The sequence below is a fragment of the Balaenoptera borealis genome (assembly GCF_965194805.1).
Source record: "Balaenoptera borealis genome assembly, chromosome: 13".
NCBI lineage: Eukaryota > Metazoa > Chordata > Mammalia > Artiodactyla > Balaenopteridae > Balaenoptera > Balaenoptera borealis.
In genome coordinates this window covers 89,279,918-89,352,006 of record NC_138870.1, presented here as the reverse complement: position 1 = coordinate 89,352,006, position 72,089 = coordinate 89,279,918, and the positions used below count along the sequence as shown (strand labels likewise).

General features: G+C 41.7%; 1 protein-coding gene across 2 annotated transcripts; it reads right to left on the bottom strand.

Moving 5' to 3' along the window:
• Window positions 1-31,825: 31,825 nt before the first annotated feature.
• On the bottom strand, window positions 31,826-70,261 carry LOC309609051 (overexpressed in colon carcinoma 1 protein). Of its 2 annotated transcripts, none has more exons than XM_082349958.1 (6): window positions 69,936-70,261; window positions 55,597-55,621; window positions 37,676-37,711; window positions 36,775-36,854; window positions 35,390-35,420; window positions 31,826-32,703 (listed from the first exon to the last, which is right to left on the bottom strand). In XM_082349958.1, exons 1-6 carry the CDS (start codon window positions 69,979-69,981, stop codon window positions 32,655-32,657), a joined length of 267 nt encoding a protein of 88 aa, XP_082206084.1. In that variant the 5' UTR covers window positions 69,982-70,261; the 3' UTR covers window positions 31,826-32,654. The 2 variants fall into 2 exon arrangements, with proteins under 2 accessions (XP_082206084.1, XP_082206085.1); XM_082349959.1 differs by having other exon boundaries at window positions 35,390-35,425; window positions 69,936-70,239.
• Between the last annotated feature and the right edge of the window lie 1,828 nt (window positions 70,262-72,089).

Here is a 72,089-nt window from a genome sequence, read left to right as displayed (position 1 = left end):
AGAGCAGGAAATGGGAGCCCGAGTGAGATAACTGCCATGAACATTAAGGGGAGGGGGCAGAATAAGCAGAGGACTTTCAATTTTGCAAAGCATTGGAGAGCTCGTTGGATTAAGGAATGGCCCTTGGAGAGAACTGGGGGATATTAGGAAAAGGGGGAGACAGCCTTGGCAGGCAGCAGAGACTAAGTGCTGGTGGAGCAATTAAAGGGTGGAGCGAATGACTAGGAAACCACAGAATAATGCGAAACCCAAAAGCAGGCATCTGAAATGTGCAAAAGAAAAAAATAAATTATAAGGCAAAACATAGCCGACCAGAGTTTGTGCTTAGTAGCCGAAAATACTCAAAACAACATCTTGGAATGAGAAACACATGGATTAAGAAGCAACTGTCATTCGATTTAGCAGCTTGAGAAATGTGACTTGTCCCCATGGGGGTTTGGAGGAGGAACTAGTCAGAAAGAAAGAGTTCAGAATTCTAAATAAAGATGTGGGGCTGAATGGGCCCACAGGGTTTGCCCCAATACTTGACAATTATGAATAAAATCCAAAATACCAGATTTCACGAGGTCCATTAGAATATACAAAGTTTCTTCTCCCTACTCTACATCAATCTACAACTTACCCATTATAAAATACTGTCTAGCTATTTAGCACCTACATTCCAGACACTTTACATATATTATCCCTGATTCCCCCAACAACCCTACAAGTAGTAGTATTGTCCTCTTATACAGATTTGGAAACTGAGGCACAGAGTGTTTGAACTACTTGGCCCAGGTCACACAAGAGGTTGGTGAGAGGTTGAAGAAGGAAGGAAACCCAGATCACTCTCTCCCAGCACACTCCATTACCCCATGGAGAGTCTCAAAACCTAGGCTGTCTAGATGGCCCAAACCTCTGTTTTCAGAAGGAAAAATCAAGGAATGGAGAGGGGATAGAGGTGCCTATGGAAGTGGTGGCCCTAGAATTTGGGTGGAGATCTATGGGGTCTGGGAAGAGAAACCTTGAGATCACTGAACCCAACTTCTCTATTTTATGCCGACTTGATCCCAAGATCTCGAAGCTGTGGCAGCAAGGAAGCACATTTGTCAAGCACAGTAGCACATCCTCCTACTATTCATGTATTCATTCGTTCATTCAACAAACATTTTTAAGTGCCAAGAACTATGTACTATGAAAATATTTTTCCAATAAGCAACTGGAAGGTGCTCGATTTGCATTTTCTTTTGATTTGATCTTTCTTTTTCACTTTAGCACATTTCCACTGAATTCACTGCATCAGGTCCTCAAATGCTCCTCCAAAAACTTTGTGCAATGAATAATCAGCAGACTGCTATCTTTAGAACATTTATGATCAAATAGCAGTCCCTGGTTTTCTCCAGTCGTGATTGTGTTTTCTGTTCAGTAACACTGACAGCTCTGAAAGCATGCATTTTTCTTTAGCAAATATGAATGGTAAAGGCCTCTTATATTCCCTTTTCTGAGCTGAGGAGGGTAATTGAAAGAGTGCTTTGTAAAAACTCTGAAAAACATGGGTTTGGCTAGAGTTTTATTAGAAATCTAGAAACCTGGGAAGGGGAAATAAAACCATGTATGTTTGCCAAATCCCAAAACATTTTCCCCATTTGGTCAGATCAAGTACCAAGTTCATGTTGGTCTACTCATCAGTAAATTTTTGCTGTGTAACAAATGACCCCTAAAACTTAGTGACTGAAAGTAATAAACACTTATCATTTTCCCTGATCCTGTGGGTCTGCTATGTTGTTCACCTGGGCCTCTGGCCTGGCCTTGGATGATCTAGGTTGCCACACTCACGTGTCTGGGACTTACCTGGGTTGAGTGGGGCCCCTCTCCTCTCAGGGGGCTGGCCTGGACTTCTCCACGTACCAGTGAAAGAGCTCTCAACAGCAAGAGAAGGGCAAAGCTCAGTGGACAAGCACTTTTCAAGACTTTTATCACGTGTGTTCCTTGTCCCACTGGCCAAAGCCTGTCGTGAGGCCAAGCCAAATTCAAGGGGTGGAAAAACAGACTCCACTTCTTAAGTGGGTGGATCTATAAAAATACTGTGGCCATTTTTTTTCATATTCCCTCAGCTGCTGGGATTTTTGCTGGCTGAGGTCCCTCAACTATCAGCCCTCTCAGAAACAGCTCATGTTTTCCTGAAGAAAGCCACCTCACTCAAGGACGATCCTCCTTCCCAGGGGCAGCAGCCTGCAGTGGTAACTGGTCACTACAGGGATATAAAGGCTTAGCCCCTTGCCCAAATTTGAGACAAGTCTGACAGGTCATCCCAGCTTCACAGCTTCCCCAGTGGTCCGCTGAGGCCTTTATTGAACCTGAATTTCAGTCGAACTCCTCTGTCTGGTCAGTCCTGCTGACTTCCCTTCCACCACAGTTGTCCATCCTGATCACATCCCCCAGAAGACCTCTCACAATCTAATCTCTGTCCCACTGGTTGCTCCCTGGGGACTCCAACCTGACAGATGATGCCAGGAGTAGTCTGAGAAAGCAGATGCTAAAATGGACTCTGAGGTTGTATCACCTGCCAGCCGACAGGCAATGAAAACCCCATTACTGTTGATACGCAGAACTAATTTAGCCCCTGACACAGATGGCAATGAAACTGGTAAAACTTCCACCAGTGGTGAAATGGAATGGGATACTGGTGGAAGAAACGGTCCTAGAGGGTGTGACATATCAGTCTTTTGCAAAAGATGGAGGAAATAGTCACTATAAGGGCAATGGAATTGAATGGCCATCATTGGAGAACAATGTATGCTTTGGAAAAAAGATAACAAAAGATTGTGAAAGACTAATAGTAAATAAAATTTTAAAAATAAGCACAAAAGCACAAAGCCCTCCTTAGCCTCATATAAAGAAAATTCTTATCTCCTGCAACCAAAGACTAAATTCTCAACCAAAAAATGGAAGGAATTGGGCTCTTGATGCCTTTGTGAAGCACAGCCGCTGTTGTCAGCTCAGATGTTTACATGAGAGAGAAATCAATTTCTACCTAATTGAATATATCATTATTTGGGGTCTATTTCATATATAGTCCAAGTTATACCCTGCTACAGGCTGAATATTTGTCCCCCAAAATTCATATGTTGAAGCGCAATCCCCAATGTGATGGTATTAGAAGGTGGGACTTTGGAGAGGTGGTTAGGTCATGAGGATGGAGGCCTCAGGAATGGGATTAGTGCCTTATAATACAGGTCCCAGAGAACTTCCTTCTTCCTTCCACCATATGAGGACACAATGAGAAGTCGGCAGCCTGCAACCCAGAAGAGGGCCCTCATTCTTAATGTTCTATCAGCAAGTACCAACTGGGAAGCTCTCCAGAACAAACATCCAAGTTTCTTTAAGAAGTAAAGGGGAAAATAGAGATAGAGACAAAAATCTAGAGACTTTATCAACAAATCACAATATGGGACCTTATATGGATGCTGACTCAAAAACTGTTAATAAAAAACCTTTCAAACGTGTGAGACAACTGGAAGTACAAACATTGGCTGGATTATTTGGTGATATTAAGAAATCGTTGCTAATATATTTAGGTGAATTAATAGGCTTGTGATTATGTTAAAAACAAACTTCTAGGGGCTTCCCTGGTGGCGCAGTGGTTGAGAATCTGCCTGCCAATGCAGGGGACACGGGTTCGAGCCCTGGTCTGGGAAGATCCCACATGCCGCGGAGCGACTAGGTCCATGAGCCACAATTGCTGAGCCTGCGCATCTGGAGCCTGTGCTCCACAACAAGAGAGGCCGCGATAGTGAGAGGCCCGCGCACCGCGATGAAGAGTGGCCCCCACTTGCTGCGACTAGAAAAAGCCCTTGCACAGAAACAAAGACCCAACACAGCCATAAATAAATAAATAAAATTTTAAAAAAAAAACTTCTAATATTTCAGAAATGTACACCGAACTATTTACAGATGGAACGGTATGATCTGAAATTTGCTACAAAATAATATTGAGGGAGATTAGGTGGACGTATAGATAAAACAAGTTTGGCCATGATTTAATCATCATTGAAGCCAGGTGACGGGTACATGAAGATTTATCATATGAGGCTGTATATTTTTGTGAATGTTTGAAATTTTCTACAATAAAAGTTAAAAGAAAAACATGCAAAGGGACCTGATTTGATGGGTGGGTGGCTGGATGGGTGGGTGATAGCAGAGGGAGTTTATGATTCAGAGCCTTATGTTTAAATTAGGACAGGACCTCACCTAGTGGTTGGGGGCCCAGGAAGTGGGGAAGAAGTGGTAAGATAATCTGGGTTATTGAAGTACCATCCCAAGAACAAGGCAGGAATGTCATCAGAAAGACCTAGCAAGAGGTGGGGGGAAACCAGCATGGTAAACACATAGACACTTGCTGCTTATGACTGCCAGACTAATTTCCAGATCCCACCCACTGGCAGACACAGGGCACTCAATGTACTGCCAATACTGTGTAGATGGATTCCAGAACTGGGCAGGACTGAGCTTGCCAGTGAAGATCCCCCATGCCTACAGCCAAGCTCAGCAGGAGGAAGGCAGACAGTAATACCTGCAGTGGCTTAAGCCTCTGGAGGGAACACTGAGACAATTTTAGGATTGGAATGGGATTGCATAATAGAAAGGTTTGATTGCCTACCTTCCCTTTCTGGGAAAAGTGCTCAGTCTCTATGTGGTTTAGGCTACCATGTTGGAACCACATGACCCGACCCCTCTGGTCACAGCTGACTGATCCAAGAATGCACACTTAACCCAAGGGGGAAAATATCCATAGACTGAGCTTAGTCCATCATATTTCTCCTCAAGAATGCAAACTAGTAAACCAAGAAACCAAGATGGAGAACTGCAGACCACACCATCCGATAGTAGAGGCATTGGATTTAGAAGGTCATTGCTGTGAACTGAATTTTTGCATTCCCCCCCACCCCACAAAAAAAAAATTCATATGTTGAAACCTAATCCCCAATGTGATGGTGTTTGGAGGTGGGGCCTTTGGGAGGTGATTAGGTCATGAGGGTGGAGCCCTCATGAATGGGATTAGTGCCTGATAAAAGTAACCCCAGAGAGCTCCCTCACCTCTTTCCGCCATATGAGGAATCAATGATGAGTTGGCAGTCTGCAATCTGGGAGAGAACTCTCACCGGAACCCAACCATGCTGGCACCCTGATCTCAGACTTTCATCCTCCAAAACTGTGATAAATAAACTCCTGTTGTTTATAAGCCATCCGGTCAGTGGCAATTTGATATAGCAGCCCCAACAGACTAAGTCATGTGTTCCCAAAATATGCATGTGGGTTTGGCTCCTACTTACCTGTGTGACTTGGGGTGAGTTGCCTGTTCTCCTCGAACCTCAGTTCCCTCATGGATAATGGGGGGATAATAAAGGTAACTGTTTCAATGTGATTTTCAGGATAAAATGAAAATACTTATGAAATACTTATACAGCAAAAGTTTAATAACTGTGAGCTATTGTGACTCATACTAGCAGGGTTAATGCTACCCTAGGCTGTGGCTCTGTTTGTCCACGTGAGAGCAAAGGAAGCCAGTCACAAGAGACAACCACACTAACCTATGCTGAGCACTGCCTGGCACCAGGTACTGTGCTAAGTACTTGACAAGCGATAACCCACTGAAACCTCTCAGCCACCAAGAGTCTGACAATGCTCACTTCACCAGCGAGGAAACAGGCACACACCGATTTGCCAAAAGTTCAGGAAGTGGCAATGGCGGGGATGAACATCCAGCTCCTGCTTCCTGAGCCTATGCCCTCAGCCACTCTGCGACTCTTATGCAGATGAGGAAATGGGGCTCAAAGGAGATTATGCAGCCCCAAGAAACTGGAGGAGAAGGGAACTCCTGCACTGAGTGAAAGCCAGAGAGTGTGACTTGTGGCCCGAAAGTCTGGCCCCGGCTCCTCTGAGGCCCAAGCATCTTAGTTTTCTGATGAAATAACGGTCGTAGCCCTTGAGTGAGCCCCCCTCATTTTTTTTAAACTGAAGTCTACACTTTATTCAAATTTCCTTTGTTTTTAGGTAATGCCCTCTTTCTACTTCTAGATCCCATCCAGGATACCACATACTTTTAGTTGTCATGTGTCCTTAAGGCTCCTCTTGGCTGTGACAGTTTCTCAGACTTTTACTGATTTTGATGATTTTACAATTGTGAGTACTAGCCAGGTATTTGTAGAATGCCTGCCCATTGGGATTTGTGTGGTGTTTTTCTCTTGGTTAAACAGCGCTTATGGGTGCGGGGAGGAAGATCACAGGATAAAGTGCTATTTCATCACATCATATCAAGGCTACATGCTATCGATGTGATTTATGACCATTGATGTTGACCTTGACATGGTGCTTTTTATTTATTATTTAATGCTGTTCTAAGTAAAGGAAAGTTAAAAATTTTAACTATTAGCATAAATTATAGTCCATCTTTATATTGTACAAAGATGTACAATCTAAAGAGCAAGTATAAGAGCACTTGACTCGTGCAGAATTACTAAAATTGCGTAATTTATATTTTGTAGCTCATACATGCATGTGTATTTATTTCTTCCCAGAACAGTGGAAATGCTGCACAAAGCCGACTCAACTGTTTTTATTTTACTTCTTGGTACGTGCACATGTGCACATTCTGCACGTGTAGAATGGAACTGGAACTGTGGGTTGTTCTATCTTTCCTTCTTTGTCATCATTTTCAACATAAGTGGTTGGCAACTACAAGGAAGTAACACATATCAGAAAGGATATGATTGGGTTTCTTGGTCATTTGTGTTTCTTGGAATGTGCCTATGGGTTGGAAGTTCCAAGTGGAACAAAAAGGGTGGCCTCTCCCGAGCCCCCGCTCAGTTGAGTGAAGTGTTCTGTTCTGCGTTCTGACTAAAACAACAGGAATCTCGATGTGCTTCAGTCACCCACAGGAGAATCCTCTGTACTAATCTGCTGCTTAAGGGGTCCCAGTGCCAGGAAAAACATCGTGTCATGGGTTTAATCACTCAAATGTCTGGCTATTCTAAGGGAGGTTCATTCCATCCCTACCCCATCTAACGGTTGCTCCTATATGGCATCCCGTTCACCAGAGTGAAGCCTCCGCTGCCCCGCACAGAGAGGGCCTTGACTGAGAGACAGGGGGCAGTACATGGCCAGAACAAGATGTAGTGTGGGGCATTCTCTTTTGAGAACATGTCCCCTCAGGCACGAGTCACAAAATAAACTGAGACAGGGCAAAACCACTAACAAGAGAAAAGTTGGAAAGCCAAAACGTTGAAGAGAGTGCAAAAAGAGCTTTTTAAATGAGACCAGACTCAAAAATAAAGACTTTCTCCTCTACCCTGCCTGTTTTTCCACCCATCACCTCCAACCCTCAAATTTTGTGAAAAGCCATTTTAAAAAAACTATAAATTTTTCCATCTGAGGCAAAAGTTGTTAAATGGAAAGAGAAAATGTGGCAGAGAATACCAGCTGTCAAACATCTGAAGCTGACGGGTAGACCTTAGCCATCTCCAATTTCATCAGAAGGGAAACTGCCAGCACCACAGCCAGACCCGAGAATCAACAACTGGGAAACTATATAATTGCCCATAAAACTTGAAAAGCCAACATGGACTTTAAAAGACAAAAGAAAAGTGGATGATCCTCTTTAAATAAGGCAATAGCTAAGAGTAACGAAGGCATGCTGGTTGCGTGTGGAGAGAGAAGCACAGCAACTCCAAAATCAGAGTGCTCTGGGGCCATATCTGGACACCGCCACCAAGCAGCTAGTGACCTTGAGCAAATCCTTAGCTTCTCAATGCCTCGGCCTCTTCATCTGCATAAGGAGGGTGATAAAGATAGACCCTACCTCAGGGGGCTGCTGTGAAGATTCATGCACGGTGCCATAGTGGACACATGCCATAGGTGCCTATTACTCTTTATAATAAATGTAATTATAAAAAGAATGAAATGATGCCATTTGCAGCAACATGGGTGGACCTACAGATTATCATACTAAGTGAAGTAAGTCAGAGAAAGACAAATATCATATGATATCACTTATATGTGGCATCTAAAAAAATGAACTTATTTACAAAACAGAAATAGACTCACAGACATAGAAAACAAACTTGTGGTTACCAAAGGAGGGAGGGATAAATTAGGAGTTTGGGATTAACAGATACACACTACTATATATAAAATAGATAAACAACAAGGACCTATTGTATAGCACAGGGAACTACAGTCAATATCTTGTAATAACCTATAAGGGAAAAGAATCTGAAAAAGAATATATATATATATATATATATAGTTTTATATACATATATCTGAATCACTTTGCTATACACCTAAAACTAACACAACACTGTAAATCAACTATACTTCAATTTTAAAAAACGTAATTGTACAATTTTTTGCAATTATTATGACATAATTATAAGTAAGGAAAACCAAAGTTGTCCCCAAAGCTTATGCAGCATATGTGACCATGGGAAACCTGAAAACAAATTGAGGGTAATTCCCAGGTCCTCAAATTCCAGAATCATGGGCATCGTGAAGGGGAAGGAGTGGGGCTTCTGCTACAGCTCCCCTGGGTGCTGTGAGGTACACTCCACAGCAAGGGCGCTGAATAGATGAAGAAAAGTGAAGGGGAATTAGGGCAGAGGGCAAGCGTTAGAACTGGTCGAGCACTGCCTCGGTGCCAGGCTCTGGACTGAGCGATGCACACACACACACACAACCTCATTTAATCCCCATGACTCCACAAGGAGTCAGGCACTACTGTCATTCCCATTTTACAGGAGACGAAGTCGAGATTTAGAGACACCTCATGATTTACTCAGGGTCACAGAGTGAAGGAACCCGGATTTGAACCTGAGTCGGCTTCCTGACCAGCCTGCACTGTCTTCCTGTAACACACAGCCATCTCCCTTCTCCTGGCCTCGGTTTTCCTCCTCTGTAAAATGGACTTTGCGCTGCAGGCCTTTGTAGCACTCACATTCCATGGTTCTCAAGATTGTGAAAATCTCTTTCAACCAGGATCACCATTTTCCAGCCAAGGGAAAGAGGAGATGGGCCCTTTCACAAGCATGATCTTGTCTCTCAGGTCATTACAAGTGAAACTGCTTGGAGGATGATAATGTCGCCAGCACAGCACAGGGGCCCCACGAGGGGTCATGTCGGTGTCACACACTCGTCTCCGAGGCGCGGAGCTGAACGGGGAGGGCGGGGCGGTCTCACCAGGAGGATGAAGGCCGGTGTTGAGCCCACTGAGTCCTCAGTGCTGACTCAGACCCTGAAGCCCGTGAAGGAAGTGGAGAAAACCGAAAAGGGAAGCACCTGTGAAACAGCATGTAAAACACTGACCAGCTAAAATGAGTTTTGCCTCCTTAAATAGGATGATTGATTAGTCAAACTCTGAGTTATTTTTACCGAGACAGCACTGCACATGTGCAAGACGGGAGGCCCGGTCTCCAGGATGACCCGGGAATCTTCAGTCTACGGAGCTCAAAGAATAGAAATGCTGCCACCAGAGCCTTTTACGAAGCAAGAAGTGCTTCAGTGAGGAAAATCTGGCCTCCAGCAGCCCGAGTAGCTAATACGGACGGATTGGAGACTAGCCAATCAGCCTCCAAGTTTGAAATTCCCCTGATCCTGTAAATTTCTCCCTGGACCCTGGATCCGGGAGGTAGATTGGTGAGCCTTGCCTCCTGTCTCTTCGTCAGTCGATCTCACAATACAACTCCTTTTCTCAAAAGCTGGCTCCGTCATGTTGGCTTCTCTGAGTGTCAGGCAGTGAGCCCTTGTTGGGTAACACCCGGGTTCACCTGAAGCCACAGCCTGTCCACAGTCTATGAGAACCGAGAGCCCTGAGGACCCTGAGCTGCTGGAACATATTCCCACTGACTTCAAGATATGATAGCGATAAAGAAATGATGATGTTTGAATTAAGGAAAACATAAAAAGGCCTCCGTTTCCTAGATGATGCTATCTACTAGCGCTTACATACATCATCTCAGTTACTCTTCACTGCTAGCAACGGGATGGGTACCATGATCTCTACTTCACAGATGGGGAAGCTAAAGTTCAGAGGGGTTAACCAACGTGCCTGAGGACACACAGGGAGCAGGGAGTCAAGCCAGGAGAGCAACCATGGCAGCCTGACCCATAGACCCTTGCTGAGCACCACACCATCCTGGCTCTGGAAGAGGGGCATTCACGCTCTCCAAAGGCTGGGTAACTGCTAGAGGAGCTCAGCAGAGACATAGATATAAGGGGTCCCCCTCAAAGCTTTAAAGGAGAATGCCCTGTGCTGCAGAGTGAGTGATGGTATTGGCAACATCCAATGGGAGTGGCTGGCGTACCCAGGAAGCAGAGCACTATTGCAGGTGGAAATGATGGTATCCAGGACGTGCCAGGGACAGGGCCGGGAGAAAGGAGAGCTAGCTGGGATATTTGAGACAAGGCCTCATATATGCACCCTCACACTCAGACACACACACACACACACACACACACACACTCCCCAAGATGATGCAGTGCATCAAGGCTCCTCGATACAGACTTCCCCGAAGGAAGATAGAATTTGCTGAAAGACCTTTGTTGTTGTCATCGCAGTCATGGGTGTACTGATCAGTTTTTAAGTCCTTCCAGGTGGGAAAACAATGCTTGGTGTCGGGTGACCTGCTAAACCCCCTGGGTGAGGGTTTGGGCCGGCAGGTAGCCTCTGCTCTGTTCCCCTCAGCTTTTCCAGATGCCATCCAGGCAGAAGGCTTCCTGGCATAGCAGGGGTGGCCTCCTGGTGTTGTGTCAAACAAACCAGCTTTAGGATCCCACTGGCCTGGGGTCAGTTCTCTTCCCTTGCACTGACTACACGACCTCAGACAAATCACTTCACCTGTCAGTGTCAGCTGCCCCGTCTACAGCACAGCAGTGGTGGTCCTCACCACACAGCTTTGTGGTGGGTTCGATAAGATAATACAAACACACCACTGAGCATAGTGGCTGATTTGTGCCTGACCCAGAGTGACCACTAAGGAAAGGGCGACTCTTATTTTTATTGGAAGACACAGAGCATTTTAGCACAGAAACTATCAAGCCCATCACACCCCCCTAAAACAAGAATATCAAAAGTAGAGACTGAGATCAGTTGGAGATTAGAACCTGCACTCTCCTCACATAAAAAAAAAGTCCAGATGTTGAGGCTAGGGTGGGACAAAAATGCTAATCCCAATGAACATAATATTCCCAACCATCAAAAAGGAACAACTTAGACAAGCATTTCTGGGTGTCCAGTAGAACTCAACAGGGGACAGCCTAAAATTCAAGAGGAAGGACACAAGTTCATTAGAATGTCCTCAAGTCGCCAAAAGCCTCTTCTAACAGCTTGACTCTCAACCACACATCCTTAGTTGAAAGAACATCATTTAAAAAGCCATCTGAGGGCTTCCCTGGTGGCGCAGTGGTTGAGAATCTGCCTGCCAATGCAGGGGACACGGGTTCGAGCCCTGGTCTGGGAAGATCCCACATGCCGCGGAGCAACTGGGCCCGTGAGCCACAACTACTGAGCCTGCGCGTCTGGAGCCTGTGCTCCGCAACAAGAGAGGCCGCAGTAGTGAGAGGCCCGCGCACCACTATGAAGAGTGGCCCCCGCTTGCCGCAACTAGAGAAAGCCCTCGCACAGAAACGAAGACCCAACACAGCCAAAAATAAATTAATTAATTAATTTTTAAAAAATTGTTCTGCCGTAAAAATGTTCACCATAACATATCTGATAGCAGCAAACACAAAACCTTAAAAAAAAAAAAAAAAACTGAATTTCACATCAAAAAAAAAAAAAAAACGCCATCTGAGGAGACACAGGCCAGGAAAGGAAAGTCACTGTGCACGGGTCGGCAGAGAAGAATCTCCTCTCTGCAGCCAAAGCCTCCCCGCTACTCCTTTCCCCAATTAGTGGAAAATGCCTTGATCTTAAAGCCAAAATGAGCTGCTTCCATTCACATGGCTTTCACCAGTGATCGAGCAAGACCAACACGTCAGTCTCCTCAGGTACACCCTCCCAAGGGATGGGCTCCCAGGCCACATTTAACTCTGCACGTTAAACTCCCTGTGCTGTATCTTGGGAGAAGAATGAACCAGTAGTTTAAAAGGATCTTTCTGTACTGAATCCTTCCCTGAAACAGGCAATGGCAGAAAGGGCTCAATAAAGGCCAAGAAATGTCAGCCGGGGAAAGGATTCAACTACACGCATGCGCACCTGAGAGCCATATGAAGGCAAAGGGGGGAAAGAACTTAGGAATTGAAACAAGGATAGAGAGCAGTGTATTTACATCTATTGCAGCATAACAAATGACTCCAAAATTTAGCAGCTTAAGATGATAACAGATGTTTGTTATCTCACAGTTTCCGTGGCTCAGGAACTCTGGGGCACCTTAGCCGGTAGATTTAATTTATCTGAGCATGTGGTCCTCTGCCCCAGGCTACAGGAACCTCCACCTCCACCTTCCCCCCTTCCCCACCCAAACCTACAGTTCAAAGCAGCTGTCCATCTCCCAAGAGCTTTGGGTTGGATGATTGCTGTTGTTTTGTTTGGGGTTTTATTTTTCATTTATTTCCTGTATTCCGTGTTTTCCTCTAAAATTTTTTCTGAATTGATTGGGGGTTGGCTTACAGGTAGAGCTTTTGAAACCTGTGCTAATTCACCATCTTGGAAGGATCTGGAAATCTCTTGTAGAACTTTATATTTACAGTAAAGACCCTACGACCTGAATGACTCCAGAGACTGTCAACCAAAAAAGATGGCTAAAGCAGGGAATCTTTTTTTTTTTTAAATGATACATACATACCTTGAGTATTTTATTTTAACTTAAAAACCAAACAAAACACACAAAAATTCCTGAAATATTCTGTTATTGCTACTGAGAGGAAATCAGTTCATTTCTTTTTATCATTAGAAAAGAAGGAAGGAAGGGAGGGAGGGAGGGAGGGAGGAAGGGAAAGGAAGAAAGGAAACAAACTAGTGCAATGTTAAGATGTTTGGGCCAAGGGTTTTTCTTTGAATATGGATGGGCTGATTGGAGTTCCATTCCTTCTTTCTGGCATAAATCACCACCGTTTTGCATTAGCTAAGATATCCTATTTCTGTTTCTTTAAAATGGAATAAGAGCTTAAAGGCGCTTGTAAGTAATCTGATAGAAGAGTCCTTCTAAATTTTTGATAAATTTTTTCATCCCACAACTATTTTAATGAGTTTTTTTTTAGTATTTTTTAAAATTTATTTTGGCTGTGTTGGGTCTTCATTGCTGCACACGGGCTTTCTCTAATTGTGGCGAGCAGAGGCTACTCTCCGTTGTGGTGCGTGGGCTTCTCATTGCGATGGCTTCTCTTGTTGCGGAGCATGAGCTCTAGGGCTCATGGGCTTCAGCAGTTGTGGCATGCGGGCTCAGCAGTTGTGGCACGTGGGCTCAGTAGTTGTGGCACACGGGCTCAGTAGTTGGGGCACACAGGCTTAGTTGCTCTGTGGCATGTGGGATCTTCCCGGACCAGGGATTGAATCCGTGTCCCCTGCATTGGCAGGAGGATTCTTAACCATTGCGCCACCAGGGAAGTCCCTTAATGAGTTTTTTAAGCATCTCATTTTTACGTTTTGAAACAGTCTAATTTTCATAAAACAACCCTTTTTCTACACTCATGTTTCATCCATTTTTAACATTTAAAAAATATTTTATTGGTAAAGAATTGCATTAAGTATAACTGGCGGGATAGTTCTGGAAACAAACACAATTCCCTCTTGGTAAGAACACAGTGAGTTGGGAGAAAAAGTGCGGGGTTCTGTAGAGTAGCCCAGTAGCCATGGCTATTTAACACACCTTGAGCTTCATTCAGTAAGTTTTAGAGAGAGAAAGGAGAGTGTGGATGTACTCACATCCTCTGGCATGGTCAGAGGATGGCAAGACCATTAAATGGACATCAGTTAGGAGAGGGTCTACGCTACCTCTACCAAGGTATGATTTGGTAATCAGTTAATAAGTTAAAGACCTCAATGCAAGACAGCCACTCCTGTAATTGAAATACTTATCCCTTATTACAATTCAAGCACTTCTGGGGAAAATGATACATTAGGTGACAATCATCCAGAAACAACTTAAGTCAAACATCAGGGACTGGCCACAGGTGAGTTCTGAAAGCCAACCTCATCTCCTTTACAACGATGCCGCGTCCACTCTGTCCACTCCAGTCTTGCAGATGCCCATCAATTGGTACAGGATTCTCACCCTAGTTACTCAAATACAATGTCGCTTTAACTACACTGGACACGGTTGCTCCCCTGTCCAAGACAGCATCAACAGAGGCAGCCTGGAAAGTAGGTTTCCCTCCTGGGAGGCAAAGTAATAAGAACATGGATTCCAACACTGGCTACACTGGTTGCTAGCTATGCAATCTTGAGCAAGATACTTAGCCTCTCTGAGCTTTCATTTCTCCATATTAAATGAGGATTTATTTGTTCAACAAGTGTTTCCTAAGTGCCTGCTACATGTCAGGTACTGGGTTAGGGCTGCACATCCATAATTAATAGACATAGTTCCTGCCCTGGTTAAGATTACATTCCAGTGGGGGAGACATAAATAAGTATAATTTATATTATATAAAATTGAGGTAAGTGCTCTGAGGGAAAGTTACAGAACATCATACTAGAGTATGGGAGAGGCAAATTCAGCCTGGAGAGGTCATGAGCAATAACTGTATTTACCTCATGGATTCCTGTGAGGATGAAATGAGATTGAGAACCTGAGTAGCGCCGGGCATGTGGCCAGAGATCTATAAATGGTCACTACTTCCGTTATTCAGCCACGGAAGATGTCAGTCTTGGGGGGGGGGGGTTGACGAGGGTACAGATGCCACGTTTCCTGCTCAACATGCCATTTCCGTCCTGTGTGTCTGTGGTTCATTCTACCTCAGAGCTGATGGGGGATGGAAAACCAACTGCTCTCCAGAGAGAGCAAGTAGAAAGAACAGCAAGTAGAAAGGCCTCCTGGTGTTTAAATGGAGCCAATAAAGGAAGGCTTCAGAAATATCCTGCTCATGAGAGGAAACCAGTTCATTTCTCTTTATCATTTAAAAAAAGAAAGAAAGAAAGAAAGAAAGGAAGGAAGGAAGAAAGGAAAGAAAGAAAGAAAGAAAGAAAGAAAGAAAGAAAGAAAGAAAGAAAGAAAGAAAGAAGAAAGAAAAGAAAGAAAGAAAGAAAGAAGAAAGAAAAGAAAGAAAGAAAAGAAAACTAGTGCTGAACAAATGAGCACACCTGTCCTTTACCAAACAACTCTTGCCAAGAAGAGAGCTCTGAGCAACTTGGGTAAGAAGTAATATAAAGGGGAGCATCTCAAAAATCTCCATTTATATCCTTCCAAAAGTTCTTCTGGCCATTTTCCCTGAGGATCCATCCCCACCTCAGGCTCCAATGAATCCACGTATTCCCCTAAGGGGGCCTCTTCCCTGGCTGCACAGCCCAGCTGAGGACCAACGCAGACTGGTTAGTTCAGAAAAAAAACTAAAGGAGACTAACATTCCTTCTCCATGAGATTTTTCTCCTTTTTCTCTCTTCCATTCAATCTAGAGAAGGATATTTGAATCTCAAAATCTCAAGGCTAGGAGAGCTGTGAGGAATGACCCAATATAGTCATTTTCAAATCATTTCTAGCAAGAGAACACTTTTTTTTTTTTTTTTTTTTTATGGCTGTGTTGGGTCTTCGTTTCTGTGTGAGGGCTTTCTCCAGTTGAAGCAAGCGGGGGCCACTCTTCACCGCGGTGCGCGGGCCTCTCACTATCGCGGCCTCTCTTGTTGCGGAGCACAGGCTCCAGACGCGCAGGCTCAGTAGTTGTGGCTCACGGGCCTAGTTGCTCCGCGGCATGTGGGATCTTCCCAGACCAGGGCTTGAACCCGTGTCCCCTGCATTGGCAGGCAGATTCTCAACCACTGCGCCACCAGGGAAGCCCAAGAGAACACTTTTGTCCAATGAAATTTTATCCAAAACCATAATGCAGAAAATGGGTAAAGTAGTATTTTTTACATAAATGTATTATTTTATGTTTTTCTTCCAGTTTTATTGAGATATAATTGACATTCAGCATGGTATAAGTTTAAGGTGTACAGCATAATGACTTGCCTTACATACATCAGGAAATGATCACCACAGTACATTTAGCAAACATCCATCTCATATAGATACAAAATTAAAGAAATAGAAAAAAAATATTTTTTCCTTGTGTTGAGAACTCAAGGATTTGCTCTCTTAACTTTCGAATATAACATACAGCAGTGTGAATTATATTTATCATGTTGTTAAACGTATCATTTTAATTTCAAGTTATCTGCCATTAAATTTGATTGAGGTTCTTTGGATGAATCCAACAAATTATACTGTGGGACTCTGCATAATGTAGGAGAGTTCGGTCCTATATTAGCTTCAGCATCTAATTTGTGTTATTGCTGTTGCACAGTTCCAAGAAGATCTTGATTTTCACAGTTAGGCAATGTGCCAGTAATTATAATTACAATTCGCCATCTTTACATTGCACATGACAGAAACTCAGTTCAACTCAGATCAAGGAAAACAAAACAGAGGGAGCATTTATCAGTTCCCATAAGAAAGAGTCAAGGACTTACAGAGCTTCAGCCCTGGCAATCTTTTCATCTCCCCCTCTCTCCACCTCTCAACCCTGCTCTCCCTCAAGGTGGCTTTATTCTCAGAGAGCATCCCTGTATTGGAAGGAAAGGTGGCCTCAATAGCTGTAGGCTTACATTATAGTTAAAGCTATGATCATAAAGGGAAAAAATTTTCCCTAAAGTTCTGGAGAAAATTTCAGGGCAGATGCACATGCTCTTCTCAGAAGGGATGACTATAGATAATGAAAATAGGGAACTCTTCTTGACCAGGTTAGGGTCAAATTGTCATCTCGGGATTAGGGAGGGTGTGAGGTCAGCCCTTCCCATCCATGAAGAATGGGTTTCCAAGGGGGAGGAGGGCTTCTGTTAGCAGAACAAGGGGAAAAGGAAAATGTGCTAGACAGACAAAACCCATAGTACCACGGCTCACTTAATTTACATAAGTAGCTACACAGGTAAAAGCTTTCATAGCTCACCTTCCAATCTCAGTTTACTGGAACAGACTCAGAGCTTGAGAGATAGTAGGAATTAATTGGTCTAACAATGAATCACTAACATGAACAATTATTCACGTTCCTTAACTACTAACTGTTGTCTTAGGAGGGATTTGACGAACAAGTCTTCAGCCAATTTTGATTTTCCTTGTTTTGAAAAACCAGAACACTTTTCAAACATACCTTGAAACATTCGATGACAACATCTTTAATTACTAGAAATCTCAATTCCTGTCCTGTCAGATTGTTACAGAATACTTCAAAACTAATTTATTTCATTTTGAATGTTCAGTCCACAATGGTGTTACAAGAATTTATCCACTAGCAGTTTCAGGCAAGTAGATGAGTGCTGGCCTAAATTGTTTCTAAATTTTAGTGTAACACTCCAGCCCCGTCAGTTAACGAGACTTCCACCAGAATTTTAAATATGTGCAGAGCTCTGGTTCAAAGTTGCATAAACCATGCAACATACGTTAAAAAGCAAAATGGTGGTGACCCCCCCCCCTTTGCTACATGGTAGGATATGATACATTTGAGTCTTCCTGCTCTTTTTAATCAATTTTATTGAGGGATAGTTAACATGCAATAAAATGAAACCATTTCAAGAGTATATTTCAATGAGTTTCCTAGATAATTAAAATTAACTTTAATAATGGTATTCTAGATTATAATCTTTAGCATTTACATGAGATCTAAACTTTCCCATCTTAAAAATAAGATCCCTGGGATTAACATGACCAGATATTTTTAAATATTATAAGGCTATAATAATCAAAACAGTTTGAGACATTGAAGCACTGTATCAGCTTGCTAGGGCTGCTATAACAAAGTACCACAAACTGGGAGAAATGTATTGTCTCACAGTCCTGGAAGCTAGAAGTCCAAAATCAAGGTGTTGGCAGGGCCATGCTCCCTCTGAGACATTCTGGGGAAGGATCCTCACCTCTTACTGACTTCTGGTGGTTCACAGGTACTCTTTGGCATTCCTTGGCTTATAGGTACATCAACCCGGTTCTTCTTCTTCGTACGACTGCCTTCCCTCTGTGAAGGGAGACATCTATCTCTGTGTCCCAACGTCCCCTTTTTATAAGGACAGAAATTATATTGGATTAAGGCCCACCCTAATGAACTCATGTTAACTTGATTACCTATGTAAAGACCCACTTTCCAAATAAGGCCACATTCTGAGGTCCTGGAGGTTAGGACTTCCACATGTCTCTTTCGTGGGATACAGTTCAACCCATAATAACCAGGAATAGCAGAGGAGGTAGAATTTTACCAGAATTGACCCAAACACCAAAAAATTAGAATGTGATAAAGGTGCCATTTCAAACCTGTTGAGAAAAGATGGATTATTCAATACACGATGCTTGAACAACGAGGCAGCCTTCCAGTTCTATCAACAACTAAGTTGTATACTTTGCACTGTGTACCTGATCGCTTCTCAGTTCCTGGCTCTAGTCCCTGGGGAAGCCTCACTGGCCTTGGGTTCTATGAAATACTCCATTATCCCTCCAAATAAATTCACGTTTTTACAAGGACTGGCTTGAGTTGGATTCTGTAGCTTGCAACCATTTCAGAGGCTGATGGCCTCCTAACTGGGCCTTCCTTCTCACAATGAAAAGTTTATATGTCCTTCATTAAAAAAAAAAAAACCTTTCCTTTCTGTCACCCTGCCTCCTTCCCAATTCCATCTGGCTTCTCGCCTCCACCTGGAAGTAGGCTATTTGAAGTCAGTTGGTTCCTTCTACGTCTTCCATCATTCCAGGCCTCCCAGGAGAAGTGATCAGTCCCAGCAGAAGCTGTCCTTTGAGGGCCACTAGGAAGTCTGTAAAGCCAGCTAAGATCGCAACTATTTTAAAACCCAGACATCAAAGTATTTGGATGGGATCCAGAGTTTCCTGCCTCCCCAAGACCTCCTTCCAGAAGAGAATCAAACTGTCGAGGAGGAGGAAAAAAAGACCTTAATTGGACCTCTGATTCCCAAAACTGCTATTGGACTTCTTACTACAGAAAGGAGCTCCTTGGTAGCTGGCTTATTAAAATATTTTTCTGAAAATTGGTGAGACGGAGGGCAGCCCTAAAACCAGACAAAGCACACTTCACGTCAGAGGCTTTCTCTCTGTGAGGTTTCCTCTTACAATGTCCGGTTTTGCTTTTCAAACAGCAGCAAGAGACCCCATCTGTTGGGCACTTACGATGTGTCTGGCATGTGTAAGACTCACATGATTATATTCTTGAATCCTCTCCATGGCCCCATAAGGTAGGTTCTATTTTTATTCCCACTTTACATATGAGGAAACTGAGGCTCAAGGAGGTGAAGTAAATTGCCCAAGCCCACACATTTAGGAAGTAAGGAGCACAAATTTGAACCCAGGGTTTGTCTGACTTGAGTCTGCTCTCAACCACTAATCTGAGAATCCTAAGCCAAAATGTCGAAAGGCGCCAAGTGGGAGCAGAGAGGATGGTGTGGACCAGGGGTAAGACACGGGGAGTGGCAGGCAGAATGGGGAGCCGGAGGGCCCCCATCTGAAGAAGGCACCAACTGGGAGCAGCAGCCAGTCCTAGCCCCGTGGGAAAGTGGCCCAGTGTGGCCAGATTTTCCATTTTCCAAGAGAAGCTTGAAATCTGGATTTTATATGAAATCTCCCAACTTTTATGGGAACTGATTCAAATATTTTTAGAAAAAACATGGTGCAGCCTGGAAAACTGTCATCCGCAGTCCACTGTTAGGCAGGAACTCTTATTCCCCACTCCTCGTGTTTCCTGTGGGAAGAACTTTACCTGGACTACCCCCAACCCCCCATCCTTCCCCTCTGATTGGTCAGTTTCCAGGAAGGAACGGGGCTTGCTCAGCTAATCTCCATCCTCCTCCTGAGCCAGCCTGCCCTGGGGTAAAGCTTCAAAGAAAGGCTGGGTGGGAAAGTCCATCTATTCAGGGATGCGGCACTCACAAACCCACTTCCTTGAGAGCAGAAAGTCGTATTCTCCAAACTGCTTTTGTGGTGTTTTAATTTCCTGTGGCTGCCATAACGAAGTACTACAGACTGGTACTTAACAGAAATGTAGTCTCTCACAGTTCTGGAGGCCAGAAATCCAAAACTAAGGTGTCAGCAGGGCTATACTTCCTCTGAAGATTTTAGGGAAGAATCTTTTCTTGCCCTTGCTAGCTTCTGGTGCCTTAAATGGATTTAAGCCCCATTTAATCCGGTATGACCTCATCTTAACTAATTACATCTGCAAGGACCCTATTTCCAAATCAGGTCACGTTCTGAGGTGCTGAGTGGACATGAATTTTGGAGGGGGATGCTATTCAACTCAACAGATTTTTTTTTTAAGAGTGATATTTTAAGCTCCACCTGTCTGATTCCTGTGTCTATCTCTACACTGGTTCCAACTGGGAGAGGAAGAAAAGACTGTTGTTTCTTTATCTCCTAAAAGTCCAGCTGTCGTATCTAACACGAATGTTGCCTATTTGCAATCTCTAAACCAGCGGCCCCCAACCTTTTTGGCACCAGGGACCGGTTTCATGGAAGACAATTTTTTCACGGATGGGGTTGGGGGGGGATGGGGGGGATGGTTCAGGCGGTAATGTGAGCAATGGGGAGCGGCCGATGAAGCTTCGCCTGCCGCTCGCCCCCTGCTGTGCGGCCCAGTTCCTAACAGGCCGTGGATCGGTACCAGTCCGTGGCCCGGGGGTTGGGGACCCCTGCTCTAAACCACACAGTAATGAGGTCATTTCTCTCCTGCATACTTTTTTCTTTTCTTCTCTGTCATTTCCTCTTATCTCTCTTTCTTTTTGCTTTTTAACCACTCTTTTGTTAGTTAAGTCTGTGACAAATATTGCCATGCTGTAGTAGAAAGTCTTTGAGGTTGTACAAACCTAGACTCAAGCCCCACCTTGCCATCTACCAGCCCTTCAGGCCTGACTCCTCGTGGAGTCAGGGAAGGCTTCCTGGAAGAGGTGGCTGAAGACGGGCAGCAGTGGCAAGACTTCTGGTATCCAGTCTCAACAGCATGAGTGTCCAGTTCCATCACCATCAGTGTCTGCACTGAGTGGCAGCAGCAGTGGTGGGATCTTCACTGGGGCAGCCCCCATGAGATGGCCTGGGCGTTGCTTCTGGCTGAAATAGCCTCAGAGCCTGACACTCTCTGCCTTCCTTCTTCTCCCTCACCCCGGATTCTTGCACTCCTAATATCCTTTCATTAATTCATTTTATGCTAAAATTAGTTAAGGCAGACTCTGCTGTTTCAACAAAAGCCCTGACTGTTATAGTAAATAGTGTCAGAGGTGGTCACCAGCCACGGACACTCGAGGACAAGGGCATCAAGGATGGATTTCTGGCTCGACTGGCTCTGGAGTTGGGAGATTACAGCTAAAATTGTAAGATGGGACTCTGGTAGCGCATGGCATTTCATGGGTAAATCCAGCAATTAAATTATCACCTGTGATCTCTGGAAACAAAATGTCCTTGAAAAGTGAAGCTTAAGCGGGGGGCCAGGGGTCACATGGCCATTATCCTGAGCAGTGCGATGGGCTTGAGGGATTCAAGGGCTGTGGGTGGTAGAATGGATCATGGTCTCCACTTCTGTGTTCCTGTCTAAAAGGATTCCCCATCCTGGCAACAATAAGAAAGAAAGGATGGAGGGATGGAGGGATGGAGGGATGGAGGGTGGAGGGCGGGAGGAAGGAAGAAAGGAAGGAAGGAGGAAAGAAAGAAAAAGAAAGGAAGGGGGGAGAGAGGGAGGGGGAAGGAACAAAGGAAGGGAAGGAAGGAAGAAAGGTAGGGAGAGAGGAAAGGAGGGGGGAGGGAGGGAGAGGGGGAAGAAGGAAGGAAAGAAGGAAGGGACTTAGATTCTAAAGTCTTCAGGTTAAGTTGAAAGACCATGGATGAGACTTCACTCTAGGCTGGGTAGAAAGCTGGACAGATTCAGTATGTACTTTCCCAGCAACAGTATTGGTAAGAACTGGCAGTTTTAGGTAACAGGCATTGCAGGGCAGCTGCCTGTTTCCCACGAAGCAGCCATTCTGTCATTATACCACTCATCTTCAAAGTGAAATGGGCACCAAGCCCATCTTTCCCTGGAACGTCCTACGTGCTGGTCATTCCCTAGCACATTCTCTTAATACTCCCTCAGCTTTCTATGTGCTGTCCTCTAGTGCTCTATTTGTTTTTTAAAAAATCAAGTTCCAAAATGTACTCCCTCCCACCTTCAATTATCTGCCTCCATTAATATTGGACTTTATTTAAATTGTCAGAAGTTCAATTTTGAATTTTGCATGAGCAGCCCTTTGATCAAGAATCAAATGTGGGACTTCCCTGGTGGTCCAGTGGCTAAGACTCCACGCTCCCAATGCAGGGGGCCCAGGTTCAATCCCTGGTCAGGGAACTAGATCCCACATGCCACAACTAAAGATCCCTCACGCTGCAACTAAAATGATCCCGCAAGCGGCAACGAAGATCCCACACGCCGCAACTAAGACCTGGTGCAGCCAAAAAAATAAATAAAAGATATTTTTTAAAAAAGAATCAAATGTAATGTCAGTTGTTGAATGTTCAAATGTTCACAGTACATATACTGAATTTCTTGACACAATACCTATTTTTTCTTTTTAAGATGCAATGTAAAAAAATTTGTCTGGAACTTCCCTGGTGGCACAGTGGTTAAGAATCCGCCTGCCAATGCAGAGGGCACGGGTTTGATCCCTGGTCTGGGAAGATCCCACATGCCACGGAGCAACTATGCCTATCAGCCTGTGCGCCACAACTGCTGAGCCTGCGCTCTAGAGCCTGTGAGCCACAACTATTGAGCCCACACGCCACAACTACTGAAGCCCATGCACCCTAGGGCCCCCGTGCCGCAACTACTGAACCCACGTGCTGTGACTACTGAAGGCCACGTGCCTAGAGCCCGTGCTCCACAAGAGAAGCCACTGCAATGAGAAGCCCACACACCGCAATGAAGAGAAACCCTCACTCGCCGCAACTGGAGAAAGCCAGGGCACAGCAACGAAGACCCAACGCAGCCAAATATATATATAAATAAATAAAACTTAAAAAAAAATGTGTCTATGAGAAAATCCATATGTTGGCTGTGTTCTCAACTTGATCTGTGTCCCCAGGTCTTTAATTTCTGTTGGTATCAGCAGCACGATGAATTTCGCAAAGGAGAATTGAGGGAGAGGCCAGTGCTTAGAACAATACAAGACATGAGGGGACTCAGTATGTATTTTTTGAGTAGATGAATAAAGCAATGGGCAGCATAAGGAGCTACATGAATAGCTTTGGGTACCATCCTGGTTCCCTCATTCTCACTCCCCATTCTCAGACCTGGGAAAATATGTGGAGATCCCGTTTACCTGCAGACAATCACAAACTAATATAAATACTACATTTGCCCTTTTATCCTTTCTTCCCCTCCCCTGAATTTCCCAGGGCAGTCAGCAGTGAAATAGGCTGACCTCACATCAGCCCCTGGAGAAATGAGAAGGAGTTATGTCCTGACTTAAGAAAAGTGTCTAGAAAAATATGTATAAATAAACAGTTTACTCTTTGATATAGTGTATGTTTCATTATGCAAGTGATTGGCATGTGTTACAAATGGGAGTAATCCAAACATAAATAAGGATCCATGTGGTCCATGGCAATGTCTTTGGCACAGATCCAGTCTTGTAATCCTCATAATGTTGATGACGTTACTGAACACTTACTCCAGTCAGGCCATCTTCAAATCACTTTACATATATTAACTCACTTGATTCTCACACCTCTGAGAGGTAGAAACTATTTTTCTCTGGGCCTTTGGTTTCCTTGTTTTGTAAAATGGAAATAACATTTTTTCCTATTATGATAGGATTATTGTGGAAATTCAATGAGTTAATGCATGGCATGTAGGAAACACTTGATACCTATTGCTTTTTAATATTTTATCATAGTTACTTGTCTCCATTTTACAGATTAGGAAACTGAGACACAGAGAAGTTAAGTAAATTGCCCAAGATACATAGCTAGTAATTGGCAAAGCCAGGGTATAAACTCTTGGCCATTATGAAGAAACTGATGAATCCTTGAATCCATGAATATATTAAGGAAAGTAAGATAAGGATTACTTCCCACCAGCAATAAAGGGGAAAAAATTAAGCTGCTATTAGAATTTGATTCCACCAGAGGGCAGTAAATGTATGCATTACATAGGCATGATCCTAGCCCATGGAGTTTGTCTTTTTTTTTAAGACGGTAAACTCTGAAAGTTATCGCAGATTTTATGCCGATTGTTAAGGAAGAAATCAATTCAAACTATGTTCCTATCACCTTAAAGTGTAGAAGATTGCTGTGAGGGTTAAATATAATATAGTTAAAAATGTCTTATAAACTGTCAAGATCTGGTAAACTGATGAAAGGACTTCATCCATCAATATTCACTTCATTTTTTATTCACGCCTGTGAGCCTAACACTGCACTAGTGCTAGGGGTCAGGGTGTACCAGGCATAAAGGTCACTGAACAGTGAGAGACAAGGACCCTCCCCACCAATGCACTACCCCCCATTCACCCTTATTCTGTGTGTACACACACATACACACACACACACACACACACGGGATAATTCTGTATATAATTTTAATCTCTGCTTTCTGGAATATACTATGCATATTTTCCCATTGAATTACATATTCTTCAAAAGCATGATTTTTCTGACTATGTAATATTCCTGTGTAGCTGACTCATAATTTTTATGTATTCCTTTATTGTTGAACACAGCAAAGGAAACAATCGAGTGAAGAGAAACTTATGAAATGGGTGAATTTATTTGCGAACCATATATCTTTCTGATAAGGGGTTAAAATCCAAAAAATATAAACTCAACTCAAGAGCAAGAAAACAAATAACCCAATTAAAAAATGGGCAAAGAACCTGAATAGACATTTCTCAAAAGGAGACATACAAAAGGAAACATACAAAGTACGTGAAAAGTGTTCAACGTGACTCATCATCAGAAAAATGTAAATCAAAACCACAATGAAGTATCACCTCACACCTGTTAGAATGGCCATCATCAAAAAGACAAACAGTAAGTCTTGGAGAGGATGTGGGGAAAAGGAAATCCTTGTACTCTGTTGATGGGAATGTAAATTGGTGCAGTCACTATGGAAAACAGTAAAGAGGTTCCTCAAAAAATTAAAAATAGAACTACGATAGGATCCAGCAATTCTCCTTCTGGGTATATAGCTAAAAGAAATGAAATCACTATCTCAAAGAGGTATCTGCACCCCCATATTTACTGCAGTATTATTCACAATAGTCAAAACATGGAAACAATCTCGGTGTCTGTTGATGGAGGAATGGATAAAGAAACGTGGTGTACATATACAATGGAATACTACTCAGCCATAAAAAAGAAGGAAATCCTGCCATTTGCAACAACATAGATGAACCTGGAGGACATTATGCTAAGTAAAATAAACCAAAGAGAAATGCTGTCTGATCTCACTTGTAAGTGGAATCTTAAAAAAAAAAAAAAATGAACTCATAAAAACAGAGAGTAGAACAGTGGGTACCAGGGTCTGGGAGAGTGGGGGAAATGGGGAGATGTTGGTTAAAGGGTAAAAAGTTGCCATTATGGAGGATAAATAAGTCTGGACATCTCATGTACAGCATGATGACTACAGTTAATAATAATGTATTGAATACCTGAAATACGTTAAGAAAGTAGATTTCAAGGGATCTCATCACACACAAAAAAATGTATGGGAGATAATGTGTTAGTTTGACAGTAGTAATCATTTCACTGTGTATATCAAATCATGTTGAACACCATAAATATATACAAATTTTATTTTAAAATACATTTTAAAAAATTAAAAAGCGAATGGTCTGTAATAGTCTTGATCTTCCTCCAAAATCCCCCTTCCCAGCAGCCCTCTAACCTCTACTATGACTCTCCCATTTGCCATCCTTTTCCAGCCACACTGAGTTCTTTACTCTTCTTCAAATATTGCAGACACACTTTTGCATGGGGCATTTTAACTTGCCAATTCTCCTTAAAATGTCCTTCTGCTGGAACCCACACGGGTAGTTACTTCTCCGTCATTTCTTTGCCTTCAAATGTCATCTTTTCGGTGAGTAATTCCCTGACTGTCCTATTTAAGATTAAAATTGCAATACCCACCTTCCCAACTAGCTCTCTATTCCCTCTTCTCTGGTTTAGTTTTCCCCATAGAACTTATTACTCTGACAACTACATATATATTTATTCACTTAGTGCATCTCCCCTCTGTAAAACCTAAAACACATGATACCAGGGACCTTTGTCTGATTTGTTCACCACTGCATCTCCAATGCCTAAAACAATGCCAGGTCTAGAGTAGACACTCAGAAAATAATAGTTTGATGAATGAATCAATGAATTAATTAATTCTGCTAATAATCCTAGAGGAAAATTAGAATAGATTTTGTCCCATTCATTGAAAATTTCCAAGGCACAGAAAAGCCAAATGATTTACCAAAGGCCTTAAATCTGTTCCAAAGATACTACTGCTCTAGAGAAGACACCACAGTCTGTCCCTGTCTGAGAGTCACAAATTATCTTGCTTTCACACCATTTCAGGCCATTTCTTCATAGTACGTTCCTGGGACCCAATTCTAAGAAGAATGGAAAAGAATATACAAGGCACCTGCATTCTAGGAAGTCTGCAGTACTTTGCTATTAAATATTTAGGGGATAAGCAAAATAGGTAATCGAGTGCTAAATTATCTAAGTGTTACAGACTCTACTGGTGGGGAAAGAAGTTTGTCTTAATTTAAGGGATTGCTTTAGTGGAGAGAGAAGTGCGAGAGCAATGTGAAGAAATAGGATGGCTTCAACATTATCAAAAACCCAATTACTAAGCACCTGGTTATACCTGGTGCTAGGATAGGCATGGCCCTGCCCTATGGAATGTTTCTGACCTTCCTAATGGAATGTTTTGTTTGGAATATACACTTCTGTTTCTTCATTTTCCTTGACTCTCTGTGTTGGTTTCTATGCATTAGATTAAACAGCCAGCCACCTCTCCAGTCTGGAAGGAGTGTCTCGTACAGGAGATGGACCTCATTGTTTGTCTAACAAACGTTTCCACAAATTGCGCTGTGTCTGAAAACTCCAAGCCTTTTGTATTATGGATTAAATGGGAAAGGCCCACCTTCACAAAACAGAACTGCAAGTATTGGTCATGCTTCCTACAGAGAGAGACTCACAAACCAGGAGTTGGAAGAGACCATAAGACGAAGCCTTCTGATGGCCCCCAGGTGACAGGTGAATGGGGGGACCCAGCAGGTAAACCTCACAGTTGCTTCTCTCCACAGTGGTTTCGCACAGCTTCAGGAGAAGCTCCAGCACGGCCCATGATGCTCCCCGCAGCTCACCTTGCCCACCTCTCCCACCCCATTCCCACCTCCTCCCACCCACCCAGGATGAACGCCCAGCAGTTCCCCGACCACGCTGAGGGTCCTCAGGGCTCTGCGTCTTTGCACCTATGGTTCTCTGCCCAAACTTTTCTTCTTCTCCTGCCTATAGTTGGCTACCTGGTGCTCCCCCTTGTGGCTCTGCAGGGGACTGCTCTCTGGGGAGTCTTTCCTAAGCCATGAGTCTGACATAGGTGCCCCTACGCTGTGCTCCCAAAGTCATCATGGTCCCCTGGGCGTTGCTCTGTGTTTATTACAGGTTAACCAGTGTAACCCCACTATTCTAAAGAGCCCCGAATGCAGGGGGTGGGTCTTCCAGCAGTACCCTTGGTAACTAGTGTGCCCCAAGTGGGGCACAGCAAGAACTCAAGTGGTGATGATCGATAAACAACTAAAAATCAGAATGGGGTATCAGAACCCAATCTATGGAAAAGCACATCATTTTGTACTGCTGGGATTTATCATGTGCATTAAGTAAAAGTAATGTAAAGAAAATGTAAAATGAAATGTAAGAAAATGTAAACTATCCTCCTGGGAATGAGTTCCTTACATAACTTTTCCCTGCTGAAATTCTTCACAACTTTGGGCATAGATATAACATGACTACATAAAGCTCCCATTTGCAAAACGGAACCTGTTTTCTCCTCCTCTTCAAGCTCTTCCCAATTCAAAAGCCCAGAGAGATAACTTCCCAGTTGTACTAACTTAGCCCCTTCTATCATTCTGTTCCTCTCCCCAAAGCCTAGTCCAGATCACTTTTGAGAACTCACTTCGTCAAGCCAGCCACTTTTCCATAAAATCCCAGAAGTTAGTTGTACTTGCCAAAACCAGATTTCTACATTCCAGAGACTGAAACAGTTCTTCCAAAACTAAATTCTAGCAGTCTCCTTTAACCAAGTCTAGGAATAAATGTCTCCTGATTTAGATTTCTTAAGAAAACCTTTTCTAATCAAAACAAACAATTTTATTAATCAGAAATTCTCTGAAACTCATCTCTCCAGTACACATACATTTCAATAACAATCTTACAAAGAACAAGAATATAGTTTGAAAAGCTATTAACTCTTAAATTTCAGGCATTTTAAAGGCTTCTCCAATCTCTCACTTTTCTTTTGAAAGCTCCTAATGTTAGTAATTATTCTTCTCTAAGACTTTCACTCAAAATCTTTGTAATACTTAATAAAAATTATAATCATTAACCTTAAGACATAGGTAAGTGGGTGGTAAGTATTATTAACTGGTAAGAATCACGAGGTTCTAAATTTAAATGATGTCTAGTTGAAGGAAAATGGTAAGACTTGTCATAATATGGAAAACACTATTCATTTATAATAAAATTTGATGAAGTTTTAGGAATGCGTTTTAACTAACTTTTGAATTGGATTTTTATTCTGCTTGCTATTAAAAGTCAACCTAAGAAGAAAAAAAGGATGGGGTTTGTCAAGAACCAACATGAAAAAACTACCAATGGGCAAAGCTTGAACAATTTGAGCAATAAAATAATGACTATAGTGTTGGATTATAACCTAAAGAAATTAATATCTATGAGTTCATATGGATATAAATAAATGATTGAATAAAAAGTAAATTGGGGAGATAAGACAAATATTCCTTAGAGAAGAATTCCAAGTAACACATGTAAAGGAACAAGGGAAGTAGAAAATCAGCATTGGAACACCACAGTATATGCTACAGGCAAGGTCCAAAGGTGAATGCTAAAATTAGTGGACAAATCTTTAAGGAGAAACAGGACATGTGCAGAGTCTCAAAGTATCTCCCCCAAAATAATTAATAATTACTGTGGTGCTTGGGTTTTCCCCTTTCCCTCTTGCTTTGAAGTATAACTGACCTACAACATTTTGTTAATTCCAGGTGCACAACATAGTGACTTGATACTTCTATACATTTCGAAATGATCACGAGTCTAGTTACCATCTGTCACCGTACAAAGATGCTACATTATTATTGACTATATTCCCCACAATGTACATTTCATCCCCGTGACTCCTGTTTTTGTAACTGGAAGTTTGTACTTCTTAATCTCCTTCAGCGATTTCACTCCTCCCCCCAACCCCTCCCCTCTGGCAAACAGCTGTTTATGTCTATGACTCTGTTTCTGTTTTGTTATGCTTGTTCATTTGTTTTGTTTTTTAGATTCCACATATAAGCGAAATCATACAGTATTTGTCTTTCTTTGTCTGACTTATTTCATTTAGCATAATATCCTCTAAGTCCATCCATGTTGTCACAAATGGCAAGATTTTCATTCTTTTTTATGGCTGAATAATATTTCATTATATACATAATATATAATGCTTATATATATAAGCGTGCGCACACATACGCACACACACACACATATAAAAAATGCTTTTAACAAATTCCAGGGACTTCCCTGGTGGCACAGTGGTTAAGAATCCACCTGCCAATGCAGGGGACACGGGTTCGAGCCCTGGTCCGGGACGATCCCACATGACACAGAGCAACTAAGCCCGTGCACCACAACTACGGAGCCTGCACCCTAGAGCCCGCAAGCCACAACTATTGAGCCCGTGTGCCACAACTACTGAAGCCCGCTCGCCTAGAGCCCATGCTCCGCAACAAGAGAAGCCACTGCAATGAGAAGCCCGTGCAACGAAGAGTAGCTCCCACTCACCACAACTAGAGAAAGCCCGCGTGCAGCAACAAAGACCCAACGCAGCCAAAAATAAGTAAATAAACATTTTTAAAAACGGGTAAGATAGTAAATTTTTTTTAAAAAAGACAAATTCCAGAAATTTCTTGATACTCTTTCTTCCAGGAGGTTGAGCTTAATTCCCCTCTCCTTTGAGTGTGGTCTAAACTTATGATTCACTTATAAGGAACAGAGGATGGAAACAGTAAACAAGAAACCTTACAGTGGAAAAACCTGACAGACACCCCTATCCAAGTGATCGTGGTTAATATCACCAACAACAAGTTATGTTGAAATCATGAGATATTATGATATGATGTGATGAGGGGGGCACTTCACCTCTTGGTGAAAAACAAAGAAAGACTGAGAAAAATGCCAGGAAGAGGAGACTCAGGAGACAGGATGACTAAATGCAGCAGAATGCAGTGCGATCCTGGGTTGGATCCTGGAACAGAAAAAGGACATTAATAGAAAAACTAATCGAATCCAATGAGAGGCTGCAATTTAGTTTATAGCATTGTACCAAAGTTCAATTTCTCAGTTTTGACAAATGTGCTATGTTTTGTAAGATGTTATTTAACATTAGGGGAAGCTGGTCAGACATAGAAAGACAAAGAAGGACAAATATCATATGACATTGCTTATATGTGGAATCTAAAAAAAAATGGTACAAATGAACCTATTTACAAAACAGAAATAGAGTCACAGACGTAGAAAACAAACTTATGGATACCACGGGGGAAGAAGAGAGAGGGATAAATTGGGAAATTGGGGTTGACATATACACACGACTATATATAAAATAGATAACTAATAAGAACCTGCTGTACAGCACAGGGAACTCTACTCAATACTCTGTAATGACCTATATGGGAATAGAATCTAAAAACAAGTGGATATATATGTATATGTATAACTGATTCACTTTGCTGTACAGCAGAAACTAACACAACAACATTGTAAATCAACTAAACTCCAATAAAAATTAATTTTTTAAAAATGAAGGGCATATAGGAACTCTCTGTACCATCTTTACACTCCTCTGTAAATCTAAAGTTATTTCAAAATTAAAAGTTTTCAAAAAGTTAATCTGTTATCTCTAATGGGATAAACTGCTGATGCTTCACCTAAATTCCATTATGGACACGTGGATATGGGACAGGAGTAGGTGTATCGTAATCATTTCTCAGTGACTCTAATCTCCAGCTTTATTTTTCAGATCAATTGGATGTCCCTCTAGAGGGTTGGGATAGGGAGGATGGGAAGGAGGCTCAAGAGGGAGGGGATATGGGGATATATGTTTACATATAGCTGATTCACTTTGTTGTACAGCAGAAACTAACACAACATTGTAAAGCGATTATACTCCAGTAAAGATATAAAAAAAAAAATTTGATGTCCCTATGATAGTTGTATGGACCAAATATATAAGATAATGCTTTCCTTCTTGTGAAAAATTTTAGTTTTTCATAGTAATCTATTTATACATTATTATTTTTATACTGATGTATTATATCTATATATCACAATGTGTGACTTATTTGAAAGTGTTCTTTTGAAAAATAATGAAGAAATCCAGGTAAAGAGGGATAAAAATGTTTTAATTGTTGAAATACACTGGTAAATTGAGTGATTTACATTTCAGTACTAAGTGGATACACATGATCACTATCAAATTAAGAACTTTCCAAATATCCGACTAACCATCAGTGACAAGTCCCTGAAAACAGTGTAGAATTAACATGATGAGATGCTCTGATCACACACAGGTAGAATGGGAGAATCAATGGCTATTAAGTATTTGTGGTTACATAAGCCTCTGACTAAAGAAAATAGGAAATTAATCGAAATGTACATACGGCATGCAAATCTCAACAGTTTAAGTATTGCCATGTAGTACATTGCTCCCAATAAAGAAACTCCTCTGATATTTAAATAAAGCTGAAAACCAAATAGTAAAAAAGGAAAGAGATAACAGTAAGAATCAATTTAACAATTTTACAGCTAAACATTAACATGAAGTAGAAATAGTGAAAGATAACAGACAAATATATTACTTTGGGTAATTCATCGACAGTGCCTTATTATTGTAAGTTATAAATAGATGAAGGATTTTGCTATATAAAAACTATCAAAAAAGTATCAGTGAAAAGACATGATCTTCATGAGCTGTGGGGATGGCCAGGGTGAGAACGCAGCTGGGGCACCGCAGCCAGCTGGGCAAGAACCCTTTGTAAGCTTGCCTTCCCCGCAGGTGGACCAAATATAGTTCCATATACGTGTGTTGTTTAACCAATTCCTTTCTAGTACCACAACATTCAATATGTACCCATGGTTTTAACTATAAACTAAGAATTTGGGGCGAGGGGGGGCGACTGCTTAGAATTTCCTTGGAAATGTCTGTGCACGTTACACAATCCCACGAAGCAAAAATTCCATCCAGATCTTGATGAGGAGGCTATGACGGCAGCAAACAAAAAAGGGAAAAGAGTTAACAAGCGCGAAAAGGCGCCACTTAGATGAAAACATATCAGCGTTAAGCCTGCAAATTATTTACTGATTTTCTTTTCAGTAAAACACACGTTCAACATCCGTCCAGTATTGATTTGAGACTGAACACGTGGCCAGCACAGTGTGAAGCACTGATGGCACTTACATGAAGAGACAAAGTCAGGTGGAGAGAGAGACTTCTAAACTTAGAACCAAAATACAACAGGAGGATGCCTGAACCAAGCTACACGGCAACAGCACAAAGATACCAACTGCCCAGCCACAATCTGTCCCTTCCTTGTTTGGTCAGACCCTCTTGGGAAGAGGGGCGAGCCACCCACTTCACCTCGAGCTTCCCCAGGGGATCTGATGCAGCGAGCCCATCCACTGGCATTGGACAAGCATCACTGCGCTGGCAGCACTCCGTATACCTAAATGGGCGTAACTTTCACCCTTGGGTCATCTAGGGAAGAAACTACACATCTGTATCGTGATATAAGTAACTTCGATTCTGAAATCATTCCTCAATTTGCTTCAAAAAGTAACCAAGTCAACTTTGAAGTTGGGTCACTGAGTGAGTTCGGTGGCTTTATTTCTAGAGAGGTTTTATATGTCAGATCAAAAAAAAAAAAGTGTCTCCAATCTTTTCCATAAAATGTCTCTTCTCATCGGGGTTCCTGCCCGATAATTTAAGCTCAGATGCCACGCATCCAGATAAGTACCACAATGGATGCTTCGCAATTGAGTAAATGGACAGCCTATCAACTTAGAAAACTTGTCAGATAATTCAAAAGAGGCAAATGGATTGTTTCGCAACAGAGGTAAAGAATGGCGGAAATTGAGAGGAGAGAGGGCTGGCAATAAAATAGTTTTTATTTTTACACTGATAGCCATGAGCAGTAGGGAAATAGTCTACCTAGCTGTCCAATGTTATGCGGGCTGACTAACCAGAAATAGTGCTCAACTGTTATGAGGAAATTGTAGATCCATATGCAAAGCTGGACAATCATCTTGTCTAACTCTGTCATGTAAAAACTGAAACTGGGTGAAGCTGGGAGAAGGTAAGGGATTCATCTAAGGTCCTGTGTTAACAGCAGAGCTACCGAGTCTCCAGATATCTATCTACACAGCGCTTCTTCCCACTCTATTCAGATGCTTTTTGAAATACACCCTGTTTTCAGGAGGGTAAACACTAATATACGCTTACTTTCAACTAGATTATCTTTTCTATTTGATGCAAATAATAAAACTACGGTTGCATCAGGGAAAACTGGCAGGGTACTTAGAAATCTACATGAGAGTTAGAACTCTGTTAAAAATACTAGAAATAGAAAATCTCCAGCAAGTTCCTAAAGAGAAGCTCAACACCTTAATGTGGTTATGGGCACTAGGGAATAATGCTCCATAATGTTGTAGCCTTGATGAGAGGGTCTTTGAAAAAGCAGCTGCCCAATATTGTTGTATTTCTTGTCCAGAAGAAACCAGTTACAGCTTCCATGTCCCTTTTCTCCAGTAGGAAAGCTTATTTGTCTCCACCTGTGAGCTTATTCTGCAACCCGTCCCATCCCAGACACCAGTATCAGTACTGGTCCTCAGCCAGAAGCTGGTTCAATATCAAATCAGTCTTGCTTCTGATCTACCAATGGCTGGATTCTGGTTACAAAAAAGGATGATGGTACAGTGATGATGATATTGATGGTGATGATGACAATGAGAATTATAGCAGAAGCTACCATTTACTTCACATTTAATCCTAACAAGAACACTTCAATAAGCATCGGGGGAAGAAACTTGCCCAGCTAGTAAGTGAAAGAGCCTGAATTCAAATCCAGGGTTGTTTGACTCCCAAAAGAGAATGGGCTATCTCAGGAGACAGAGCATTCCTGATCACTGGATGTTCAAAAGAGGTGGGATGTCATTCAGCAAGACTGAAAGACAGTGGGGATCTAAGCATTGCATGCATGTTGGTCCAGGTAAACAGAAACTCTTTTCCTCAATGGAAATGCTGCTCAGTATCTTTTAGAGACTAGTACCCAGACAGTAGTTAATAAATGAAAGCTATTCTTCTTCTGTCCTTGTTCTTGTTTGTCTTATAATTTTATCTCCAAGCTCTTCACCAGGTCCACAGTGCTTCATCTTTTAAACTTGGTCTATGATTTTACCATTCCTTCCTGAAAAACTGGATCTTTGCACACTGATGATTGCCTATCTCTACTGGAGTTTTGGTACTGGTACATCTTCTCTCTGTATATCAACTACCCCTGACTATTGCCAAACATTTAATATTGATCCTAATCTAATTCCAAACCTCTCTAGTCTCTCCTTGTCTGTCACTTCCAAGGTCCTAGATCCTCAAAGACTTTGGCAATGAAGAGTGAAACCCTGGTAGTCTAGGCAAACAGCTTGTTCTTATTAAATGAATTAAGTTACATTCGAAAAAATATTAATGAAAAAAAAAGTAACTGCAAAGAAAATTGATCTAATCATTAAAGACCTCTTTACAATAAAATATATTAGGTTCCATAGATTTAACCACAAGATGAGACCCCTCCTCATACTCAAGTTCGAGATTTCTTAGAAATATAGAGCATTAATATCTACGGTTCATTCATCCAGGCTAAATATATAGAATTATTTAGAAAAATATACAGTACCTCTTGATTATTGTCATGATATTACTTTCTTCTAATCTTAAAAAAGAGAAAATTAAGAAAAGTTAAATGTTCAGTTATAAAGAATATATTCTAGTTTCCTACAAAACTACAAATAGTTGTGACATATATGTATTTGCTAGTCTAAATCACCGAGTAGAGAAAAAAACCAATGAGGAACAAATAACCATAGTATGTTAAGAAATAATAAAGGCTTGTGTACAAATTAAATCAAATATTACATATATATAATTGTATGTGTACATATTAATAGTTCTTTAAAACCACATTATCAGACAACTGTACAGTGATTAGTAAATCAGCATTCTTCACCACGAGCCACACTTAAAAATTTACTTAAGGGACTTCCCTGGTGGCGGAGGGGTTAGGAATCCACCTGCCAATGCAGGGGACACAGGTTCGAGCCCTGGTTCAGGAAGATCCCACATGCCACGGAGCAACCAAGCCCATGCGCCACAACTACTGAGCCTGTGCTCTAGAGCCCAAGAGCCACAACTACTGAGCCCATGTGCCACAACTACTGAAGCCCATGCACCTAGAGCCCATGCTCCGCAACAAGAGAAGCCACCGCAACAAGAAGCCCAAGCACCGCAATGAAGAGTAGCCCCTGCTCGCCGCAACTAGAGAAAGCCCGTGCGCAGCAACGAGGACCCAACACAGCCAAAAATAAATAATATAAATAAAAATAAATGTAAAAAAAAATTTACTTAAGCAAGAAGCTATCTACAAGGCTGCAATCGTACCTATTATCAAAAGAACCTCATTAGCCCTGCAATTACTAACTACTAAAACTCAGAAAAAGGAGCCTCCACTTCATATCATTATACAAAAGACAGTTAATTTTCTTCTAATCACCAGACTACTTATCAGTCACATTTATAATATATTATAGGAATGTACCTTTATGTTCTACAAAAACTCCATAAACTTACTGAAATGTTTGCTTTCATTTTCACACTGATCATCACTGAAATTAACAAGAAATTTAAAATCTCCATGGAGAATAACCAGGAACAGAAGGTAAATTTTGCTCTGGAATTGCTCTCATCATGTGGGTGGCAATGTCAACAAATGATTACAATGAGCAGATATGGTTTTTCTGGATTTTTTTTTAAGGCCACACCGAGCGGCATGCGGAATCTCAGTTCCCCGACCAGGGATCAAACCTACGCCCCCTGCAGTGGAAGCACGGAGTCTTAACCACTGGACCGCCAGGGAAGTCCCAGCTATGGCTCTTATACACAGTTCACTGCAAGTCAGTAATATGTAGGGTGAGTCAGGCAAGCTGAAATATACATTTCATACGTTTTTCACAAAACAAAGAAATAAACATGTAGAGAGAGTAAACATCACATGGTTCTACTTACTTTTTCGCACAGTCTTTGTTTGATTGGACACCATACTGACAGCTTCAGATGGTAGACCAACATACACCCCTCCATAGTTTCTTGATGAAAAGAAGCAGGGATAGAAAAATCAGACCAAACTACATGGTTACTAAACATTTGCAGAAAATGATGAGAGCATGGGGCCCTTCAAACAATTATAGAATTATTAAAATAACTCATGACTTTTCAAAAGTAGAATTCAGAATATTATTGTCCTTGGAGAGATCATTGTTTTTCTATGTTAAAAAAAGAAGCTATATATAAAAAAAAGAAAGCTGTGTAGCAGAATTTTTAGATATTTTACTTGCAATGAGAAAGAAGAGAAGTTGGGATTTTTAGAATTTAGTAGAGTAATAAATATCAGTAGCGTGACATGTTACAGTTAATCAGTCAACATTTATCAAGAATTCAGAGTGGTCAATGTGGTATGAGGTGCTATGGACACACAAAAACACTTTACCTGTAGGTAGATATAAAGTGAGGAGGAAGAGAGAGAGATAAGGAGTAATGAGAGTGGAGTGCTGCTAATCAGAGGATGGAAGGACGGAGAAGGCGGAAGGAAGGAAGAGATGTCATCCAATTTGAGAGACCAGCACATCCAAAGGCCACAAGATGGAAACTAGCACAAGCCGTGTGCACAGGACAAACCAAGCTTGTTTGGAAGAAGCAAAGATTATGGTCCCTGGGCAAGATATTTATCACACTGCATGCTCCTCCCTGTATTCTCTGTGCCAAAAGTTTTCCTGGTGGAATCTGTATTACTGGCAATGTGCTACAGTGGTCGATTAAATGCATGAGTTAAATTAATTCATGTTAAATTAAATCCATGAGGTGGGACCAAAATTATTCAAATTAAAGGTAGCTTCAACACCAAACATACCTCCTCTTGTCATCTTCTGTTATTGATTCTTCTGTTCTAAAAGGTCAAAAACATTTGCTATGAGCCGTTTGGTTACACAGTCAGAGACTTCATTTTTGGCTCTGAGAAAAGAGGAACTGATGAGTTAAAGCCAATTTTGTTTATTTCAAGTTCTTCCATCAAGTATTTCTATAACACAGGATTCTCTCTTCACCTCAATCATTTATACACTAAGAAATTGGCAGTTTTCTACTTACCAAAAAGCGCAAATCCATCAAATGCCAACAAGTCCAATTGCTGAACAAAATCAAAAACTGAGGTAACCATAATGGAAAAGAATATAAAGAAAAGAATGTCCATATGTGTATAACTGAGTCACTTTGCTGTACAGCAGAGATAGGCACAACACTGTAAATCAACTATACTTCAATTTAAAAATGTTTAATTAAAAAAAAACAGAAAACACTCATTCAAGGGACAAAAAACAAAAAAAAACAAAAAACCTGAGGGCAGCCAAGACTGGAAAGAGCACATAAATTGGGTGTCAGGAAGCCTGGGTTCTTGTCTGGCTGTGCCACCGCTCCCTGTGTGACAGGCTGTGGGCAAGTTGCTGGCCTGTATCTCATCTGTAAAATAACGGGGTCGACCAGATGACACCCAAGGTCCCTTCTAGTCCTAACACACTATGAGTTTGTGTCTCTTATGCCAGTTCAGCAGCACAATTCTAGGTATGAAAGATTTCCTTAGTGCAAAAAGAGTTAAAGTCAATTTAACTTTCTTTTATCTAAAAAAACAGCCGTTTTATACATGATCTACTGCAAACAGAAGAGGGAAATGTTCAAAAGAAACTTCTAGAGGGAATCACTACTTTAAAATGCAGTCTCTTTCCTTGAATAAGAGGACTCCATATTCTACTAGAATTCCTTGGCATATTTTTAGGAGGATCAGGAAGCTTACCTTCAAGTACTAGCTAGCATACATTAGTTATTTTTCTGAAAGAAAAAAAAAAAAAGACTCAAATGTATCTCGCTGAACTCAACATGTAATTATAAGGGGCTTCAGTTAAGAAGAAAGCAGACTGAAAACATCTAAACAGCTTCACTGAATCTTTTAATTGCAGGGATTGTCATATCATGGTTTCACACATTTAAAAGCTGTGAATGTATATATGTACATGAGATTTTGCTTCATTGCAACAGCCCGTAAATCCGAAGTCTATAGAGAAAGGAAGTGGAGATTTGGAAATTATCTGTTAAACACTGGCCATGCACACAGAAAATACTCCAATAGAGGGCAAAAACCACCCTGCAATCTAATTTGTCCAAATTGAGCCCATAACCTACTTTTAATTATCAACTTCATTTATCTCTTGCTAAAGTTGGATCGTTTTTTAATTCAAAGGTGTCAAAGTCATATTGTATTAAAACTGGTGCTATGCTTATTGAAGTGGTATAACACTTTCAGGTGCTGTTTACCAGTTTTAATTAAAATGGATTTATAACCCGTTAGTACAGATACTAGAAAAAATGATGGTGACAAACTCGTTCAAGATTATCAGAACTGTTTACTCTGGTTCTGAATGGCCAACATTATAATGAAATTGTTTGTGAAGCTGTAACTGGCAGATTTGGACATATACAATGTCTCATTTTTTGTCACAGATATTCTTTTCATATCCAATGACATATCTGTGTATTTTAAATCTTTCCCCTTTTGCCTAATCCAGCTTAAGGATTTATTCAGTGTTTTAAAATATATTTAACTTCCCCAAATGTAAAAAAATAGTGAATTATTTTTAATCTATTATCTCTCATAAATTATTCAATGCCCTAAAACCCAACTGTGTTCTCCTTGATAAAATTTATCAACAATCCTACGCATCTAATTTGCAGGAAATGATAATGTGGCTGACATATTTATTGGATAACAAATTAAGCTTCAGAGATATTACTAAATCTTTAAAAATACCATTTATAAGGACTTTTCAGATGTCCGTTCTTTTAAACCTTTAAGTGAGTTATAATGCCTGTCTTTGTCTACATGCTCCCTTCCTTCCACAAACAATTATTCTATGATACGAAGACTGGAGACTAAAGACTACATGGGTAAAAACTGCATCATCACTGAGTCCTTCCTGTGTGTCAGGTACAGTGCCAGACACTTCACATGCATCAGTGCTACTCCTCTCAACCGTTCTGAGAGTTTACAACTGAGGAAATAGGTTCAGAGAGCCAGGTAATTAACAAATATGCAAGACCAACATTGAAACCCCATCTATCTGACATGAAAAACATGCTCCACATTCGAATTCACCACTCTGCCTCTCAAATAGGAAGATGTGAAAGTCAAAAACACTTCCAGTGACAAACCAACATGTTGGTTTCCCCTAAAGTGGGCACTGTCTCTGTACCACTCTTGCAAAAGCTTTGAGCCTCACCCCTGTCTCACAACCTGCTTGTGTAACTGCACCAGGCACTTTGCTCGTAGGATTCTACTGTTTCCTTTAATCCTCATCACAATCCTGCAAGATGGGTATTAGCCACATTTAAAGATGAAACACTGAGGCTCTGAAAGGTGGAGCAGCATGACCAAGGTTACAAGGCCAGGTAATAGAGCCAGAATTCAAAACCAAGGTTGTGTGATTCTAGCTCCTGCTTCATAAACTGTGAGCCCATGCTAATTTGTATCAGAGAAATACCCCCATCTCCCAAGCTGGATCTCTCTGATTTTTACCATCCCACTTGTAAGAGGGAAACAAGATGGCAGAAGAGTCTTAGTCAATGTTTCAATAGCATTAGACCTAAACCTCTATGCTGCCAGGGACAATCAATCTTTGCAGAACTTGTTGAATGGCTACATAAATCATTTTTATCCCAATAGAAAACCTCTCCAGATCAGCAGTTACATTAGACTCTATTCATCTGGACAACCAGTTTGAAGTTGAGGTGAAATCAGAAAACCACGGTTGGTCTAAACCAAATCTCCTTGCAGACAGAGAGGTCCAAGCCACAGTGTTTAGCTGCCTGAGAGACAAGTGCTGCCCTGTCCTGTCCAGGAAGACAGCATCCTCCCAGCCAGGGTGATGTGGTCCTGCCCCGACTGAACAGGCTGTAGCATTCGAAGAAGAAATGGTTCATCAAGCAGCAATAAAGATTCCTGGTAAAAGGAAGGCCCAGAGATGTTAAGCCACAGGCCCTGAAAAGCTGGCAAAATTGTCTCATGATTACTAGTGACTCCAGATGGGCATCCAAAAAATATACCTTCTGGTGTGGGGACCAACTTCTCTTGAAAGGGTGTTTCTTGTCGATAAAAAGTGGACATTATCTCGGGACAGTTCAAAACTGGGATGATAAATTTATCTGACAGCTAAGCAACTTAGCAAGAAGCTTCAGTCTTTAGGATTCTAATCCCTGGGGAGATTTTCAAGTTTTGAATAATAGCCTGGCTGTCCAAACACCTGGGCTGCCCCACCTGTACACCACTTTAAGGAATCACTGTACTTGTTTCCCCTCACGAAACATATTTTGAAAGATTTTGTTATCAACTGGCCTTACTATCTCACTTGCTGATAATTTTCTTAGACATACAAGTGCCAAAGGGAGCCTCTGATGTGCATGGGATGGTTCCCACAGGGTGTTTGTGTAATGTGAATCCAAGGCAAATAAATCTTATATTTTGCTAATGTAGAGCCTGTGCAGCCTCGTTGTAGATTTCCGTTCAGTTTCTAAAGTAATGAAAATAGCCTGTGGTCCTCCTTCGACCCTGCCAATCCAGAGCATCGGGCTAGGAATTGCACTCGGGCCAGATCACCCCCCCCCCCCCACCACGGAGCCCTTGGATGAGCCACTGTTTTTCATGAGGGACTTGATTATTTTTCTTGTCTGGTCACTACAGCTTTAGTGGAAGGGCAGTGGCTATTGTGCAGCCTGCAGCTGTGACTGCTGACGGATCACAAGATTTGTTCCTAAGCAGGGAAGGAAGTGGGGAGGAAACGCGGGACAGAAGGCCACACGGACTCCGCCTTGGCGAGAACAGCAGCCGCTGACAGAGTCTAGAGGGCCCCCGGTCACGGACATCGTGGCCCTATTTTCTGCTGGTACTAAAGACAAAGAATGAGATGACTTCACCCTGGAGTCTTCCCTTAGAAAACAGAGACTGAAGATTGCATTAGTCCATGCTGGAGACGACAAAGTGAAAAGGAGGCCGATTCACAGTAGAGGAGCTGGAAGAGGCCAGACCGCACTGCTCGGGAGTTAATTGGTCCAGATATCTCCACAAACTCGGCCTACCCGTACTCTTGCTCCTTTAGACAAGAAGCAAGTGGACATACCTCAACCAGGAGAAATCTCCTAGTGTAGCGATCCACTTCTAAATAATAGTTCTGAAGCCCAGTGCAGGAGTCAATGCCCAGGTGCCTACAGGCAGAGGCACTGAAAATGGGAAGTGTGAATGAAGGGATTCAGGGACGAGAACACCCCTGAATCTACCATAAATGGGGAAGAAACCTTGAGAATAAGGCTTCTACCAAGGGAACCAAAACACGGGGTTATAGGAGGCAAGAGATCAGATACCATCAATCAAATCACCTAAAAACAAAAAGCGAAAGGTAACTTTCACCAGTTTCCCTCCCTGCTTCCCCTGCTCCGGTCCCAATTTCACCACCATGCAGGCTGATGTCAATAAGGGGAAGGAAAACGAGCACAAATTACCAAGGGGTCGACAACTGGAAGCAACTGCGTGGCCTATCAGGACAAAACCTGCTCTGGCCAGGGAAGCTGTGCTAGACTCGCCCTGCCCACGTTCTGCAACGCAGGGGCGAGGACTCTGAGAAACATCCCCCTTTGCCACCCGGCTCCCTGTTAGGTTCTACCAAATGGGATGCTCCAGAGACACAAAATGCAAAAAGAGGGGAAAGGGCTGCTCTTTCCAGCTCTGCGCACTGCTCCAGCCTACAGCACCCCAGCAGCTGGTTCCAGTTTCCAGGACAGGCCCTGTTAACCCTCCTTTTCTGGTCACTACAGCTCAAGTGGGTGGGCAGTGGCTACTCTGTGGCCCCCAGCTGTGGTTACTGCTGGATTACAGCATTCAGCTGTGATTACGCCAGCCTGGCAGTGCCCTCTCCCCAGAAGGCAGCATCCCAGCCCCAGAGAACCGCTCCTCTTCCAGCTCCTAGATTCCAATAACCCCAACTTCCTTCCTTTGTCACTCCTGCCCTAGGAACGGTAGCCACTTCCTGTTATAACTCTCCCTACGATCTCAGTCTTCCTTTCTTACATCCTCAATCCTCCATGACCTGTTTAACCAATTCCTAATAGTAATTTCTCTCTGCTAAAATATTTAATGTGGTTTCCTTTACCCTGACTGGACATGAACTGACACATGACTTGGTAGCAAGAGTGGGGTTTATCTCCCAGCCCTGGATTGAACGTGTCTCACTAAAGCATTTAAAGTACCTGTTATTTCCTGTTTATCAGGCCCAATTACTATGTCATCAGTGTATTGGACCAGTATGACGTGCTGTGGGACATCAGTAACATCAAGATACTGCAGAATAGAGGATGAACGGCAAGACTGTGATGGTATACTGTTGGCCTTGCCAGGTAAAAGCAAACTGCTTCTGTTATCCTCGCAAACCGGTTCAGAGGTAAAGTATTCGCCAAAGGTTGCATGACAGGAGCTAGGGGCTATGTTGAGTGTTTTCAATAAAGATACCACACCTTGAACAGCAGCTGAAATTGGAATCACCATTTCATCAAGTTTACAAGAATCCAAAATCACTCTCTAAAATAAATCTGCCTTCCACATGGGCCAAAGAGGCAAGTTAAAAGGAGACATGAGAAGCGTCTTCATTTTTTCAAGTCTTTGGTGAGGGCACCAATTTCTGCAACTCCACCAGGAATGCAGTATTCCTTTTTGTATATTATTCTGGTATAGAAGGGAAATCCCATAGACTTCTACTTGACCGTTCCTACCAAGATAGCCCTTCCTTCACAGGTCAGAGAGCCAATGTGGAGATTCTTCCAGTTGCCAAATACATCTACTCTGATTATGAACTCACAAACTGAGGAAATAACCAGAGTATGGGATCTGCAGACTACTGGACTCACTGCAATTTTTAGGTTAGCCAAAATTCCAGTTTTTACCTGACCACTATAAGCCCACACATGGACTGATCACCCATAGTGGCATTTTGGGTCCTCAGGTGTTAACAGCAACTCAGAGCCAGTGCCTAGAAATCTCTAAAAGGTCCAGGTACTTCCTTTTGTTCTGGACACAGTTGCTCTAGTAAATGAACACAAATCCTTTGGGGAAGACGTGAAAGAATATCTACCATACATACATGTGGCCGTGTTTAAAATTCCCTCAAGGGAATGTGGCCTTAATTACTCTGAGTCTGACTTGGGTCTGGAAACTGGGTTAAGAGGCTATGCCTTTCCATTGTGATGACTCAGCTTAGCTTTCTGGCTCACAGACCAGAAGTCTTCCTCTTATAAAATATACAGAGGGAGAAAATGAACCCTTAGATGGCCATCCTTCTCATCTATCCCTAGGGGGATTGTGATCAACTAGCTCTCATCAAGATTCCTTCCAGGATGAAACATTCTGCCTCTTCATCCCTGCTGTCTGTTATGGCGAGTGTGCCCACCTTGTCTTAGGTGGTTCAGTTCTTGGCCTCTGCTTCTCTGGGATCCCATCACACCCAAGGAAACAAAGAACCCATCTCAAGGGCAGCATCTCCCAACTATCATAGCCATGTTATAGAGGACAATCATCTTGGATACTCCCTTCACTATGTGTTTCTCAATTTGCTCAGTCTCCTAGGGAAGGGGGTCTCCTCTGCAGTGGGGAGCAGCTCACACTTGAGAAAGTCACACCAGCTTTCCTCTCTCTTCAAGCCTTTGGATTCCTTCCTCTCCATCACACCAGAAAAGTTCTGACATACTGCTCCCCTGGTGAGAGCATAAGTTCCTTCTGTTTAGTTTCATCAACCAAGTTGACTAAACTGTTAAGAGTCCTAGCTATGCACCTAAATTAGATCTGGAATCTCTGTTAAATACAACAATATCAATAAATTCAGTCTCAGCATACACTGCTTCTCCTTGATCTCACACCCTTAGAAGGCATTTCCATACATATTCCTGAGGATTCTGGTAGAAGAAAATGCACAAGCCTGCAATTACTTTGCAGTATAAGCTCTTTCCTCCCAGGTCAGACATTGTGCTTGTCCCGTGGGAGCACCCTGAGATCTGATTCTATTTGTGGGTCCCGTAGCAATAAGGGGTGGTTGCAGTAGGTCCTGCAGAGGACAAGCACCCCCTAGCAAGGCAATCACCCAGGCGAGGGGACCCAATTCCATGCCTCTTACCCAGCTGGTCTACCCTATTCTCAAAGGCCCTGCCAGGAAAACAGAAAGTTTCTGGCTGGCAAAGATGGGGAGAGAAAGTCAGCTCTTCATCATTAGCTTCACCTCAATTTTAATTTAGCCCAGTCTAGTGCTCTTGAAAGAGGAAATGGGAAATAGATGAGGCTACAACAGCTGTCTCTAATCTAACCAGGGACCAAATGGCCACAGACTACTCCCTGCAATGTGTACCTGAATCTAAAACAGCTAACAGAGAAAGCCTGGCCACTTAACACAGTCTTAATGCCTTAATATCACGGCAAATGCAACAAGATGAGAAAGTCACGGCCCCCCTTGATTTCTGGAATCCCCAACTAGGTGAAGAGGAGGGGGGTGGGGTATAGTGTAAAGAGGCAGGTAGGCTGGCTTTTTTTATTCAGTGGTGCAAGCAACCACCCATTTGAATAATTTTAAGGGTCTGGAAAGGCTAAGATTTAAATATAGTTTAATTTTACCTGTTGGCTAAAGTTACAAATTCAGGTTCTCTATTATCCATCATGTGTGCCTCAGTGTCAATTAAGGAAGAGGCACGTGAAAGAGGGGGCCGGGCCCCAGGGGAGGGGCTGGAACTAAGAGCTCGGGTTCAGGTATAAACAGCGTCCGTTTCACAGTTGTGCCCAGGACACATTTTAGAAGGAAGACTTACTTCTCAGGTCCAAAGAGTAAAGGAGCGAAGAGGTACTAAAAGACCTAGATTAAGTTTAGCAAGTAGTTCCTCCATTTTTAAATCCCCATGAGCCACTACTCTACAGAGTAAACTTGTGTAATAAACTTGTTTTTTTCCAGAGAGAGCATGACCGAAAGCCTCTTGGTAAATTGCTTTCTCTGGTCTCAAGACAGTGTCTTATTTCTGGGCATATACAGCATCTGAAAATTTGTGGAAAGTGATGTCACATTTAGAAAGAAAATGTAATAGTGCGATAATTGTTTAATCAAAAGGTCACATCACATCTTTTGAAAAAAACCTTTTAAACGGCAAGAACATTTCCTAAGAACCATGGAGCATATGTTAACAATTTGGGACCAGGTTTAAAAAATACACTGGGCATTTAATTACCATCGGGTCTCTTTTCGTTAACAAAGACTTAGCTTCTTTTATCAAAGGACAGGTGTTGGAGGAGAAAGAATGTGTCGAAGTTAAAGCCACCCACTGAGTCTCATGATAATCTCCTAGAGTGAGATCACATGCTCCCAGTCTCTGACTCAGATTTCCGGCCACTGCATTCATAAAAATGTTTGCAGAGCCAAGTGTGATTGAGGGTAGACCACAAGTCCATCCTTTCCCCCCACTTTGGGGATTGCTGAAAAGCTAAATCCTCAGTTGATAGTTTAAAAATGACACATCTTGTTATAAAGCAGAAACTAACACACCATTGTAAAGCAATTATACTCCAATAAAGATGTTAAAAAAAAAAAATGACACACCTTTGCAGAGCGATATAGTGTTTAGTGATCCAAAAAAAAAAAAAAATGACACACCTTTGCAGAGGGATATAGTGTTTAGTGATCCCTATCTTACCAAAGTTGCCCCAATTTGGGGCGATATCAGAAAAAGAAAAAAAAAAAAAAGCAACCGTTGGTTTCAAAACTGCTTTCTTATATCTCAGAGTTTCCACCAAATACTTCTAGCTTACTTCCTGTGCAGCCAGCATGGTGCTCTCCTCACACTTCTCACATTGAGTATCTATACTGATCCAGATTCTCTAGGTCACTGCACACCCATCTGCTTCCTACTAGCTTTGCAGACCTTCTCCTAAATGAAGCAGAGACACTGAATTTCACTCTAATCATAAAGCTCTGACTTCTTTTAAGTCAAGGTTCCAGAAGGTGAGCCACTTCCAAACCAGCTCCATGTCTGTGGTTGCTCTTTGGGGCTGGCTGGCTTTCCTCTGCCTGTCCTTTCTTCATTAATGTATTTTGTGCATATACCTCTTTAAAACTAACTATCCACACAGAACACATAAACCTTTCAATCAATTTATACCACTATGGTTACCATCCTATCAATAACGATCACTTCAATGAAGCGAGACCTTATTCAGAGTTACTATAGTAAATATAAACCACTACTTTTTTCTTCCTCAGTAGCACATGGTAATCAAAATATTTTCGTCACAATATTTGCTTAGTTTCTGGGTGGTATAAAATAGCTGTCCCAAGTGACCTACAAAAAAGGTTTCAAAGGTAAAATAATGGAAGCACGGCATGGATACATTATGTGCATTCTCTAGAACAAACACAGATGATAAACATCAGGCAGCTGCTAGTCACTCCAATTAATATCTCCTCACGCATGGTGGCTACAGGTGCCTTAAAATTCAGAACGTTCTCACTGCCCTAGACTTCCAGAACGACATAGTTCTGTGGCAAAGAAAGGATTTATTTTTCACTTATTCATCAACAAAAATGTTCTAAATATAGAGCTATTCTTATTAGCGATGATCTAAGAAGCAGAAAAACAGGCTGCAGCCTTTTCTTTTTCCATATTTGCAGTGTCACTACAGAGGCCAAACTTATTTTGATTTGTAAACGGTACAATTTCAATATGGAAACCTCAGGAGATCATGCGTGTAGCTCCAATGATCTATTTTTAGTTACCACTCATGATCATCTTTTGGAATACGATTATTAATTGACAGTGTTTACTTCCATTGACACTACCATCCTCCAGATAAAGTGGAATCATTTAATTTTCTCTATAATATGTTTTTATGATGACCCCTCCTTTTCACGGAGGTTCCAATCGATTCTACCAAGCATTTAATTACATATGATATTGGACAGAATTAACATTTTATCATTGACTGTTAAGGCCTATATGTAATCTCATTCATGTCTTCACAATTTCAAAACTTCTTAGGACAGTTAGCTTTAAGTCTCTCTCCTTGGATGGGTCCCTTTCTTTCTTCCAGAATGTACTACCGGAGAACATGAGTGACATTTGCTCTTTGTATGGGGTAATAGATCAAGAATTAAATTGCAATTTCCCTACCCCTCTTCCGTTCTCCTTCTAAGAAGCACACAGTGCTGGATTACTTCCACATTGGCTGTAGAAGTATCCTTTGCTACAAAGCAGGCAGGAGTGTTCTCTCCCCTTTAAGAAACCTTGCTTTTCCCAGATGTATCACTTTTCTCAAAACCTTGGGAATAAGCAGCTTGTTTTCCCTTGTCCCAGGGTCTCCAAACAGGAGACAGAGCCAGAATGCTCCCAACCTCCCCAAAGCACTCTTTCAGATGGGGCCAATTTCATTTTCACTCAAAAACTCTCCTCTTTGGCATCAGCCCTGCCATAACAGCCCCGGACGCACTAAGCATTTTGGCCCTGACTCAAAGGTTTTCTTCCTAACCATCATTACCTTGGACAATTTTAAATCCCATGAAAACCACCTAAACGACCTCTTGCTTCACATTTTGCTGACTTCCTCTATCCCAGCAACTTTTACTGCTGCTCTAAGAACTTAATCCCAGTAGTGCTCCATGGAGCTTAGTTCCTGCAATTATTTCACCTCTGATATTTTAGAGTAGACAATCCCACTCCTTAGGGGGAAAAAAAAAATCCTTCTTTCTCCCCTCCCCACAATTCCCAAGAAGCCTCCAGCCCATCCATGTTCCCAGCTCTCCCCATTCATCAGCCCCTTCGGGCTTCCCCTCCCCCTCTCTCCAGCATGTGCCTTGCAGTCAAGCATTTCAACCATACTTGCTGGTCACCACCAACCCCTCTCTATCCCTGAATGAACCCACTCAATTGCTTCTCTGCCTGCTTTTATTCCACTGGGTCCCACCAAGGAAAATCTGACCATGTGTTGATGGGCAACCAATGGGAATGTGAGATTTCTAACCACAGCAAGGCCCTCAATGCACTGGGTCTTCTGCCATCAGGGGTTCATAACAGAGGCACTGCCAAACCTTTTCAACAACCCTTAAACCACCTAATAATTCTAGCTACCATTTACGGGCGGGGGGGCAGGATGGGGAAGCAGGATAGCAACACGTAATACCAAGTATTATCCTAGGAACTGAATATACTGTACTAATAATCATCACAACCATTAAGCAGTTACTTAACCTCTCTGTGTCCCATCTCCTCATCTGTAAAATGAAAGAGCACTACTGTCTTCATCAGCCTGTTGGGGGTACTGAATGAGATAATGTACTTAAAGTGCTGGAAATCACTCTATGGTATGCAGTTCTCAATAAAGATGAGCTATTAAAATTGAGAATGATGATGATAATGATGAAGATGGTTACCCTGAACGGTTATTATTATCCCAATTTTACGGATAAGAAGATTAAAGACACAATATCACACAGCCAGTAAAGGATGGAGAGCAGTTTAAACACAGGTCTGTCTGCTTCCAAAATGCATGCTTTTTCAATGCTACTTCCACCCCAGAAGACGGGTAGAATTTTTCAATGCTACCTCACTTCAGAAGACAGCCTTGCCTGCCATGTCACAGAGGAGAAACAAGGCCATCAGATACCCTCAGGCTTGTAATTAGGAGAGGGCTCAGCTGACACAGGTGTATATGACACGAGAAATTTATAAAGAATTCCAAGGAAACTCAAGATTAGAGATATATAATTTCATGTTTTAAAAAAGACAGAGCTTCAGCATGTTTTTGTTGGTGTTGTTGTTGTTTTTAAAGATTCTTTTTTTTTTTGATGTGGACCATTTTTAAAGTCTTTATTGAATTTGTTACCATATTGCTTCTGCTTTATATTTTGGGTTTTTTTGGCCTCGGGGCATGCGGGATCTCAGCTCCCCGACGAGGGATTGAACCCGCACCCCCTGCCTTGGAAGGCAAAGTCTCAACCACTGGACTGCCAGGGAAGTCCCTTCAGCGTGTTTTATGATAACTCATTCCAAGATATTTTTCTCTATAGCTGTTACCTTCCATAACAATAAAATTACTTTGCCCAGAAAAAAATCTTAATGAAATATCACTTTACAAGTTTCAAGTGAAAGAAGTATTTGAATTACCTTGTTTAAATTGAGTGGCCATGAGCTTTTATGTTCAACAGCAGACATTAAATTTGAGTCAACTTGTTATTCAACATATATTTGGAAAATTCATATACATAGAATATATGTATTCTTAAAAATCAAGAGATTTTTCTGAAATAACATGGAAGGTGACCAACATGGAGAAGCTGCTTCTCTTCTGCCTGCCCAGTTATAATTCTCTCCTATTCTGGTAACAGCATCACCACTCTCCCACTGCTTAGCCATGTAGTTAGGTGAGGTTAATGACACCGATTGGCTGCAGCAGTGGGCACGTGACCCAGGCCCGGCCAATGAGAGCCCACGTTCCCCTGGCCCACTGACTGGTTCAGGGAGAGGCACCTGACCCCACGTCCTAGCCAGGGAAAGCCTAGCCCTAGGACTTTTGATCAAACTACAGGGAAAGAGAAGCTCTTTTTCTACAGGAATTATTAAGCTGATGAGATAGAAACTGGCCATCTCCATCACGACTGGGGAAAGCTGCCTCAGCATGGAGCCAAAAACAGGAAAGGAGAGATGAGAGAGTTTCTTCCTGTCATTCAATCACCTGGATCCAGCTGTGACTAAGGCCTAACCCCTGGAAGTTTTCCATTACACATGCCAATAAATTCCTTTATGTTTGTTTGTTTAGGCCAGTTTAAGCTGGGCTTCTGCCATTTCCAACCAAAAATATCCCAACACGACCTATTTGTGCCAAGTAGCTAAGATAATTCGCTGAAATAAAATAAAAGCATGGTTGATTCGCAGGTTTGTGAAAATAGCCAAATGTCATCACATTGAATTCACTTCTGTTTTGTTCTGCATGTTAGTGTACTGTGATTTATTTTTGAAAAGAGAGGGAGAGAAAAAAGAAAGTCTCACTCCCTGATATACATATGGGTCTGTCTTATGATGATTAAATTTCTATATATCTTCACCCATGCTTTCCTCCTTATCTCAAGTTGCTAAGGGAACCCTTCTATGTTTTTAATCCTTCTTGCATGTCCTAGGATCTATGTACATTGATTATTCCCTCAGTCACACAGATAACCCCTCCCCAAACTACCCTCAGCTCTTCTTACTCAACTTACTTCTACCCTTTTGCCTATGGGTACACCTACCTCTCCTCCATGTAAAAAATAAATAGAAAAAGAAAAACAGACTTCAATATACAAAATCATCCATACACATAACTAGGCAGAAATAATCACAAAGAAACGGAAGAAAACAGTGTAAAATATTAATGATGATTGTCTCTGGTGGGAGGATAATAGCTGATTTTTTCTTTTTAAAAAAAAAATGCTTTTCCATACTTTCTGAATTTCCTTAGTATTCCTTTTATAACAGATATATTTCTTGGGACTTCCCTGGAGGTCCAGTGGTTAAGACTCTGCGCTTCCACTGCAGGGGGCATGGGTTTCAATCCCTGGTTGGAGAACTAAGATCCCACAAGCCACATGGAGTGGCCAGAAAAAAAAAAAAAGAAGAAATGTATTTCTTAAAATATGCTTCCTCTTTAAGCTACTAACATCCTTCCATCACTACTGCCTTTTTGTTGTAAAACAGTCCTAAGTTCACTTTCACCCTGACTCCATCAGAGAACTCACATCACCCAACTGAAACCACAGTCCCCCAAGTGACCAGTGTGGCTGTCACGCTACATGCACTGGCTTCTCTTCTCCCTTTAGCCCATGTGATCTCTTTGGATCATCAGCCATCCCTTCCCTTGGCTCAAGTTTGAAACCACAGGGTCATCTTCGCCTCAGATGTTCCTTTCCTTTACTTCCCCATTCAGTCTTTCAGCGGGTCTTATCAATTGTATTTCCGAGCGCACCTTGAACACACCACCTCTGCTCCTTTCCGGTGTCCTGTCTGCTGTCTAACCCTCTCGTGGCCTCAGCGCCATTAATCCCCTGTGCCTCCACCCCTCCCCCATCTCACATATCCCACTGCCTTAGGAGTCATCACCCTAAAGCTCAAACACAGTCATGTAATTCCCCACCTTAAAATTCTGAATGGCTCTTGAATGCATATAAAAATCAAGTACAATGACCGGCCTGGCACCAAAGGCCCTCCACAAGCCGGCTCCAGCCCACCAGCCTCACCTTCCACCTCTGCTGAGCCTACACCACAGGCTCAGGGCAGACTGGGTGACTTCCCAGAAGAGCTGGGGCTCTCCGGTACCCATGTGCCTCTTTTCGTGCTCTTTCTCCTGCCCTGGGTTGCCATTCTTCTCCTTCCTACACAAACTCTTGCTCACCATTCAAGACCTAGACAAGCATTAAATTTTGACTATTTTAATAATTAACACTTAAAATCACACTGTATTTTGGTCCCCAGTAGCCACTGACCTACTTCAGGGCAGAAATATCATTTTATTTGTTATTAAATCCTGGCTTCTTGCCTATAGAAAACAGGCAAATAAACAGGTAAGTGGAGACATAAAATCCCAAACCTTCCCTAGAGAACTGATTTTTATTATATATTAAGGGAGTAACCATAACGTTTCTGACTTCTAAAAAACAATTGTAATTCCCCCCCAAAGAATTTTATGTGGTCTGTACATTATGGTGGTTGCCCTATTTGAAGTTCTGTACTCTTAGCATCCATTATGTGAGTTTGGCCACTTCTTTTGCCTTGAAATCAGTGTCTTCAAATTTAAAACAAAAAGAAAAAATTTAAATCTTCATAATATAAGTTTAAATTGTCTTAATTTCTTAGCTCCTTTCATGGCACCCCCTAATTTCACAGCACCCCCCTAATGGTACAGTCAAGATTTATAAATCTATAGCTTCTGATTTTTTCTTAAAAAAGGGTTTGAATATACCTTTTGTGCAAGGAAAAATAATACTATAATATTCTTCAACTTTTTCCAATTAAATTTACCATATTTATTTTTTAAAGGGTCATTTATTGAGTAAAATTACGTCTTTTTAGTTATAGAACCTATGAGGTACACAAAGTCACAGAAAGTTTAAATTCTAGAGAATTCAGGATTTTAGAAAGTAGTTAAATGGCATCTCATGTCCTGGAGTAGTTAATGTTGACAAAATGTCTACAAAGGTATCACTAAATCTTCTTAGAAATTTCCATGCTTCTGAAAGGAAGAGGAAGTCATGAAATCAATCTCTCCTTAAAGAGAAATGATGGAATTCATTTGTTAAAACACTATGTCCACAGCACGATACTATTAACTAGAGGGGACTTCTCTCAATTCCCAAGGGAGAAAAGACAAGGAGATAAATAACATTATAAGCCCAATATGACATATCATAAGACAGGTCCAAGCTGCTGTAAAAGTTCAGAAGAGGAAGACATATCCAGTAGAGAGATCCAGGAAGTTCTTCTCGTAAAGGATAAGATATAAACCCAGGAGAATAGATAGAATTTTCACAGACAGAATTGGAGAAAATGCCATTCCAGGCAGAGAGAACAGCAAAAAAAAACAAGGAATCAAGACAGGAAACAGGAGGTCAGTTTGAGACCCTGAGAGTGGTCTCAGAGCAGGACTTCAGCTCACCTCTGGGTCCTTGGCCTCATTCACTCTCTAACTGCAGGCTGAAAGGCTAAAGGCTGAAACCTAAAGGGCCTTCCTATTCCCAAAGGATTCTGGGCTCAATCCCGTGGGCAGTGGAGACTAATCAAAAGTTGGGAGTGGGGCTTCCTTGGTGGCACAGTGGTTAAGAATCCGTCTGCCAATGCAGGGGACACGGGTTCGAGCCCTGGTCCGGGAAGATCCCACATGCCGCGGAGCAACTAAGCCCGTGCGCCACAACTACTGAGCCTGAGCTCTAGAGCCCGCGAGCCACGACTACTGAGCCCACGTGCCACAACTACTGAAGCCCACGTGCCTAGAGCCCGTGCTCCGCAACAAGAGAAGCCACCGCAATGAGAAGCCCGTGCACCGCAACAAAGAGTAGCCCCCGCTCGCCACAACTAGAGAAAGCCCGCACGCAGCAATGAAGACCCAACTCAGCCAATGAATAAATAAATAACATAAATAAATTTAAAAAAAAAAAAAGTTGGGAGTAGAGGGCCTAAAAGGGCAGGGGATTAATCTGGCAACAACATATACAAAGGGGAGGGAGAGACCGAAGAGAGACCCAGATACTGCAATAACAGGAACAGGTAAGGATGCTGAACACATCGTTGCTAAACGTTTTGGTGATAAACTCAACCACTGCAACCAGGACACTGAAGCATTCTACACTGCCTCCTTTGTACCTAAAGTCCCATATAAAAAGCTTATTTAATTCCCAAAAAACTTTACAACCCTATTCTAATCTTCTCCGGATTCCTTTTTATAATTAAAAAAAAAGTCCGACTCTGCTTTTGACGAAAGCTTTTAAGGCCCACCCCTCCGTTTGCCCCACAGCTGCGAAAGCCTTTAAGAAAGCTGGGAACTCGTACATGTGCGCTGGCGGGGAAGATACAGACAGGCACTCCTCTGCCCATGCGCAGAAGCCCTCACCCCAGTCCCAGTCCCAATAAAAACCAAAGCTGCTCACCCCCTCCTTCACTCAGACTGAATGGACCAGTTCAGGAGCCACTCTGCTCTCCCCAGAAAGCCTCATTATGTGAGCAATACATCTTTTCCTACCCTCTTGGTGTGTGTGTGGCACCATCGGTCTTGACATCCAAACCAACTGGGGTGGCTTGGGCAGAGGTTGATTCCACAATCCATGGAGTGACCGCAAACACTCTTTTTGTTGTTGTCGTTCTTGGGGTTCTCCATCCCCACCTTCTCCCTCCCCCAATCCCAATGTCCAGCTCCCTAATGGCACTTTATTTTTTTTTCCAGAACTGCTGATTTTTATTTTTATTTATTTTTTTCATTGAAGTATAGTTGATTTACAATGTTGTGTTAGTTTGTGGTATACAGCAAAGTGATTCAGTTATATATTTTTTTCATATTCTTTTCCGTTATGGTTTATTACAGAATATTGAATACAGTTTCCTGTGCCACAAACACTCTTAAATAGTGAACTACTGCAATGTCCTTACTATACCTAGATTTGAGATAGGAAGATGCAAAGAAGGGGCATGATGGAAACACAGAAAGGGTCCTGTGGTCTGAAGTTCAACTCAATATTGATTACCTTGAATGGTCATATACATTCACTCAAACGCCTAATTATCGACTTTAAAACGATTCAGTGTGCATTTGGTAAATGCTTGGCTCCAGGCCCTCCTCACGGGCTAAACTCTAAGATGTTGCATAGTCATAGGAGCTAGGTGCTTAATTCTCCCATAAACATTTGCTTGCAATTATTAGAAATCTCTACACAAGCTGGTATAGAAACAGAGTTAAACATTTCCCTTTCTTAAAGTTCTGAGTTAAAATGCTAGGGCAAATGAAACGCTAAAATGAAAAGTCACAAATAAACCCATTCTTCAAATAGCCCTTTAGTTATAAACCAAATGATAATCTTAATTTGTGCTCAGTACAGAAAGTACTTCCATGTCTTTTCAGCCAAACCTACATATCTAAAGGTCATAACCATGAAAACAGTGTCTTCCTTAGAAAGAGTTTAGAAAATCATAATATTAAGTACTTACACATCTTTAGCTGCTCCTGCAGGGCCTAGAAAAAAGGAAAAAGATAACTTTCCATTATCTTGATAGTATTGCTACAAAAATCTTAAGCCCAATACCCAACTAAAATAATATTTTATAAGAGATGAGTTGAGAATATGATTTTTTGAAAGATCATCTTAAAAAAAGAAAAGGAGAGCAGGAAAATCATAAAATCCAAATCTTCAGTTTAGAATTTATTCTGCCCATTTTTAACAATTCCTATAAATTATAAGGTGTTGTTTCTGAAAGGGATTTTACAGACCGCCCAAACTAATCTGCTCATTTTACAGATGAGCAGGTTAGGAAACTGACAGATTTGAGAAATATTTTCTTTTCTAAGCCACACACCTTCTAAGCTAGTACCTACATGGAACTGTTATAAGTCACACTATGTACTAATCATAAAGTAAAGCAAAGTCACAAGACAAAATGGAGGTGATATCCTAAATGAATTAGCAAGACTCAAGGATGCCAGCCCAGCTCCAAAAGGAGTAACATACATTTCTAACTCTGCTCCTATTTGCTACTGAACCCTCTCATTTCTGCTTCCCACTCACGTGCCAAAAACAACCCATCTCTTTTGGACCCCAGCCCTATCACTTAACACAGATTCTCTGCCCACAGCACAGTTCCATCTGCACTTCCTCCCCCTAATATCTTTACCTGAACAACACAGAACTTGGTTCCAGCTTTTCAAGCCACATGGCATTCAGTATCCTTTAATCTCTTAAAACCTCACTTCCCTCTTGTGTCAAATGAGGAAAATAAGAATACCTTTCTCAAAGGTTATTGTGAAGTTCTTTAAAAGATGTATATCCCTATCAAAATACTAATGACATTTTTCAAAGAAATAGAACAAATAATCCTAAAATTTCTATGGAATCACAAGAGACCCTGAATCGCCAAAGCAATCTTGAGAAAGAACAAATCTGGAGGCATCATGCTCCCTGATTTCAAACTATATGACAAAGCTATAGTAATCAAAACAGTATGGTACTGGCAAAAAACAGGTACACAGATTAATGGAACAGACTAGAGAACCCAAAAATAAACCCATGCATACATGGTCAATTAATTTACGACAAATGAGGCAAGAATATACAATAGGGAAAGGACAGTCTCTTCAATAAATGGTGCCGGGAAAACTGGACAGTCATATGCAAAAGAATGAAACTAAACTATTATCCTACATCATACGCAAAAATTAACACAAAATGGATTAAAGACTTAAATGTAAGACCTGATACCATAAAAAATCCTGGAGGAAAACATAGGTGGTAAGGTACTTGACACCAGTCTTGGAAATTAATGCTTGGATCTGATTCCAAAAGCAAAGGCAACAGAAGCAAAAGTAAACAAGTGGGACTACATCAAATTTTAAAAACTTCTGCACAGCAAAGGAAACCATCAACAAAATGAAAAGACAACCTACTGAATGGGAAAAAATATTTCTAAATCACATATCTGATTGGGGTTAATATTCTAAATATATAAAGAACTCATGAAACTCAACAGCAAAAAAGAGAGAGAGAGAGAGAAACCAACCTGATTTTAAAATGGGCAAACATCTGAATAGACATTTTTCCAAAGAAGATATACAGATGGTCAACAGGCACATGAAAATATGCTCAATATCACTAATCATAAGAGAAATGCAAATCAAAACCACAAGATATCACCTCATACCTGTTAGAATGGCTACTATCAAAAAGACAACAAATAACAAGTATTGGTAAGTGATCTGGAAAAAAGGGGACACCAGGGCACACTGTTGGTGGGAATGTAAACTGGTGCAGCCACTACGGAAAACAGTATGGAAGTTCCTCAGAAAATTAAAAATAGAACTACCATATGATCCAGCAATTCTACTCCTGGGTATTTATCCAAAGAAAACAAAAACACTAATTCAAAAAGATATATACACCCCTATGTTCATTGCAGCATTATCCACAATAGCCAAGATTGAAAACAAGTGTCCATCGCTGGGTAAATGGATAAAGGAGATGTGAGATATATATAGATATACCTATATATAAAAGAGGCTAGAATAACAGAATTCTACTCAGCCATAAAAAAAAAAGAAGGAAATCTTGCCATTTGCAAAAACATGGACAGACCTTGAGAGAATTATGCTAAGCAAAATAAGTCAGAGAAAGACACATACCATGTGGTTTCACTTATATGTGGAATCTAAAAAACAAAACAAATGAAAACAAAACAAAACAAAACAAAAATCAAAGATACAGAGAAAGGAATGGTGGTTGCCAGAGGGGAGGTGGGTTAGGGAATGGGCAAAACAAGTGACAGGGGTCAAGAGATATAAACTTCCAGTTCTAAAATAAGTCATGGAGATGTCATATACAGCACAGTGACTACAGTCAATAATACTGTAGAGCATACTTGAAAGTTGCCACGACAGTAAATCCTAAAAGTTAACTATGCATGGTGACAGATGGTAACTAGACTTATTGTGGTGATGATCTCACTGTGTATACAAATACAGAATCATTTCATTGTACACCTGAAACCAATACAATGTTATACATCAATGACACCTCAGTAAAAAAAATTTAATAAATTTTAAAAATTATAAAAAGATGTAAACAGCACAAAGTCTGGCACATTAAAATAGCTCACTAAGTTGTTATTATTAGCAGTCACATTTTCCTTAATATCTCAATTTCCATATCTATGAAATGGGAATTAAATTAACTTCTGCACAAGTCACAGAGGTGTGAAAATAAAGGAAAAGGTGCTACAAAATAAACAAATAAGTTTGCAAAAATGTTATTGCCAAAATTGTAAAAACTGTACCCCAGTGATATTAATCTAGGATCTATAATTCTGCAAATTCAAAGCAGAGCATAAAGGTAATCAAGACTATGTCTCAAATAAATTCTTTTAAGGCTTTGACCAAACCTGAACTTTGTAACAAACTTGAGTCTTTACTCAGGGAAGAGTAACATTTCTGTTCCACAACTCTCATTAAAATTATATAAATAAAAACTGCTTTGGAATCTGAGATCATAAAACAAAAAAAAAAAAATCCTAAAATTTTAAAAACCTTAACATAAGAACAGTGGAGTGTTTTGATAGGTAAAAATAAAGGATTAGTGCCACCAAAAACCCATAAAAATGAACATTTTATTTCAGAGTCAAAACAAGCATGAGAATCTGGAAGAAAGTCTAAAAAGAAAATAAATATCCTCATTTTCTTATTTTCATTTTCATGGAAAAGGACAGGGAATGACTGGGGGGTTGCTGCACTCAGGGGAAGGGAGAGCCGGAGGTGTTGGGAACTGATTCCTTGAAGTCTTACAGAGAGAAGAAAGCGATCATGATGGGTCATGAGTGCTGGGCCTTTAGAGATGAAGGGCCATCGAGCACAATCCACGGGGAGGGCACAGCAGACAGAAGCCGCCCCACTGTGTCTCAGGGAATGGCAGCAGGGTGGTAGGGAAAGAACGGCGTGGAATTGGAAGGCAGAAGACCCAAGTAAAATTCCTGCTCCAGTATTTGTTTGACAGTCACTAGTTCACCCTGCTTCAGTTTCTAATACTGGCCCGACAAAGGCAGCTGAGAAGACAAAGTACAATAAATGGCTGTGAAATTCGCTTCAAAACAGCCACGCGTTGTCTCCTCAGTACCTATTTTAATCAGCCACCAGGAACCCTGCATCCCCTTCACCTTGACTGCACCAGGCTGCAGGCACCCTTACGGCCTCTTCCCTGCTGGGTTCACCATCTAACATCCCAGCAGGCTCAAGGCAAATGCCAGGTATTACCTTCCAGAAGGAAGTCAGCAGGCCATTTCTTCTGTTCTCAAATGTCCCTCATTTAAAGGGCACCGTCTATTTAATAACTGCAAAGTGAAGGAGGCCAAGAAGTCAGAAACACTAAATCCAGTATATACATATGATTGTAATGTACACTCCATCTTTATTAAAGGGAAGAAGATGTGCATCTTCTTAGGAGCAAGGTAGCAGGGGGTTAATGATAAGCTTATAACCAGGGCAAGTAGAACACGACTCCCTGACACACAGCTTCACAGAGAAAAAGGGAAAAAAAAAAAAATGACTGTAATTGTTGAAACCCTCAGCAAAACTATCAGAATATCTAGGCATATAAAATGTGAAATATCTCTTTGTTCTGCAAAAGTATAAAATTATTAGAAATAGAAGAAAAATTCTGATTACCCTCAGTGCAACATTTTAATCACACTTCACCTATGTATTGATTATAATTAACCAGACGGAGAGTTCTTCTCTAGATAATTCATGCAAAAGATCCTTTGACTACAACTATTCAGATAGTGCCAAAATCCCATTTGCTTTAAGTTATGTTTATGGTTCATGTGATTCATCATTTATTGAACAAATATTTATAGTGGTGTAGCTACTTCTTTCAAGCCGTCTGGGATAGAACATTTGTTCCTGTTAGTACCACTTCATTTCCTACCAAAATGACTCTTTACTATTTGAACATAGCCGTGGTACCTTAATATAAGGGAGGCAAGGTAAAAATGTTTCTTGGGGGATAAAAGCACCACAAAATATATAGACCATTAGAATTTTTGTCAGTCAAAAGATTTAATGACTATTTTCTTAAATTGTAGTACTGATAATTATAATTTTAAATATCTTCCTAAAAAGTAGAAGGGGGGAAGGTCTGCTCTCAGAAAAGTATCATATACAGTTCCAGTGACAAAAGTTGTTAATGGTTAGGGTATGTAAAGAACATTTCCTTCTGAATGTAACTGTTTCTTTAACACTGAAAGATTACTGCTTGTTCACAGTATCACTTCACTTCACCGTGATTATGTATACCGTTGTTTTTGGTTTTTTGGCCGCTCCACATGGCACGCGGGATTCGCCGACCAGGGATCGAACCCGTGCTCCCTGCAGTGGGAGCGTGGAGTCTTAACCACTGGACCGCCAGGGAAGTCCATACCTTTTATCAATACTTTCTTCAAAAGATTTTAAAATTGTATTCATGATTCTCCAAGTCAAAAGCCTCAGTCACTTAAAAATGCATAGCAAATTCAATTTATTTTAAACATTTAAAAAACTTAATCTGATATTGAGGAGTCATAGAAAGATATTTGATCTTTGTTCCCCGTTCCTGGCACAGAGCTTCTAGAACCCTTGGAATTTCCTGAGAGATAGGGGTGATAGGAGCCTCTTTCATTCCAATGAGGAGACTCTTGGCAGCCCCTAGACAGCTTCAGGACGGGAGCTGGTCGCCAGAAAAGGCAAGGCTTGATTAGAAGCTTGGAACTCGCAGCCCTATTCCCCGTCCTCCTGGGAAAAGAGAGGGGCTGGAGATTCAGTTAATCAGCAATGGCCAATGATTCGATCAGTCATGCCTATGTAGTGAAACCTCCATAAAAACCCCTATAAGGACAGGGTTCAGAGAGCTTCTGAGTTGACCACATCCATGAGCCAGGAGGGGGCGGCCCCCAACTCCATGGAGACAGAGACCCCTGCACCTGGGACCCTTAACATGTCCTCTGTACCTCTTCATCTGGCTGTTCATTTGTGTCCTTTATAAGAAATTGGTATGTTTAAACCAGTAAGGAAAGTGCCTTCCTGAACTCTGTGAGGCATTCTAGCAAATTGTCAAATCTGAGGAGGGGGGCTGTGAGAACCCCCAAATTTGCTGCCAAGTCAGATGGCAATGCAAGTAAGCTGGGGACCTGATCCTTGCTACTGGCATCTGAGGTGAGACCATCTCGGGGGACTGAGCCCTCAAACCCGTGGTGATAGACACTAACTCCGGGTAGGATCCTCAGAATTGAACTGGATGGTAGGACAGCCCAGTTGGTGTCCGAGAACTGGAGAAGTGGATAGCATCCAGAGGGAATAAACCTCTCAGATATTCTTCATGTTTTATAAAAATCTGGTACCCCCATAAAAATTGGGTACCCCCTGAACAACCTTGAAATGCTTTATGAATCACACCAAGATTAAATCGTGCTGTACTTGCTTCAGCAAATAATTATTTACACTCCAGGTATAGTTTGTAAACTATATTTTCTTATTTTATCCCATTCCCAGAACAAGTGCAGAAAAAGCCTTGTGTATTAGTTCCACAGGGCTGCTGTAACAAATCACCACTAGTTGGGTGGCTTAAATCAACAGAAATACGTGCTCTCAGAATTCTGGAGGCCAGAAGTACAAAATCAAGGTGTCAGGAGTTCCCAACTCCCTACAGAGGCTCCGGGGAGGAATCCGTTCCAGGCCTCTTAGCATCTGGTGGCAGTAGGCCCTCCTTGGCATTCTTTGGCTTGTGGCCACAGAGTGCGTTCTCTGTTCTACACCTGTCCTCACACCACCTTCTCTCTGTATCTCTGTCTTCTCCTCATCTGTCTCTTATAAGGAAACTTATCACTGGATTTAGGGCCTACCCAGACAATCTAGGATGATGTCCTCATCTCAAAATTCTTCATTTAATTATACCTGCAAAGACCCTTTTTCCAAACAAGATAACATTCACACATTCCAGGGATTAGGATGTGAACATATCTTTTTAGAGGTCACCATTCAACCCACTACACCTTCTCATCCCTGGCCTCCTCCACCTCTCCAAAAACAGAAATTCCCTTTTGAAAAGAAATACATAGCAAAATTAATCTTGGGGGAGAATTAAGTTTAATATGACATATCATACATTCTGCAAAAACAGACAAAATTTTATTCCTTGTGCATGAGAAAGCCAGTTGCAAGATACTACATCAGTTCAGTGATATTAAGTAGATATTTATAACATCTTGGTTCCTATAGACAGATGTTCCTTTGCAATCTAATCAGTCTTATAAGTTAAAAAGATTGAGCTGTACTGCCCAGTATGTTTTCAATATTGTTCAAGATTGAGCTGTACTGCCCAGTATGTTTTCAATATTGTTCAGAGTCATACATTTATTGTTATGAGTTTCCTTACATGTGCCAAATTCTAATACAAAGAAAATATTTATCTCTTTTAAAAGGTCACATACATCTGTACATTAGAGAATATAGTCTATTAATGCCTTTTTCATCACTGTTCTCTATGCACTTTATAGCTTTCATGTAACATACTGGAAATATTCACAAGTAAATGAATTGCTAAATTACATATTAAATCATGTCTCCTTGTTCAGACTGAGTAGTGATAATTTAAACACACACACCAAAAAATAAAATTATGTATATGAAGAATTTCTAAAAGGTACTAAAGATTTACAAATCACTCTTCTTTCAGCGTAAATCATCAGAAATATAAATGATTATGGCTCTCATGGGAAATAATAAAAAATATGCAGAAACATTTTACTCTTTATTTGTTTTATAAAAGAAAAACATCCCTCTGAGAACTGTATAAACATAACTACAGAAAAATAAACAGAGTTCCCTCTAATTTTGACAGCTCGCTACATCTCCTCTGACCCATAATAGTTCTAAAACTATGTCATAGTCTCAATTTGGCCCAAAGAAGGAGAACAACAGCTCTTTAGTTCATCTAAAGCAGTGTCTATTTTTTAATAAGCCAATAAGAGATACAGATTCATAAGTCATTTCATCAGTAATGGAGAAAAAAATTCAGGTCAACGTGTCCTAGAAATATCATTTTTTTAAAGTGTAGTTGCCTTACAATATTATATTTCAGATGTAGAACATAGGATTCAATATTTTTATAGATTACGCACCAAACTTATTAAAATATTATTGACTATATTCCTTGTGCTGTACCTTACATCCCTGTGACTTACTTATTTTATAATTGGTAGTTCATACCTCTTAATCCCCTTCATCTATTTCACCCGTAACTCCACCCCAAACCCCTGGCAGCCACTAGTTTGTTTTCTGTATCTGTGAATCTGTTTCTGTTTTGTTATAGTTATTCATTTGTTTCATTTTTTAGATTCAACATGTAAGTGATAACATGGAGTATTTGTCATTTTCTGTCTGACTTATTTTACTTAGCATAATACCCTCTAGGTCCATCCATGTTACTGCAAATAAAATTATGTTAATGAACGTGGAAGCTCTTACAGAAAATCTCTTTGCTTACAGGTTGTCCTTGCTGAGTAGCTATGCTTTCAGCAGGTAAAAATTAATAAATAAAGGTAGCCATATAAGTACAGACATAAAGTAACACATTGACAGTTAGCTGCTATAATTTAAGCCACGTCTAGATTGAGCTGTAAGTGGCTCATGGCAGAACTTGGGTAATTCACTTGGGTCACCTTCGCGAACCATTCACATGGTTGCAACATCGATTCTGGGGAGTTGGAACAAGTGAACCTCCTGATTCTGCTGCATCAGTGGTAACTGTCTGAGCAGAGGCGTTTCCACACCCCTCATCATTCACATCACGCCAAACGCGGCACACCCAAGAGTATATGGCTTGCCTGCATCCTCTTACCTTCCTTTAGAGGAAGTAGCATCTCCTTCCAGTCGCCCAGGCTTTAACAGTTTGGGTTCATTTTTCCTTCTCCCTTCCCCTTCCTCCCTCACATGCAGCCCATCCTCAGCCTGGCTGGCTTCCAGGGGTCCCTGACATCAATACCTCCATCACTCACCGACGGCCCTCTCACTTCACTCACTCCTGACAACAGCGTTAAATTATGTCACTCTACATGCTCGCTCCTTCCTTCTATACCAGTCATGAATGTCTTTCCCTATGTTAATAATAAATAGCATACTGACTACTTATATGAAGCACTGCTCTAAGCACTTTACATATATTAACTCATTTAATCCTGAGTAGGTTCTATAACTACTCTCCCATTTTACAGCTGAGGAAACTAAGGTACAGACAGTTTAAGCAAGTGGCCCAGGGTCATGCAGCTGATAAATGATGAAAGCAGGATTCAAACTAGGATTTTTTGGCTCCAGTGCCTCCTCTCAATTCTGAGGCCTTCCTGCCTCTCTTTCCTCCTCACCCCCATCCTAACTGTTCTTACTTCCAACACCCTGCAACCAACATGAACTACTAACCCAGTCAGGCCAGACTTCTCACTGCCCTGAAATGCACCGAACCCATTTCTGTCCCTATGTTTTCATACTGCTCTAAAAATGCCCTCCCTTCCGATTTCTGCTTATTCAAATCCTACCTATTCTTCAAAGTCAAATCGAGTCCCACCTCCTCCAAGCAGGCTTCCCTGATTGCTTAAGGTTTTATTTCATTCCCTCTAGTGTTACATCAGTCACAGGGTACATGATGAAAATTTAGGACTCAATTTTACACCTTCTTTGTTTCCCCAATATAGTTATTCATTCAACAAAAGAAAAAATTTTAAGACCCTAAAAATTCCACTGAAAGTTTGGATATTGGTCTAGAGGCTGAGTGTCCAGCTGTGAACAAGATGTGCGAGGCTCTCATGAGGCCTACCTTTGGGGAAGGGGAACAAAAAAGACAATAAATAAATTAACAAAATATCAGCTCTCCAGCAAAGAGTGTTTCAAACAGATAGAAAACAAGAATGAGTTCAGCATAAAGAACAGAAAGAAGGATGGTGGGGCTGGGACCTAAGTGAGCTGGGGGGAAGTAGCACAAGATATTAATGACTTCTTTGATGATATCAGCAAAATTTTATATTATTTCCCCTCCACATGGCCTGGACTAACGCTGAGCACGGTGGAAGAATTTTAATACTACCAAACCATTTACAGATGTAGATTAAGGCCGGACCATACCGCTACAGCAAAAGAGGAGAATGCAATTACCTATCTAATTGAGGATAAGGAGATAACTAACCTAAGTAATTGGACCCAAAAGAATTAGAGTAACTCCCTGGGTACACTGATAAAATAGGATAAAGAATTGTTAAATTCCTCCTCCATGCCTCCTCAGACTATTAGTATATAAATAACAGAAGACCCATTACAGAAACATTCTAGTCATAAGCTAAGTTATGGTCAGATAGCTGCCAGTTACACATCTCTGGTAGAAAACCTACAACTCACCAATTCAATCAACTACCATGAGCAGAACACTTCTGAAATGACTCTGCTCTGCAAAAAGCTTCTACAGCCTGCAAAACAGCCTGCATCGAAATAGGCTCTTGTAGATATTTGGAACCGTCCAAACTTTGAAGGGATTTTCTGGTTCACATAAAATAGGATTTTCTGGTTTACATGACAGACTTGCTCAACAATCTACATGTATGACTGTATACAGGAAACTGACCTGTTGTGGATCATCAGTTCAAAGGCAAGGGTGTTCATGTCTCGGCCTAATTAGAGAATACATTCAAGGAAAAACAAACGGATAGAGAATCTGATTGCTGAGAGAGAGAGTGGTGGGGACGGAGAGCAGAGAAAAACACACAGAAAGCAAAAGCTCCCTGCCCTATAGCAAACGCAACTCCTTAAAAATGGACTCTTTATAAGTCAGAAAGAGAAAGATAAATACCATATGATAGGACTTATATGTGGAATCTAAAATATGACACAAATGAACCTACCTATGAAACAGACTCACAGACATAGAGAACAGACTTGTGGTTGCCAAGGGGGAGGGAGGGTGAGAGAGGGATGGAGTGGGCATTTGGGGTTAGCAGATGTAAACTATTATATATAGGATGGATAAACAACAAGGTCCTACTGTATAGCACAAAGAACTATATTCAATATCCTGAGATAAACCATAATGGAAAAGAATATAAAAAAGTATATATATGTATAACTGAATCACTTTGCTGTACAGCAGAAATTAACAAAATGTTATAAATCTACTGTACTTCAATTTTTAAAAATGGACTCTTTAACCCAGATGTTTCTCTACAGTTTAGGGTCTAGACTCTACATTATGCAGGAAAAATGTACTGAATCTTCAATGAATGGAAAATACAAGAAGTCCTTGTATAATTCTAGGTAGGGAAAAATCAAATTCCTACACTGAGAGGGTGATCTTATTAAAACATTAGAATGGAGAGAGCGCTTGTGTAAGCAGAATGGTTCTCATGATCCCATCTACACTGAAGCACTGATAGCTTGACTCCTCCCCAAAGACTTCTCCGATTAAACTAGCATCTTATTCAACATCTCCTGGGCATTTGGATGTTCGATGTATATTCTACTACACTTTGCTTTGCAACTGTTCTCAAATGGTTAATCGTCCTACCTAGACAATCAGCTTCTTAAGAGGTGGAAAGTTTGATTTCATTCTACAGTCATCCCTTGCTGGCTGCGCCTACCCTTGCCCTAAACTTTCCTAAAAGAGTACAAAGCTTTGCACATAGAGGTGGACTCTGTACAAGCTTAGAGTTAGAAATCTACTACAAAGGAAATCTAACCTGAATTATCTAGGGACTGAATGATCTGATTCTTTCCAGTCATTTGACCATTGTACTGCATTTTAGCTTTTCCACATGTTGGACATACAGAATCAAATTTACTCAAGTACACTACTAAATATCAATTTGTCATAGAAACCAATTTCACCAGACAAAAGCCAAGAAAAGCAGTTGTCCAAATAGCTCAGGGAAAAGAGAAACAATTATCTGGTTTTACCTGAATTACTTAGGTAGTAAAACAGGGCTTACAATGGAGATTTCAGGTTGGGGGCATTATTATAAAGTGCAAATGCATCCTCTGAAAGTAGATTTGTCATGTTCTTATAGAAAAATATTCAAGGAAAACCATTTCACCTTCAAAGTGGTATTTTCCACTACTATATAATAATTACAGTACAGAGTACTGTAATATAATAATTACAGTACAAAAAAGTAAAATGAAATGCCCACAGTAACGCAGCCAGCACAGTGCCAATATCAAGCTTGAGCCTCACTCTCCAGACTCAAGTTCAGCACCTGCCCACCACCTTTCTCTGAACTTTTTTCCTAACCTTCCATCTCTCCTCCTTTCTGAAACAGAAGTCCTACCACCAGCTGATAGAAAATTTCAAAATAACAATGAACAAATCCCAAAGCTAGCCAGCTGGACTCACTAGCAGAGAAATGTTTGGGGGGTGACTTCTCAGAGACAAGGGCAGAGCCATCAAAGAGGTGATGCAACAACTCCCAACTCAAATGTTTTCTCCTCCTTCATGTTTTACAGTCTGCCCTCGGTATCTTGCTCTTCTCTGAACATACAGTAATTTTTAGCAAAGAGCGAGCTTGAGGAGAGAACAGCACGCTCTTACAGCTGTCCTTCGTGAACAAAAGTGAGGCTACTCCTCAAGAAGACATGCATTTGGAGTGGTTTTTTTCAATATAACTGTATCTCCCTTTACATAATAAGGGATGTGCTCCTGGGGTGGGGGGGGGGGGAAAGGTCAACCAAATATTTGTAAAGAGAATTATATTTTCTCTATTTCTTACATTACCATTGCAGCTCCCTTATCATCATTCTGGTTTAGCAGTGGAACTCCTCCCTCTATCCCCAAACCTGACAAGCAGTTCATTAATAAACAAAAATGTAAATGAAGTAAACTAGCTCCACTTTAAAGGAAATCTGTTACAAATCCTTCCTATGATTTCCTTTTTTCTGTATTGTGGTTAATGGTTCTTAACATTTTTAAAAGTAGGGTGAACATGCAGTGGAAGGCATAGGGCCACAGTGCATGTTAGATTGAGAGATATACACTTGACCCTTGAACAGCGCAGGGGTTAGGGGCCTCAACCCTCCATAGAGTTGAAAATCTGAGTATAACTTATGGTCAGCCCTCCATATCCGCAGTTCCACATCCTCGGATTCAAACGACCAAAGATCGTGTAGTACTATAGTATTTACTGTTGAAAACTATCTGTGTATAAGTGGACCTGTACAGTTCAACCTCATGCTGTTCAAGAGTCAATTGTAATTCCTGGTGCAGGATATGGCCTTGACACTGTTCCAGGTTTCCACGCAGAGCTCTCTGGCCACTCTCAAGTAGAATCCTGCCCTTGCCTTAAGGCACTAACTAAGCTAACTAACCTACGTCACTGTTACAGGAATTGAAAAATGTGTTCCCCAGTGGCTCTCTGCCTAACACAAGATTGAGAATTTAATTCACGATGGTAAATGTTACCTGCAAGAGATAAACTTTTCAATGAATTATTACCTGCGTTCATTCAAAGCTCTAGGACTAGAATCCCACATACTTTAGCACCTTTTCTTAAAATATTCCATTTGTAAAAAAAAAAAAAAAAAAAAAATATTCCATTCGTGTGGTCACTGACAGCCAAAGAGGAATAACAAACTTGGCCAATTAAATGAGCAGATTTCCATATCTGATCCCATACGTGAACATCAAAATAAACTTTAAATAAATGAAAAAGGCTTAAATTTTAAACTTCCAGGAGGTCTGGGTTAAGGGAAGTGACAGACCCAAGGTCACAAAGTCATTGACAGGGCATCCACGCCCGCCTAGGAAATACTGCAGCATCAGAACGCTGTTCCCATTTGCTGGCTAGGATGGAATGTGGCATCTGATTGATCTCAACTGGATGAGATATGAGTTCTTTATCCAAAAGACACCAAAATAGGTCAGCAGGTATTACTCAAAACAGATCCAGACTCGTAAATCAGTAGACACTAGCTGGGTCAAAGAGAACGGTTGAGTTTTGGAATAAGTCACTTGATACAAAGCCTGGCTGACTGCAGAAGTCTATAGAAGACTTCCCCTGCCAATCAACAAAATGAAGAGGTGTAAACAGAACTTTCAATATTTTTTTATTTTTTAAATGAAAAATATACGAACACATCACTGCCAATACTAAAGCTCTGTCACACATATTCTAAAGCATCCTCAATACTGCAGGTTCTCAGAGAAATCCTACAAGCAGCCCAGCGGGTCTTAAGCATCAAGACAGACTCGGATGAATTTTTAGAGCCCTGTTTGCAGTTCTTCCCAACGCACTAGCACCTCCCTCCCCCCAAAAAAGTCCTGAATTGTTCTGCTGCACTTTTCCAGGTGCAGCCTCTGGGTTCCGAGGGGCTGGGGGCGAGGCCTGCGGGAGCGACTGCTGGACGAGGGGGAGCGGACGCCGGCCAAGAGTAGGAACCCTCTCTCCCAGGAGGGTGCCGGGTCTACGTGCTGCACGGTAGCCCCGCCGCCAGAACTCCCCGCGCTCCCTCCGCAGGATCCCTCTGCAAGCTAGCCTCGTCCCGGCGCGACCGCCTCCCGCACAGGGGGGACATGCCCTGCTTTCGGTCTTTCCAAAACCAGACGGTCTGCTCCTGTCCCGAAAATGGGGACGGGGAGAGGGGGCTGCACGCCCTCCATGCCCGAGGTCCCTGCATCCTTCCTTCTCGCCGCCTCTCTCCTGGCCTCTCCCGCAGAGGCGGCCCGCCCTGCAGAGCTCCCCACAGCCCCCGGGTCGCCGTCACCGCACCCCCAGCCGCCCGCCGCGCTCACCTTGGCCCGCGCCCGCGCTGGTGGCGGTGGAGTTCCCGCAGCCCATCGCGCCGCCGTCCGGGGAAGCCGCGCTCGGAAGCTGGCAGCCGCAGATCCTGGGGGCGGAGATGGAGGCGGAGGGCGTCGCGCCCCTAGCGGGAGGGCGGCGGGAAACGCGCTGGGCGGAGGGGTGCGCGGGGACCGCCCCCTCCAGCTACCGACAGGCGCAAACCTGGGCGCCGCAGGCTTGGGCGGGCCGGCACGGAAACCACCGGGCAACCCTCGCCCCCGCCCCGCCCGGCTCTGGGACCCAGCAGGACCCACCCGTCACCTGGGCAACCGCGGCGCCGGCCAATCCGCAGCCTCCTGCGGGCTCCCCGGCTGGGCATTGGTCGTCGTTAAGAGGGGGCGGGAGTTTAAAGTAGGTTTGGGGCGAGGGCGGGGCCGAGGGGCGTGGCCGGTGCGGGCTGGAGGGTGAGGCTGGGCGGCGGAGGATGCCCACCTGCCTGCCTTGCACATCCTCTTTGCCTTTTCTTCCTTTTCGCCACTTCCCCTCCCTGCTCCAGGATGTGGGGAGGAGAGGAAATGTCAGGGAACAGCTGTTTTGAGCACAGTGGGCGCCCAAAATATGTTACAGACCGGCCAACACCGAAATCCATTTCTACTCTAACAGAAAACCAATGCAACTCTGTTCCCCCATCCACAGTTGCAACATAAGTCTTCCCCATGTTGGTCATATTAACCTACTCGACTTTAAAATGAATATCTGCCACAATTGTGATGACCTGGATCCAGAACCTTGAGGCAGGAGATGGATAGGCCCCAGGCTGAGCAGCTGGAATCTGTCCCCTGTGGACGGATACTCCAAGATAAAGATAATGGCAGGAGCAAAGAGGAGCTGAGTCCTGCTTGGATAGAAGATAAAGAGACCACATATTTCTCTTTTTTTTTTTTTTTTTTGAATTTTATTTTATATATTTTTTTATACAGCAGGTTCTTATTAATTATCCATTTTATACATATTAGTGTATATATGTCAATCCCAATCTCCCAATTCATCACACCACCACCCCCACCCCCCACCGCTTTCCCCCCTTGGTGTCCATACGTTTGTTCTCTACATCTGTGTCTCAATTTCTGCCCTGCAAACCGGTTCATCTGTACCATTTTTCTAGGTTCCACATATATGCGTCAATATACGATATTTGTTTTTCTCTTTCTCACTTCCCTCACTCTGTATGACAGTCTCTAGATCCATCCACGTCTCAACAAATGACCCAATTTCGTTCCGTTTTATGGCTGAGTCATATTCCATTGTATATGTGTACCACATCTTTATCCATTCGTCTGTCGATGGGCATTTAGGTTGCTTCCGTGACCTGGCTATTGTAAATAGTGCTACAATGAACATTGGGGTGCATGTGCCTTTTTGAATTATGGTTTTCTCTGGGTATGTGCCCAGTAGTGGGATTCCTGGATCATACGGTAATTCTATTTTTAGTTTTTTAAGGAACCTCCATACTGTTCTCCATAATGGCTGTATCAGTTTACATTCCCACCAACAGTGCAAGAGGGTTCCCTTTTCTCCACACCCTCTCCAGCATTTGTTGTTTGTAGATTTTCTGATGAAGCCCATTCTAACTGGTGTGAGGTGATACCTCATTGTAGTTTTGATTTGCATTTCTCTAATAATTAGTGACGTTGAGCAGCTTTTCATGTGCTTCTTGGCCATCAGTATGTCTTCTTTGGAGAAATGTCTATTTAGGTCCTCTTCCCATTGTTGGATTGGGTTGTTTTTTCTTTTAATATTGAGCTGCATGAGCTGTTTATATATTTTGGAGATTAATCCTTTGTCCGTTGATTCGTCTGCAAATATTTTCTCCCATTCTGAGGGCTGTCTTTTCATCTTGTTTATGGTTTCCTTTGCTGTGCAAAAGCTTTGAACTTTCATTAGGTCCCATTTGTTTATTTTTGTTTTTATTTCCATTACTCTAGGAGGTGGATCAAAAAAGATCTTGCTGTGATTTACGTCAAGGAGTGTTCTTCCTATGTTTTCCTCTAAGAGTTTTATAGTGTCCAGTCTTACATTTAGGTCTCTAATCCATTTTGAATTTATTTTTGTGTATGGTGTTAGGGAGTGTTCTAATTTCATTCTTTTACATGTAGCTATCCAGT

Excerpts from the sequence above, each read along its gene's own strand:
- LOC309609051 (XM_082349958.1), bottom strand. The coding sequence starts at position 69,981 with ATGGGCTGCGGGAACTCCACCGCCACCAGCGCGGGCGCGGGCCAAG. Across the intron at positions 36,855-37,675 it reads ACAGAAGATGACAAGAGGAG|AAACTATGGAGGGGTGTATG; the intron begins GTATGTTTGGTG and ends CTTTTCATCAAG. Across the intron at positions 32,704-35,389 it reads ATCATGACAATAATCAAGAG|CCTCCTCATCAAGATCTGGA; the intron begins GTACTGTATATT and ends CTGCCGTCATAG.